General features: G+C 36.1%; 2 protein-coding genes and 1 pseudogene across 2 annotated transcripts; all 3 read right to left on the bottom strand.

Moving 5' to 3' along the window:
* Nucleotides 1–17,540: 17,540 nt before the first annotated feature.
* Nucleotides 17,541–20,429, bottom strand: LOC131647512 (uncharacterized). The gene is made up of 4 exons (XM_058917405.1): nt 19,892–20,429; nt 19,367–19,595; nt 18,806–18,930; nt 17,541–18,556 (listed from the first exon to the last, which is right to left on the bottom strand). The coding sequence occupies exons 1-4, from the start codon at nt 20,150–20,152 to the stop codon at nt 18,476–18,478; spliced, it is 696 nt and encodes a 231-aa protein (XP_058773388.1). The 5' UTR covers nt 20,153–20,429; the 3' UTR covers nt 17,541–18,475.
* An 8,698-nt stretch (nt 20,430–29,127) lies between these two features.
* LOC131647511 (uncharacterized oxidoreductase At4g09670-like) lies at nt 29,128–31,427 on the bottom strand (annotated as a pseudogene).
* Nucleotides 31,428–39,362: 7,935 nt separating this feature from the next.
* Nucleotides 39,363–43,578, bottom strand: LOC131653070 (uncharacterized oxidoreductase At4g09670-like). The gene is made up of 2 exons (XM_058923110.1): nt 42,976–43,578; nt 39,363–40,085 (listed from the first exon to the last, which is right to left on the bottom strand). Exons 1-2 carry the CDS (start codon nt 43,444–43,446, stop codon nt 39,465–39,467), a joined length of 1,092 nt encoding a protein of 363 aa, XP_058779093.1. The 5' UTR covers nt 43,447–43,578; the 3' UTR covers nt 39,363–39,464.
* Between the last annotated feature and the right edge of the window lie 28,511 nt (nt 43,579–72,089).

The raw sequence follows: 72,089 nt of genomic DNA, 5'->3' as shown, positions 1-72,089 counted from the left end.
CAGGTGTGAGTAAGTATGCGCATATGAAGGATATGTCGTATTGGTATATGTGTGATTGGTTGATTGTATGCCAATACTATATTTATTTCTTATGTCTTTTATAATAATTATGAAATACTTACCCTTTCTATTTAAATGTTTCCTCCATATGTGTAACGCGCAAGTAATCAGGAATAGTCCGTTGAAGCTTAAAGGATAGCTTTATGGAGTCTTTTACGTTTTATTTTGAGTTAAGGGAGTCTTGCTTTGATACGTAACTTCAGGGTTGGGAACATCGAATTTGAACTATATGTTCTTTGTTGGCATGTTGTATTGAGATGCTTTAATTTTTTTGAGATACTCTAAGCATGGTTTATGTGTTATGAAGTGTGATGAAATTTTACTTGAAGTATTAAATAAATATGTTTTTGAGATTATAATTACGTTGTGATGTTTGATGTTTTTGACGATATTTCCAATAAGTTAAATGTTTTAATTTTTGATAACTCGTGTTATGGAGCAGGACTATTTATTGTAAAGTTCTATGACGATGTGACACCTTCGTTGGTGTTTCTTCTTTGTTTTAATTCATATTATATTGTGAATTTTCCTTGTGGGTTAGAAGGGTGTTACATTAGTGGTATCAGAGCATGTCGGTCCGTCCTACCAAGTTTTCTAATGTTGTTTGTTCCTTGGTATGCGACATGTGTGTGAATCAGTATCGGTACTTGAGTGTTTTATAACTATTAGTCTCCAAGACTTGGTTTGAAACAAGTGGGGGAGAAGCATTTACTTCTCTGAGATGTTTCTATTTTAAAGGGTTGGTTCGGTGTGTCGGTGATTGCAAAAATGCAAGTGTTGTTGAACTGAAGTTATTTTGGACCCAGAGAGGGTACATATTTGTGATTCTTGTCTGTCGGTCAAGTTGAGATATTCTTGAGGGAGAACGATCAGGTATTGTTGATGTTCTCTTCTCGAAGGATAGAGAACAATGTGACGGCTAGTGGTATGCCAGTGATGTGTAATACTTGATGTTTTTCCTAAAGATATCTACGACTTACCTCTAGAACATGGATTTGAGTTTAGTGACATTGGAGGACTGATGTTTCTATCGGCTAAGCAAGCAGATGAATTGTGAAGGATAGAGTGATGGTGTTTATGGTGTTGCTTGATTGGATACTAAGAGTAAATGAGTAGTTATTGAGTTGCATGGGGTGTGGGAACTTCCAAGATGTACTTCCAGATGACATAAGTGATGTACCTCTAGAGTGTGAGGTAGAGTTTTCATAAAGTTAGTACCAGGTACGAAAGTGATGCCGATGGCCCCTTTTAGGACGTCAACGTCTAAAGTGGTTGAGTTGACGTAACAAGTGAAAAGATTGTTTGGGAAGAAGTTTGTTTGACCAAGTGTTTCTCTATAGGGTTCTCATATGTTTTCGTTAAGAAGAAGAACAAATGTATGAGAATATGTGTGGACTCCAAGCAGTTGCACAAGGCGACTATTGATATTGAGTAACCACTTCGAGGGATTGATGATTTGATGGACCATCTATTAGACGAGCATGTCTTCAATGTAATTGAAATGAGGTCGAGTTACTTTCAGATTCAGGTGGAGAGTGAAGATACTTAATAGGAAGTTTATAGAACACGATGTATGCATTACGAATACTTGGGACAGTTCGTTGTGGTGTTTATTGAGAATATTACAAATGATTAAATTAGGATATAGACGTGTTGGACGGGGCAATTCGAATTATGGTGTCGAAAGGGAGGAAACCTTATGATGAGTTGTCAAGGTGTAAATTATGATTTAAGGAAGTAAGTTTTTTCGAGCATGCTATTTTGAGTGATGGTATGTGCGAATCCACCTAAGGTAGATACGGTTCTATGTTGAGAGGATTTGAAATCCGTTACGAAGACTAGAAGCTTTTTGGGCTTAATTGGTCATTATCTCAATTTGTTTAAGACGAGGTCAAATGTGATATGTTGTTAACGAATGAGTTAAAGGAATGAGATGTTAGTATTATGAGGGATGTGAATTTATTGGAGGAAACACATGAAGATGCGACTTATGTTGGTTAATAATGATTAGAGTGGTGATAACTTTTGAGGAAAAGAGAGGTAATGGGAAGAGAAAAATAAACTCAAGGAAGAGTGGAATCATGTTTGTAGCGGCAAAACATGGACATGTGTCAGGGAGAACATGGGGAGTTTCTATCACCGACCGGATGTCGGGGTGGTATTATTGAGATTGCGATTGGAATGAAAATTTGGGGTGATTTAAAGGAAGACTAAAGAGTTATGAATGTTATGAAAGTCCTCTGCATGGATAGAGACTTCTATTAGAGCGAAAGGATAATAGTATAATTGGTATATTATCATTTGTTGTGTTAGGAGGCATTTAACAATTGCTCGATGCTAGGAGAGTGTGAACTAAACCATATGATGTGTTTGGGCGATTGTGTCTCATCGACGAGATTGAATGAGAAGAAATTGTGGAGGCATTTGTAAACCTCAAATGGATATTATTAGACCATGTGCTTTTGTTTACTTGGAGTGCGAGTTGTATGGAAAGCTATTGTTGTTTAGTAAAAATGGTTTATACCCCATCAGGTTGTCGACTACCTATTGACACATTGAGGAACTGATCACCCTTAATCTCTTGTTGATAGTAGACGGGACCGGGTTGGATTGAATAAATTATCTTGCCAGTTTGAAAGTTCGTAAGGTGAATTGACGTTATATCGAGAAGATATTCGTTCACCATTTGGTGTGAACATATTGAGAAAGTGACTATAAGAGAGCTGAGACTTATTGGACAGTCCAGAGACTTGAGGTTGTATCCGAGCTAACGCCGTAGTGTAGAAGGATGAGTAAACCATGGGTGAACAATGAGGTTCTGGTGGATGTTCAAGAAAATTAGAAGCTAAATGGGAAAATTGTAGAACTGATAGTTGATGGAAATCGAAATGATGACGGTGACTTGTGATAGATGATATGAGTGGCGCAGCTGAAGCGTGATGTGACATATTTCGTCATGTAGTGTGACTTGTTAAACATTGGAGTTATGCAGGACTTATGCAAGCCATTGGACATTCTAAAGTGGAAGTGATAAGTGAGAGGTTTATGTGTTGGTGGTGTTACTACCATGTCAAGATATGTATTAGTCTACATGTTCGATTGGCAGATTGTTGATATCATGGTGTTGTGTTATTGTGAGTTTGTGTGGTGTGTTATCCGACTTTAATAGTGTTCATTGTGAATTGTTGTAATTGCATAGAATATGTTGGTAATGAATTGATGTTATGTGATGTTATGATGATTTGATTGTCGTTGTTGTGATTTTGTTGTTGTTTTGTGATTATAGACATACATGAATATGGGAGTACCATTGTGTATGTGTTTTGTTGTTGATGATGTTGTTATTATGATATTGGGATGATGTACCTATGATGTTGCATGTACAACTATAAACATGATATGATGATAATGATTATGTTATTGAGAACACACTTGACTAGCCGAGTTTGAATCTAAGGGTGTCATTATTGTTATTGTTGTCTGCGGAGAGTAGGATGTGAGGGCGTGGACTAGAGTTGTTTACGTCAGTTAAATTTTCTAGGAAAAAAATATTCTAAGTGGGGGAGAGTTGTAACACCCCAAATTTAGAATTTGTATTGTTTTGATGAATTGCGGTGAATAATTGTGAATTTTGATATTTTGAAGATGTTTGTTGAGGGTTAGAGGTATATGTACTTAGGATGAGCGGATAGTACCTTGGATTAAGTGGTATGTTGAGTTGATTAAATAAGTAGAGTTTAATTAGTAATACTATTGTTGGGTTAAATAATTAATTAGTTATTTTTACGAATTAATGAAGTATTTTATTATTAGAGGAAAATAATAATAATAGAAATAATAGTTTGGTGTAGAGACTATGAGGGCAAGGTAGTCATTTGTGAAGTGTAAGTGAAGGCAAGATGGGAAGACCATAAAAGGGTCCAAGGGTTAACCTGGGGAAAAGAGTTTAATTGTTTCATTCTGTACGATCAAAGTTTAGAGAAGAGGAAAAGGAATGGAGAGCTAGGGCAAGAAGAGGAGAAGGAAGAACCAGAAATTGGGAAGAGATTCAAGCTAGCCAATAATCTAAGGTAATAGGAGTTATCGTAATTATTATAATTGATCTAAGGTTTAGATAATTGTAGGTTGGGTTTGTGTTTAAGATTTTATGATGAATTGATGATATTGATGAACCACCATGATGGATTATTTAACTTACATGATTAATATGATGTATGATATCGTTGATTGTTGTATTGGTGATTAATAACATGATTTAGACTCGAATCCATCATTGTTGAGGATTTTGAAAATCTAGGGTTTGATGAAGAATGATGGAGGTATGATGAATATGTGTGTTTTTGTGATTAGAATGATTGAACCATGTTAGAACTAGGTTAATAGACCTTAAATTGCATAAAATTATTGATTAAACTCAGTTTTTGGGCAAAGATTTGGTTCTAGTATGATGCAAGTCACACAGAAATTTTCTGCAGAATTTTAGAGCCCGCTCTTAAAAATAGTTTCTAGTAGAGGGCATGCTTAACTTGGTATCTTGGTGCTTAGTGCGGTCCCCGAAAATAAAAATTTTTATTTTTGAAAAACAATTTCAGAATATGGTATCTTATATTTTATTATAATTTTCTAGAATTTACAGTGCACGTTTGGGTATGTTTAGGAGGCATTTTGTATGTAATTCGGTACGGTGAATTCTTGTGCTCTGTGCTTGAGTTTGGTGAATGTTCTTGTGTTGATTGATAACATGATTAATTTATTTTTGTGTGTTGTGTTGACCAAGATGATAACATGATTGATAACTGTTGTGTTGACCAGTTATGTTGTAGGTCGAAAGTCCAGTAATGTTATAGGGCCTTTGGTTCAGTGTGGGCCTTAATCCTATTGTGCGGATTAAGTGCATTTTATTGAGCTCCGGTTCCAAGTGGGAATCGATCCTATGGTGGGGATCTTTGGAGGACGATGACTGAGTCATCCGTGATGAATTGGTACCACATTCATGACTCGTTGAGGTTGCATTGCATTCTTTGTGACTTGTACGATTTAATGATGTTTGATTAATTTTGAATTGAATGATGTTGGTTTACTGTGAATTGAATGATGTTTGATTAATTGTGAGGTGAATGATGAATTAAATGTTGTATATGATTGAATAATATGTTGATGTTGTGAATAGGTGATGATGTGCATGTGTGAGTAAGTATGCGTATATGAAGGATATGTCGTATTGGTATATGTGTGATTGGTTGATTGTATGCCACTACTATATTAATTCCTTATGTCTTTTATAATAATTATGAAATAATTACCCTTTTTGTTTGAATGTTGCCTCCACGTGGGTAACGCGAAGGTAACCAGGAATAGTTTGTTGAAGCTTAAAGGATAGCTTCATGTAATATTTTAGCGTTTTATTTAGAGTTAAGGGAGTCTTTCTCTGATACGTAACATCGGGGTTAGGAACATTGAATTTGAACTATATGTTCTTTGTTGGCATGTTATATTGAGATGGTTTACTTTGTTTTGAGATACTCTAAACATGGTTTATGCATTATGAAGTGTGATGACATTTTACTTGAAGTATTAAATAAAGATGTTTTTGACACTATAATTCCGCTGTGATGTTTGAAGTTTTTGATGATATTTCCAATAACTTAAATGTTTTAATTTTTGAGAACCCGTGTTACTGAGCAGGACTAGTTATTGTGAAGTTCTATGACGATGTGGCACCTTTGTTGGTGATTCTTATTTGTTTTAATTCGTATTATATTGTAAATATTCCTCGGGGGTTAGAAGGGTGTTATACTCACGGTTGTGGATGTAGCGGTTCGGTGGAGTATGATGGAAGTGAAGTTACGGTTTGGTTTTCAACGGTTTATATGGAGGTACATATCGGTTACCGCTAGTGGCTGCTATTGGTTGCGTAAGGTAAGAAATATGCAACATGGTTCTCTTGCTTGAATGAAGTAGAAGATGGATATAGTTGGTTGTTTATGGTATATGGAATGGAGAGAATGAAGATGACTTTGTGATATGTATACGTTGAAAAGGAAGATGAGATCTATGTTGCCATCCATTCTCAACTTTTTATATTTTGTAAAAAGTGATGTGATGCATGAAGGGTGGGTTTAATGCGGTTGAAAGAGAGAGTAAAAAATATTCGTGTTTCTTTCAACTTTTGTTCATTTTTCTTTTTCTGAAATTTCTTGAATATTTGAAGTGAGAGATAAAGATGAGTGGATATGGTTATGAAGTGGCGCCGCTTGGTAGGTTAATGAGTGTGATGTTGAAGAGGTTACATGATGGGTTGTAGTTGTGAGTGTTAAGGGTGTGTTACGGTGTTAGAGGATTCTTGGTTAGTATTGGTTTTTCATGGTTTTGAATGATGAAACCGTGGTTGTTAGCGGGAGAGGTTCGATTTGTGTGAACTCGTTTTGCAAGGGTGGTGGTCATGAAGTGTTTTATGGTGGAGCAGATTGTTAGGCGTTGATGTTTGAAAATTAATGTGTTGCTTCACGGTTGATATTTTTAGGTTGAGTAAGGATCGGTTGATCGTGTATGTATATATTTTTTAAACTAGTAACAAAATGCTAAAATAAATCTAAAATAAAATAAAATAATACTAATCCTAATAAAATAAATAAATAAAAGTAAACTAAATATTCAAAACTATCTTTTTATTTTTTAAAAATAAAATTAAACGAAAAAATTAAAAGACATATTTTTTAATATGTTTTTAAATGATAAAAATAAAAACAAATATTTATTTTTTTTCTAAAAAAGAAAAATTCGGATAAATGTTTAACCCAGATAAAAATATGCAACATGCGACGATGAACGATGAAAGAAAAATTCGGATAAATGTTTAATCCGGATAAAAATTCGGATAAATGTTTAACCCGGATAAATGCGAAACAAAAATAATTTTTTGTTGACTTTAATAAAAGTCTAATTTTTTTTTCAAAATATACAAAATGCGACGATGAACGATGAATGAATTGAAATAAAATGCAAGACACCCAAATGAACAAAATGCATGGGGCAAAAATTGAGGTATGACAATTGTCTTCAGAACTTCAGCATTTAGTCTTCAAATATTTAAAGCCTAAGTCTTTAGAGTCATTAGAACTTGTTCATCCAAAACCTTGTCTTGAGAACTTCAGAACTTGGACAATAGAATCTCAGAGCTAGAGAAGGCCTCAAAAGCTCTTTCATGAGAGTCTCGATCAGAAGCTCTATAACTAACGTTCATCAGAACCGTTGTTATAGACGTATTCTCGAACTTGACTGAATCTGTAAACACGTTGGTTTCTTCAGAGTCGAAATGGGTTGCATTCAGAACCTGATGGCGTTACACACCTTTTCTTCAGAGTTAGAACCTGTTAGCAAAAGCTACACACTAGACAGAAACCGTTAGAGTACTAAATTTTTCTCTAAGATATCATCTAATGTTATCATCAAAACCTAAGGTCAGATGCAGAACCAAATTTTGTTCTTATAATCTACCCCTTTTTGATGATGACAAAATCATATGTTTTGATGAATAATTTATACTAGGTTTAAATCACATACAAACATATTCAGAGTTAGCTAAGCATCTCCCCCTAAGAACAATCCACTCAAAATTCATTTACGCTCGTCCAAAGACCCCCCTGAGCACAAGACTTTCAAAATAATTTTGAAGTATAAGAAGGTAGTAGGAAAAGAATACTTCCTTGTTTATGATTCCATTAGAGTGTGACTAGAAATTTTTGGTTCTTCATCTTAGATCCTGGCTTGCTATTAGAACACGGTGAATAGACAGATATTGGTTGAACCATGTTGACAACCTTGTTGATAGAACTTGTTTGTGAATAAGTGCTAAACTTCAAAATAAGGTTCATTAGAATCTTTACCATGTTCAGAGCATCTGAACTTTCTGGCTTCTCATATCTTGAATAGTCTTCTGATTGTCTTCCAGAGTTTTGTCTATCTATAAAATTTCAGTGCACTCTTGCAAAGTTCCTTAGTCAAACATGTTAGACGCAAAAATCTCTTATATCTTATACAAGAAAGATATTATGAGAATAGATATATCAAAAATCATCTTTACTTCTCCCCCTTTGTTAGAAATCAAAAAAGTTTTAACAAAATTTAGCACGTTTGTTTAATTTGATAAAGTACATAATTTAAACGATTAATGTGATAAAATACATAATTTTAACGATTAAATGTGTGGGTTTGTTTATGGAAATAGTTATTAGTGATATTTAGCACTTTTCTTTCCAATAACACAAAGAATAGGTAAAGGAAAACGAAGCAATTTAGGAAATAAACATTTTATAGATACAGAGGAAACGAACAACCAGAGGAAACCACAAGAGAATTCACTCAGTCAAACATCTCACAACGCTCTACAACCAAAACATCAACAAATATTCCATTACGGACATTATTAACTACCCTTGCTCGTATGAAGACTTTAGACAACACTCTTTCATAAGGAATGAGAAAGGATGTCTTGTTTCTTGAAGCACGAATTGTCTCCTTGAGATAGTTAAAAATGGTCTTAGGAAGGTTGATGTGGTTCTTGATGGCAAGAGAGAGCATAAAATGCTTGTTTTCGTGTGTGAGAATTTTTGTGTCTGTTTTCCTTGGACAAAAATTTGACAAAAGCACTTGATGTCAGAATTTTGCGGTAGGACGAAGAGTCCGTGGAGAGGAAGATCCATTGGCTTGATTGACCATGTCTAGAAAGAGGAGAATATAATTTCCATCAAAGGTGTTGTTGAACAGATAATAGTCCACAGTCATGCCAAAATATCAACATCCTACTGCAACAACAATAGAAGTTTTGGTGATTCTTATTGGATGACCAAACACAAAGGAATGAATTTTATTTCCCTCAAATAGGACAGAAGAATTAATCCAAAAATCTTTCACAAGATTTGAAAAAATTGGTCCATGCAGCATGGCGAAATAATTTTTCCGTTTTTGTGCTTTTACATGCCTTAATATATTTATACCTTTAGATTTTAACACGATTAGATCGACTCTCTTTACAGCAGTTACAAACAATAATTGTTCATCACCTTGGAAGGTTCTCAAAGACATTTTAGGAAAAGAATGAGATATTTGAACAAGTGAAGGATTTAGGAGGTTAGCAAGGAATAGTTACAAAATGGATGAAGAATGTGAAGGGAACAAGTATGATATAAATAGGAGAAAGGAAACGTAACTTACAAGAGAAACAATCTTGTTCAGAGACTAATCAAGCTCGAGACACACAAAATAATTAATGACGGAACATGCAGTTTGGGCACTAATGACAGTTACTGTTTACAAGATTGGTGTCAGCAAATGATGATGATTACTTGTTAATAGAGAAAAAGAAAAAGAATTAGATAAGACATGCTGAAAAACCATTATTTCCAATGAGAAACAGTTACCCACGGTGTTAAGATAACTTAATATATTATATTCAATTGACATGAGTCAGATAGATGAATAAGCTAATATTATTGATTTTAACACATCATTACTAGAGTAAACTCTTCAATTTCCTAGGAATAAAAAATTTTGAAAACAAAAAAATTTCTTCAAAAATTTCTGACCTAGGACAATTCTGATACATGAGAACTTCATTTTTCAAAAGTCTCAAATCTTATAAATAACAAATAAAATAAATGCCTCAGGGTCTCATTTTCTCATTCTGAGAGTTTGAACATTATGAAATTTCATCTTTTCATTGTGAACATGACACCATGTTAAGGTTCTTCAGAATGAAAACGAATCTATCTTCAGCGAGGGGTTTTGTAAAAATATCAGCCCATTGATGATCTGTATATATGAATTTTAAAGATATAACTCCTTTCTGAACATAATCTCGTATAAAGTGATGTTTAATCTCAATATATTTAGCCCTAGAAATCTAAAATGAGATTCTTGGATAAAGAAATAACATAAGTATTATCACATAAAATCGGAATGTTACTCTCATATATTTGGAAGTCTTCCAGCTGACCCTTCATCAAGAGCATCTGTGTGTTGCATCCAGATACAGAGATGTACTCAGCTTTTGTAGTTGAGAGTGCTATTGTTGAGTGTCTCTTGTTGGACCATGAGATCAAATTATCTCCCAGAAACTGGCAGCTTCCATAAGTGCTTTTTCTCTCTAGTTTATCCCCAGCATAATCAGCATCACAAAATCCTACTAACTTGTATTCACTTGATTTACTATAGCACAAACCAAGGTTAGTAGTACCTTTCAGATACCCAAAAATTCTCTTAACAGTAGTTAACTAAGATTCTCTAGTATGTGATTGAAAGCGAGCACACAAGCATACACTGAATAATATGTTAGGTCTAGAAGCAATCAAATATGATAGAGAGCTGTCATACCCCAAATTTGTCCTACCCTACTCATATGGCTTATGGTTCATGTACATACATCACTTAGGCCATAACTCACATTCATGCAGTCGTATCATTGGTACTATTCAAAAGGCTAGCAAAGAAAGAGCTCTATTGCAAAGAAGTTTGATCGGAGAACAAGGAAGACTGAGGTATAATCATGTGGCTCTATGTTCATTCAAGTCCTCCTAGATTGGGGTGTCTCTCTGCTTCGAATCAGGACATTGATTGAAGAGTGCAAGCTTGCAAATCATCTGGTTCGTTAAATCAGGGTTTCTTTGACCAAAGTCAACCAGTTGACTTTATGGTCAACATTTAATCGGGAATGGCTCCTATGTGTGGAAAACTTCTCATCCTGACCTTGTGGAGGGGTTTGTTTGACTGGATTCGATTGGAAGAGGTTTAATCGGGAATTTCATCAATAGTCGGAAAAATCGGAACAGTTGACTTTTGGGTCAGAATCAGAGGAATTATTCAAATATTGATTTTTGGTGGAAAATCGGGCAAGAAAAGTCAAAGAATGGATAAAATCGGGAGTTTGACAAAAAGCTGCCAAAAATAGAAAAAATGACAAAAAAGGCAATTTTCAACACTTAGAAATTTTTTGGGTGTTTCGAATCTTGTTGGGCAGTCCACTTCAGCACTGAATTACACATGGCAAACGACATTTTTCGGAGAAATTTCCAACATCAAAGTTCTTCCTCTCATGGAGGAGAACAACTTTGTAGTTGGACACTTTTTTATTTGAAGCTTGTATGAAGAGTTGAAGTGGTGTGGAGTTTCTGAAAACTCATTTAAATCAAGGCACAATCCAGGTCACAAGGCAGGTCATGACCCGGCATTTTAACAAACACATGGCGTGCCAAATCTCCAGCCACTTTTAGAGCTCTACAGAAGTGCTATGAATGCAAACTTGGTAACAATCTCTTCCTTGCCATCTCCTCTATCCATTGAAACAAGAATTGGGACAATTGGACAAATATTGAGTGAGATACAAGCCTTCAAAGTGGTGCCCCAACCCTGACCAAACTCTGCAGGCAGCCATGACACAGAATTCTGGGCACGCAACGCATTTCAGCAAACACGTGGCGGGCCAAATGTCAAGGCCTCTTTCTCCCTCCACAAGTCTCTATCTTAAACAAGCCCAGTTCTAAACTATTCTTTGCCATGTCCTCTATCCAATGAGACCAGTATCACTGATTTTGGACATGTATTGATCGAGATAGAGAGGCTCAAAGTACCACCCTCGCAGAGTCACAATTTGGCCATACGCACGGGACTGCATGCTGCTGGGCGTGTGCAGTGATGGTTGCATGAGTTCAAGGCCATTTTTCTCATATTTCTAAGCCTTATCCTGAGATATTTTCAACACCAATCTTGTTCTATCCCATGCCCTCTTTGATATGACACCATTCTTGCATCATTTGACCACCCATGGCTTGAGATATAAGTGTCTAAAGTGAGCACCATAGCATGAAGAAAAAGAGCAATTGCAACATACAACACAAGTTAGAGTCCCACATTGAAAAAATGAAAAAAGGTGATGGTGCAAGTCCCACATTGGAGAAATGGAAAAGGTGTGTTGCAAACTACATTTTTCAAGTCCCACATTCAAGAATCCAAATCACAATCCAATCATTGGCAATATAAATAGAAGCACATACATTCACATAAAAGAAGAAAAAAAAGAAGAGAGGAACAACTTGAGTCTCCCTTGCTTAAGGGTGCCACTTGAAACGTTCAAACTCTCTCTCTCTCCCCCTCTCTCTCTCTCTCTCCCCCTTCTCTCTCTCTACTCTCTCTCTCCTCCCTCACCAAACTAGGTAATAAAAATAGTTTTTTTTTTATTCTCTTTGATTGATTAATTGTTTTTTTTCTTTTAGATAAAAAACAACAAAAATAATTTTCCTACCAACTAGTTTTTTTTAAATTTCTTTTAAGTGACTTTTAATTAGCATTTTTATAGAATTTTAATAAATAGTTTTTCATACAAAAAAAAAACCATAAATAGATAATAGTCTTCTTTTATTAATTCAAATTAATTTCTCTATTAAATAAAAAATGAAATTGTTTGTGATTAATTTCCTTTATAGTTTGTGTGATTTTCTAATTGTTTTGTGAATATTTTCCATTGTGAAATGTCTAAAATGCCCTTGGTCCTTGATGTTGGTTTTAATCCATTTAATTGCTTTTTCCTCCCTATTTTTCTTTTAGAATATCCACAACATAGATTTAGAAATTAGAACTAGTTCCCTATTTTCATTTCTTTTTTTCCTTTTACAACCATAAAACATTAATAAATACTTGAATAAAAATCCCCATAAAAAATACAAAGAAAACACTTAAAACATTAATAATCAAAGTGAAAATTCTTAAAAAGGGAATGGAACCTTGAAACATCCCTTGCTTAAGGGAATGTTCGAGTGCTTGGATCTCCCTTGCTTAAGGGTCCCATTCAAGCGTAAGTTCCCAACTTCTAAAAAACACAAACCAAAGAGTAACTCGAGTTTCCCTTGCTTAAGGGATTTCCTCGAAACACTCAAACTCTCTCTCCTTCTCTCCTTTCTTAAGGGCATCGTTATCTCCGCTCCATTGCATCCTAGGATGTCCCCTTATGCAAGAGCGCAAGCGTTAACTCCGCCCAACTAAAAAACACAAAAACAAACAAAAACATATGAGCCGAACTACGACGCTCTGATTCCTGAAAAGGATACGTAGGCATTAGGTCGCGGGGCCTAAGCGAGCACAATTATTTAAAAACCTTATTTTCCCCGTGTTTCTTTTTCTTTCATTTGCATGCATTCCCTTAGTATTAAGCTATAGATTTATACACCCTTTAGATAGCAACAAACATAGGTGGATACCATCGAGTACGATGGGCGTGAGGGGTGCTAGCACCTTCCCCTCGCGTAACCGACTCCCGTACCCTATCTCTGGTCGAAAGACCTTTTTCTTATCCTTTCCTTATTCCAGGTTTTCTGATATTCCTTTCCCTCTTTGGGATAAATATATTGGTGGCGACTCTGTTTATCATTTTCGCGAGCGTGCGACAAGAACCTATCATACCTCTGAATAACTTTTGATCAACCTTACTACTTACTTCACCTTTATCAAGAATTCAAGTAGGATTCATAGGGATTTTAGCCGTCTTACGATCTGACAGATCAAATTTCTTTAAAAGTTTCATAGTGTATTTGCTCTGATGAACGAAGGTTTCTTCCGAGCCTTGATTGATTTGAATTCCTAGGAAAAAAATTGAGTTCTCCCATCAGACTCGTCTTGAATTCTTCCTGAATAGACTTAGACAATTCGTTGCACAAAGCAGCATTACCAGAATAAAATATAATATCATCAACATATACCTGTACTACCAGAATGTCATTTTTTACTGATTTATAGAACAACGTGGTATCAATCTTTCCTCTGGCTAAATCATTTTCTAAATTAAAGTTGCTTAATCTTTCATACCAAGCCTTGGGAGCTTGTTTCAGACCGTACAATAATTTCTTGAGTTTAAAAGCGTAATTTGGATTTTTATGATTTTCGAAACCATGAGGTTGGTGTACATACACTTCCTCTATTATGTAACCATTCAGAAATGCACTCTGAACATACATCTGATATAAGATGATGTTATGATTTACAACAACGCAATTAAAAGATGAATAAACTCTAACTTGACAACTGGTGCAAAGGTTGATGTATAGTCAATTCCTTCTTGCTTGTTTCTTAGCACTTCTCCTTTTTCGTTTAGCTTGTTCTTATAGACCCATTTGGTTCTAATCACATGAGTTCCTTTGGTTCTAGGCACCAGATCCCACACATCATTGACTGAGAATTAACTTAATTCTTCTTGCATAGCCAAAATCCAATATGTGTCCAGAAACGCTTCACCTACAGATAACGGTTCTGTGACGGACACCAAACCCAGAAGAGTATCTTCAGATGGTTTAAATGGCTTTCTTGTGCTGACAGGATCAGTCTTATCACCCGAATCAATTCTTTAGAATGTGATGATCTAGATCTGCGCTTCCTCAAAGGGGTTTGGACTGCAACAACTTCTAGTTGAACATCTCCAGAGTCCTTTACCTCTTGTTCTTTTGCAACAGCTTCATTACCTTCAGATCCTGAATAGGTAATCTCCATATCTATATATTTCTCAACTAGCTTTAACTTTTCAAGGTCAAGTTTATCATCAAATCTAACATGAATTGATTCTTCAACAATACGTGTCTTAGTGTGATATACTCTATAGCCTTTTGTGCATTGAGAGTATCCTAACATGATACATTTATGTGCTTTAGAATCAAACTTGTTAAGATTCTCCTTAGTGTTCAGATTAAAACAATTACATCCAAATGAATAAAAATATGAAATATTAGATTTCTTATTCTTCCACAATTCATAAGGAGTTTTACCTAGAATAGGTTCGATGGAGATTCTATTCTGAATGTAACAAGTTGTGCAACACAACCTCTACCCAGAAGTGCTTTCCCATGTTAGTCTCGTTGATCACGGTTCTGACTATCTCTTGCAAATTCATATTCTTCCTCTCTACAACCCTCATTTTACTGTGGAGTTCTAGGGCGGGAGAAATCATGGGAAATGAAATTGTCATCAAACCGCTTCAAAAACTGTTATTCGCCACCATGATCACTCATGACTCTGACAATTTTAGAGTCTTTTTTATTTTGCACTTGAGTACAGAAGGTGGTGAACACAAAATGTGATTCATCCTTGTGTCTAAGAAATTTAACCCAAGTCCATCGACTGTAATCATCAACAATGACTAATCAATACTTCATACCATTGACAGAAGCAATTTTCACTTGTCCAAACAAGTCAATGTGCATAAGCTCCAAAGGCCTAGAATTAGAAACAACATTTTTAGCCTTGAGCGAGGTTTTAGAAAACTTGCCTTTCTGGGATGCTTCACAAGGAGCCGTTGAAGAGAACTTCAGATTAGGCAAGCCTCTAACTAAATTAAGATTGGTCAACTTAGAGATTCTTATCAAGCTAACATAGCCCAATCGTTTATGTCAAATCCATTGCTCTTCGTTAACAGACATAAGAAATTTTACATTTTGTTCTTTAAGATCAAAAAGTCTAATCTTATAGATGTTGTTTTTTCCTCTTGCCAATGAATAGGATAGAGCCATCCTTTTGACTAACAACTTTACATGAGTTTTGATCAAAGAGAATATCATAACCATTATCACTTAATTGGCTTATAGACAATAAATTATGCATTAATCCTTCAACAAGCAAAACATTAGTAATGGAAGGGAGAGAACCATTACTAATTGTTCCAGAGCCAATGATTTTCCCTTTCTGATCACCTCTGAAACCTACTACGCCTCCATGCTTAAGTTCCAAGGCTTTGGAACATATGTCTTCTTTCTGTCACGTGTCATGAGCAGCCAGGGTCTAAGTACCATGACTGGTGTCTCAACTTTGCTACTAAGGATATCTGCAACATAGATTATTTGTTTATTAGGTACCCATAATTTCTTGGGTCCTTTTTTGTTAGTCTTCCCAGAGTTTTTTGACAACTTTGAGTTTGAGAGCGGAATAAACATATTTGAATGTATTAAAGTGGCAATTTTTAGCTATTGGTTTTACCTTTGGTTTAGGAGGAGTATTCTCCTTAGACACACAACCACCAGAAACAAAATGAGAGTGGAGAACATTTAGTTTAGCCTCTTGCTCAGAGTCATAACCAATGCCTCTGGTCCCGTTTCCGATAACTCCATAGATCATCGAAGCCAACATGCTTCTACTTATGCTTCTAGCTATACATTTTTGGAAAGCCTTGTCATACTTGCTTATGACATCATCAGTACTTTCAGAAACTCTGGGAGGAATTTTCTTATCAAGTTTAGAACTCATACTTTTGAGAGTGGAGTTTCCATTCTTAAGAGAAATGTTTTCTTCATTTAAAATGGAGAATTCTTCCTTAAGCTTAATGTGTTCTTCAGAAACATATTCATAGACCTTTTTTCAGTTTCTTGAATTTGATCTGAAGTTCTTAATGCTTTTCAAGAATCTCAAATAAAGAATAAGTTAAATCAGATCGAGATAAGCCGGAAAATACCTCTTCTATGCCTAAGTATGATTCAGATTCAGCTCCTAGATGGATCTCTTCACCGAATAAACCAACCACCACTCTATGATCCCTCCCCGACTAGCTCACCAACTGCGACCTCTTGTCCCTCACTACCACCAATCCAACCAAATCCACATCCACCTATACGGACCACACCATCTGTAGCATGAAAGGCACTGTCAAACCCCACAAGATATTCACCTTATCAGTTTCTCTACCTAACCATACCATCTATCCCATACCTAAAAACCCTAAGCTAGCCTTATTTGACCCAAATTGAAAATCCGCAATGCAATGTGAATTGGATGCTCTTATTAGAAATAAAACGTTGGATTTAGTTCCACAACCTTGTGATGCAAATCTTATTCGATGTATGTAAATTTGTAGACATAAGAAAAATTCGGATGTCTCTTTTTAGCATTATAAGGCTCGTTTTGTAGGTGATGATAGGCCACAAGTTGCAGGTGTGGATTGTGATGAGACTTTCAGCCCGGTGGTGAAACCTGCTACCATTGGAACAATGCTCACAATTTCTTTATCCAAATCATGACCCATTCATTACCTAGATGTCGAAAATGTCTTTTTACATGTTGATCTTCATGAGACTGGCTACAAGCATCAGCCATTGGGTTTCCCCAACTCCTATCATCCAGATTATGTCAGTCGTTTGAAGATGTCACTTTATGGTCTCAAGCAAGCACCCAGAGCATTATATCAACGCTTTGCTGACTATGTCACCACCATTGGTTTCTGCCATAACACATCAGACCACTCCTTCATATATCAACAAAGTTCTGACATAACCTACATTCTTCTATATGTGGATGACATCATCCTTATTACCTTCACTCAGATCATTCGCAAATCAATTATGTCATTTTTAGCATCTAAGTTTGTGATGCTGATCTAGGCCCCTAAGTTATTTTCTGGGTATTTTAGTATCTCATTACTTTAGTGGCATCTTTTTCTGTAAAAGCACTTATGCCTCATGGAGCATCGAACGTGATGGCATGATATCCTGCAAACCGCCAACCACTCCTGTCGACACTAAGCAGAAACTCGACATCTCCTATGGCACTCCTTATGAGGATCTCTCACTATATCGAAATATTGTCGGGACTTTACAGTACCTCGCCTTCTCTCGACCTGACATATCATATGCAATTCAACAAGTTTGTCTTCACATGCATGCACCTAGCACAAAACACATGTTTGCTCTCAAACGCATTTTTTGCTAAGTTCAAGGCATCATACATTTTAAATTACATTATCACCATCCCCCATTACAAAGCGTATCTCTTACACTGACGTTGATTGGAACAGATGTCTTGACACTAGACGTTCTACACCTGATTATTGTATTTTTCCTATATGACAACCTTATTTCTTGGTCTTCCAAAAGACAATCTACTCTCTTGTGTTCTAGTGTTGAAGCCGAATATAGGGGTGTTGCCAATGTTGTCTCCGAATCGTGTTGGATTCACAATCTTCTCCTGAAGTTCCATTTTCTCATTCCTCATACTACTTGGTGTATTGTGACAATGGTAGTGTCTATCTCTCTTTCTAGTAATTCTGTGCAACACCAACACACCAAGCATATTAAGATGGAGGTTCATTTTGTTCGAAAAAGGGCCCGCGGTCATTCACATGAATGCGAAAAGCAAGCATTCCAATTATATTCCAATTATCTTACGACAACATGGCTTTAATACTATTTAATTTACCTCTACATTTATCAAAGAAACCAGACATGTCAACAAAGTACTCAATTCATATTAAAGAGGGAAACTATGAAAATGAAGTCTTGGCTATATACAAAAATTAATAATCGAATGCCAAATTGATACAGAATTTATAAACTTGCAGATAATTCCATCTAATAGAAGATTGCTCGAGAACACTTAATATTTATATACAAACCAAGACCTAAGCTTCAGTCAAGTTTCGGTTTGCCATGTAAGTTAAATAAATGGTCCACACATATGCACAGGAACTATTCATCAGTGGCTGCAGCAATCATGAAAGAGATAAGATACATTAGCTAAAAAGCTAGAGAGTAACTGGGCCTATGTAACATCAACATCTCAGGTGTGTTTGTGTCAGTGTGCGTGTCCGAAATCGACATCGACACTGATTTCGATATCGATGTGTCAGTGTTGGTGTTGTGTTTCCTGTGTCCGTGCTTCATAGGTAACTGCTGAGTTGAAGATACTGATTAGAATTGAAGTTATAACAGAAAATTATGTTCTAACAAACCTGTAAATGGACTGCAATGAATCTAAAGGTGACAAAATCACAAATAGGCCAAAACATGGCACCGCCTAATAACGTAGGAAGAAGATCCCGCTTCAGTCTGGCAATAATTTCAGGCCCGCTGTCACCTGATATTGGCATCAAAATGGTAATTCAGCATCACCAATAACCTTTAAACCAGAAACAAAGAGAATCGCCGATTAATGACCGTATTTCTTTTAAAATAACAAGTATTATAGATATACTGCACACTTGTTCCATGCATAATTAAGATTTAAATTTGTTGTTAAGTCTCGAATTATATCATTTTATATTTACGCCCCTGTTTATTATGTGTTTAGCATTTGGTTCCTCGGTGTTTATAATGACTACTTTTGGTCTCTATGTTCATTTTGTTTTACTAAGTGATACCCGACATCAATGTCATGAGTATCCTCACTTCAGAGTATTCAAATCCAAACAAATTATATAGGAACAAAGAAAACAAAATAAATTACCAGAAAATCATGTATTATATGGGAGTGAAGAGTTAAAAAAAGTCAACATTTAAAATAAGAAAATTACCTTGTAAAGCACCATTATAGGAGAAGAAAACAGTATTGCTGATAGGACCAAATACAGCTTGCCCCATAAAAATTTTCTTCAAAGTTGTATTCACATCTCTCTTGGGTAAAATTTTGGACAGAAAATTAAACCACATATGCTGCGATGGCCCCAAGAATAGCAACCCATACATTGCCATGCGTGATGTCCTTTTAAAATCATATGAAGCATAAGAGGGTAATGTAATCATCTAACACGAATAAATCAATAAGTTAGTCTCTGTCCTTTTTTATCAAATCTAATATTCAGTTTCAGCTATTATTATTATTTTGTTATCCATTTTTGAATGATAAATTTCAAGTTTTAGATTCCTTAACTTGTGCCCTTAGTGCACAACAAGTTAGCAAGATCCATAATATTATTAAGCAAGTACCAACCAAGTACCAACGGGATTGGAAACTGAGACCTTGAGAGAAGCATACTCTCGGGGTTAATTGCAGCAAGAAATATGATATAACTATAACCATGGATGTGAGTGTTTAATACCTGTGAAGTGAAATCAGCAGCTGTGTAAATAAGCGAGGAAGTAATGCTCTTAGTGATAACCGGGTAAGTTTCAAGCTTACGCAAATACCAACCTACAAACCCAGTCTTGTTAGAAAAAGACGTAGAGAAAGAACGGTTGTTCAAAGAAGGGTGGGACATTCTTTGAAGGAACTGTGTTTTATTGATTCGGTAATAACATCGAACATGTGGTGGGCAATGTCGGAAAGTAGTGGAAAGGTCGAGGAATAACCGTTTGGGCATGTTTGTTGAAGTGGTAAGGTTGTTCAGCGTGTTTGGTTTTGGAAAAACAAATGGAGATGGTGATTAAGTCGGTTGCTTGGTGATCCGGTGATTTCGGTTACTCACTCCAATGTGACTTTGGTGCATGCATCAATCAACAAATATATTTGGATAGTTTTTCAATCCAAAATATAGAATCCTTCCATAGATTTTTATGATAAGACCCTAAATTATTAGATCGAGTCTTGTTTTTATACTGTAAATGATATTAAATGAAAGACATGGGTTTATATCAAGACTAGGGTGGCAAAGCGGTTGCTCGTTCCGTTTAGGTATGCCCTATTTAAGTCCATCTAAAAATGGGGTGTGCTAGACCAACTTAAACGCCCGAGTTCAAAAGTCTATCTCGCCTCTATTTACTAACAAGTTAGCTGGTTGGTGGGCCGACTTGCCTTTTTTTTTACAGTTTAATTTACTACATAACATACAAAATTTTTAATTATTACCAAAAAGATCGAGAAAATCTTTTTTTTATCACAACGCATAATAAAACTTCAACATGTATTAAGTCCAAACAATTCAAAAAATAAAATAAATAAAAATCAATTATAACAAAAAAAATAACGAAATAAAATCAAACACAATAAAAAAAATTATCAAAATAAATAAACAATACATATCATCTTAATCCTATTTAAAAATTAACTACGAAAAGAACCCAATTAAGAATTTACACGATAAACAATAATAACAATTATACTACATAAAACATCGCAGTGCATAAAATATCAACACCCTACTTTTTCATTGTTTACATCATATAAATTCTTATATTTACTGATTCCTTAATAGTTAAATTTTAAATTTGTCACACGTATACATGAAAAGTGTCATTTTGTAGTTATTTCTATATTCAGTTTTACGGCACTTATCATTTGTTTTGCCTCAACTTTTGTGTATATTTGTGTTTATTGTGTAAAAATGTACACTTTAGTATTTAATAGAGTTTTAGTGTATTTGTTTATCGTTTGATATTTTTTATTCATTTTGTAGGTATTAGGCGTATTTGGAGCATGAGTAATAAAATGTCGAAGACACGACTTCAAACGCGCGATGTTGAGCAACTCATCAACGAATAAGGCTAAAAATCAAAGAATAAGAAATCATCAGTTTCATTGATATTTAGTCATTGTTAGAAAGATCATTGAATCAACTTTTCAACGCTTTGAATCGTGCGTAAATCAGAGTTGCGGTTCTTAAGTTATGGCGAAAATGGTGTTGAACTTTTGCTGTTCGCTTCTGGTGTAGTTCGCCAGGCAAATCTGGATTCCTCGGGAAAAATGCCAGGGCAGAAACACGTTAAAAGGGGTAAATAAAATCATTTTTTTAGGTTATGCTTTGGGGTATTTGTTCCCAACTCATCAAACTTAATTCTTGGTAGTTTATATCTTAGAAAACAACATTTGGGGCTTGTAATCGGATGATTCGGGGCCAGGAGCTTGGTTGATTGTTATTGACACCGCGAAAGATTTGGTTTCTTCTATATTTCTTCTCTTTGCAAACTTCTATTTGTTGGGGTTTTGTTTGTAAGTATGCTTTGTTTATATGTATATTGATTACTCATGGTGTTGTATGATTCTTTCTTTACAAATTAATGCTGGTGATTGCTTGCTTTATTTGGGATTGAGTTATGATAGACATATAGGGTTCGAATTCGTATTTATGATGAACGTCTATTGGAATTAGACTCTAGAGATAGATTTAGGCTTAATAATCATGTGGGTATCAACTCTTAATGCCTCCGTGTTGTTCTTATTGTGCTGAGAAATCATCGATGCAAGCAAAACGGTTGATGTCTCACTTTACGTTAGACATAGCCTTTGTGTGAGTCGTACGTGATGATATTGACGAGTGATTTAGGTTGAGTACAACTGAGTGATGAGTTTAAGTATTTAACGGGTATGTGAAATTCAATCCCGAGAGTTCTATCCTTTCCAAAGAATGAAATTCTTTTTATGTTCATATGTTTAATTCCCTCATTTACCATTTCAAACTCATTTTAACCCAAACTCTTAAACGTGAGAAATTGTCGAACGACAATTCAATAGCACTAATCCATGTGGAGACAATATGATAAAACTAATTAAATACTTACTTTTTGTTGCCGCTTTACCATATCTACACTGCACTAATCAAAACATTCATTTTCTAAAAAACAACATTTATTTCTAAAGAAAACAAGTGAGCTAATGTATTAACAAGTTAATAATTCTGCATGTCATACAATTGTTCTTTTATTTTAAATTTTTCCAATCAACACAAGTATTAGAAAGAACGTTACAATTATAACTTAAGTTGTTTAATTTACGTTGTTTGTATAATAATTTAGAATACAATTCAATCAACATAATCCTAAGAGAAGAGTGTTGTTTTAAAGTTAAAGTTGTTTTAGTTTTAATTAAATTTTTTTTTATCAAAAAGCCCGCGGCCAAAATCTGCCCCGCCCTTCTCGGCCCGCTTTTTTAAGCAGGTTAGGCGGGGTGGACAAACTTAAGGTACCGAGCCGAAAACTTCAGCCTAGCTCGCTAAAAATGACGGGTCAAACGGGCCTACCCGACAGACCCGACTCGTTTTGTCACTCCTAATCAAGACCCCCACATATGGAAATAGACATGAAGAAATTCATTTTTATTTTTATTTTTTACATTCACTTCTAAATACTATAGAAATTGAGTTAAAAAGAGTTAAAGATCGGGAGATGCGGCCAATATTAACAAAAAAAAATATGCACAAGAGTTTCTCTCTTTAAGAATATGAGTAATGACAAACACATATTTTCCAGGATATTTTTACAATGAATTCATCTATTTCTAAGGCTCTATGATACCAAAGCATCCGTATGAAGACTTTTTGCATTATAATCACATCATGATTGTTGCACCCCAAAATTTGCCCTCTTTATTCGGGCTATAAGTTAATAATGACGTTTATTTCGTCATTGAAAAATTGAAGAAAAAATAATAAAGAGTTTTCATGGGTTTAAAAAGATAAGGTGTGAAAAATGGTTTAAACAGTGTAAATACGGGAAAATTCACAAGTCCTATTTGGAAGATGATATGAGGAAGGTTGTCAGATTTGCAGGTTACTTGAGATTTCGCAGTGAAAAATGGTGCTGAGTGTAGGGTTTCAGATCTTAGAAAATTCATATCTCACAATCCGCTCGTCGGATTCGCTTGAAAATTTAACTGGAGTTCCGTACCATCATTGCGAAGATTTCATATGTTCGGAAAAAAGGCCAATTATGCACTGAAAACTCCCAGAATTTTAAGGATCGTCGCGTTGTTTCGGTAAAAAATGTGCTTTCGAGTGTGTCGCGCCGAGTTCGAAAATTCATAACTCCTTCGATTTTTGTCGTATAAAGTCCATTCCGGCGGCATTTTATCGGAAATTTCGTTAGCTTCGATTCTTCGTCACACATGCGTATTCAGATTCTGAGCCAAAGATATGGTTTTATCGAGTTCTTTGGGCGGTACTCACAAAATTCTGCACGGTCGCACCAGATGAATCGATGTTTCTCGCCATTCAAACGCGCGTATTTTCTTCATCGTTTATCGGATTGAGACGATTCTCGCGGCGACGAGTCAGGAATTTGGTCATCTTCATAATGGCATTGGTTTCGTTCCGGAATTCAGAGCCGAACCGAGTTTCCTTAAAAACGAGCTAAAGTAAGACGCACCGAGGGCAATTTGGACATTTCGCGTTGACAATATATAAACTTTTTGCTCTTCACAAATCAAAGGGAGAACTCTCATAATTTCAATTCACCAAAATTTTTCACAAACACTTTTCTCTCATTTCTCTCTCAATTTTCAAAGATCAAAACCACAAATTCTATAAAACTTTCATCAACATTCATCAACTTTCATCAAGAATCAAGAGCAATATGGATTGAAGTTCAAGATCTCGAGTTCGGATTCGCTCTCCCCTCCTCTATTCTCGCGCATCACACTCTCATTCTTCTCCGGATTCGCTTTTCGATCTCGTTCGTGTTCGCGTTCGCGTTCGTGTCGTGTTCGTGTTCGCGCGTCGGTTCAAACCTTCATTCGGTAAGCCTTGAACCTTGAATTAAATGCTTAATTGTTGATGTTAACATGATTCGAATGCTAGATCTAATGGTTGATGATGCTTAATTGATGTTGATGATTATTAAATATTAGATTCATTGGAACCTTGCTTGTAATTGCATGTGGATACAAGTTTGGTGCACTATGTGTTTGATACAATGCTTGTATGAATTTGTTGTTTAATAATCAATGATGTTGCTTGGAAATCCATGTGGATTGAGGCCTAATTGTGATGGTTTGATGTTCATAACACTGTGCAAATCGAGTTTAATTCGTGCTTGATCATTATTCTTGATGGATGCATGTTTGAATTGCTTTGAATGTTGACTGTGCTATTTTTTTTACTCTGTGCCCAGCGTAACCGGTTACGCTTCAGGCTGTAACCGGTTACGAACCCGTGTTTGCCTCGTTGCGCTGATTTTGTACACAGCGTAACCGGTTACGCTCCTGACCGTAACCGATTACGAGTTTGTTTTTTACCTCTATTTTTGCTTCTGTGTACAGCGTAACCGGTTACGCTTCAGGACGTAACCGGTTACGAACCCGTGTTTTTCCTTTCTTTTGCTTCTGTCTTGACCGTAACCCGTTACGGGTCAGGGCGTAACCGGTTACGGCTGTGTGTTTTGTTCTTAACTTCAAAAATTCATATCTTTTTGCTCGTAACTCTGATTTGCGTGTTCTTTATATCGTTGGAAAGCTTGTAAGATGTACTATTTTGTGGAATGATTTGTATTGCTGAATTTTGTGTTTTCCATGATGGTACTTTTGTCGGCTTCTGGTGTAATTTTTGCATGCTTATTCGCGTATTACCACACCTTTTCCCACGTTTGCTTTGTCCGGTTTATTTTAGAATAGCAATAACGCAATTTCGATTGCGGTGTCTTATTATCTCTAACGTGTGTGCTAGTGTGCGAGGTTTATGGACGGTCACCGATCTATGCTCATTCTATGAGTGTTCCGCTTTACTTGCGGGACACGAGTTCATTCGCTTGCTTGGTGTTCTCATCCTGGAGACACATCTCTATTACTTTATATCTGCTCGCTTGGTTTGTTTGTTCCTCTTGCAGGTGTATTGTGATTGTGCTCGACGCGCATGTCGACCCTTGTGTGCTTTCATGGCTAATCGGTGTGCTGACTATTTGCTTTTGCTTTGCTAGCTCGCTCGCGGGATCCTAGTTTCCTTGCTCTCTTCGCTGTAGTTTACAGATCATCATCCGTTTGGTATTGATCCCTTTTCATTTTATCTTTTCTCGCACTTTATCGCTTTCTCGCATCATCCTTTAACATGAGAAGTAGGACTTAGACATGCATCTAGCCAAGCCCTCGAAAGAGGCTCTGTTTTTGTTGGTGTGTTTATATTTGTGCTTTGTGGCAGGGAGTCACGGTGTAATAAGTCCTATATGGAACTCCGTTAAGTCCTCTTGGAAGGCATGCGGAAAGGGTTAGCAATCAACCCCCACCCAGTCTCATCGATTCTATTCAGTATGTGCACGCTACGCGTGGCTCGCTTCTGAACCTGCACAAGATCATGTTATCGAGTATGTCAGGAAAAGGGTTCATGCAGCCGGACCCCCGCCTTTCCTATAGCTCGCGTCGCTCGACGTTGATGCTCGGTGTACGCACGCACCGTTTTCCTTTACGATCCGTGACGGCTTGGTTGCTGAGAGGGATCAGCTCCTCTTGTCTATGGCCCGATCATTTTCGCGAGGTCTAATGCTTGGTTGACTTAGGTTGAGCTGCTCCCCTTGGCTATGGCGGGACCGCTTTTCTACCATTCGGCCAGTGCCGTTGGTTTGTTTGCTTTACGAGCGGACGCTCGTTTGTGTGATATTATTGTTTGTTTCCCTTATCCCTCGTAGGTTGATAGCTTAGCTTAGACTTGTACCCTTTGTATGATAACATTAGGTAGCAAGCTTTCCCCTTTAGCTTAGGTCTTCCTCATGCATTGTTTAAAACACAAACTACACTCTTTGATTTTCTTTTCTTAAGAGCTTGTTATTTCCGCTCCATTCCCAAGCCTAAGTCTCCAAAGGTCGAGCAGCGGAGTGTGAATGTAACTTGTTCACCTAAAAAACACAAAACAAACAGAAACTAGTTAGCCGAGCTACGGTAGCTCTGATTCTTCAAAACAGATACATAGGCATCAGGGTAGGGCCCGTGCGAGCATAATCCTTTCTTTTCCCTACATTCTGCATTCATTTTAGTCCAGATTAGCGTAGATTTGCTACACACCCATAGATTTAGACACTAGCGTGGATACCATCGAGTACGATGGGCGCGAGGGGTGCTAATACCTTCCCCTCGCGTAACCGACTCCCTTACCCTTTTTCTCTGGTCGTGAGACCGTTGGTTTGTTTTGTGGTTTGCTGGCATTCCCTTCCTTTTCAGGATAAATATGTTAGTGGTGACTCTGTTAATTTTCGCGGTAGCGACAATGATAATTGGGAAAATACACCTCATGTTAAACATAAAGAAACATGTAACAAGTCCAAGCAGTGCTTGAACTTATCATTGATGATTGATCTGCTTAACATATCAGCTGTATTCTTTGAAGTATGAGTGTTTTTAAATAATATATGTTCATATGCAAGTAACTCATTAATCTTGTGAAACCTCACATCAATATGTTTGGTCCTAACATGATATGCCTGATTGTTTGTTAAATAAATAGAACTTTGTCTGACTACCATAACGCAACCAAACTTCACCTTGCTCAACATCCAATTCTCTCACCAATCATGTAAGTTGTAAGGATTCTTTGGCAGGTTCACCTTCTGCCACGTACTCTGCTTTAATTGTCGACATGGTCTTTATGGATTGAATCAATGACTTTAAACAAATAGGTCCTCCTGCTAAAGTAAAGACATACCCTATTGTAGACCTTTTATGATCCATATCACGAGCATAGTATGATTAACATATCCTACAACTGAAAAATCACCATGTCCACTGATACCATGACTCGATGTACCCTTCAAGTACCTGAAAATCCACTTGATTACTCCCCATTGACACTTTCCCGATTTGGACATCTACTTACAAACTTTCGTTATAACTTGTGCCAAATTTGGTCTAGTGCATACCATAATATAGATTAAACAACCAACATCACTAAGGAACATTTAAGATATACTCAACTCTTACATCTATCTTTTTACATTGATCCAATGAGAGTCGATTTGCCAATGGAGTATTCATAACCTTTGAATTACTCATGTTAAACTTCTCTACCACATTTTCAACATAGCTTTTTTGAGATAGCTACAATCTTCTATCATATCCTGTTAATTTCTATGCCAAGAATATTTTTAAAAACACCTAAATCTTTCATGTCAAACTCCTTTTCCAACATGATTTTCAGTTGATATATGTCATAATGATTAGTAGCAATCAACATATCATCGAACATACAATAACACAAAAATAAAAGAGTCGTCATCAAGGCTCATAACATAAACACAACAGTCATGTCACACCTTTTGTAGCCAATCCGAAGCATGTATGTATCCAAGTGCTTGTACCATTGCCTTGGATATTACTTTAAGCTATAGAAAAACATCTTCAATTTACATATTAGTCTTTCATGTAAAGTGTCATTGAACCTTAATGGTTGTTTCATGTAAATTTGCTCATCTATATTACCGTGAAGAAATGTTGCCTTCTCATCCATCTTTTCTAAATGCATGTCATGAGTATCTATTAAGTCTAACATTGCACTAATAGAAGTATATTTGAAAATCAGAGAGAAATTTGCATCATAGTCAATCCCTTTCTATTATGAGTACCATTTTTCTACAAGACGAGTCTTGAACTTTTCCCATTTTTTTTCTATTATTCCATTTTCTCTTTAACGTCTATTTACAACCGATTACTCTTTTCTTTTAGGAAGTTGAACAAACTCCCATTTCTCATTTTACTTCAAGGATTTAATCTCCCCCACCATTGAACCCATCAATTTATCTTTCTTCTAATTAGCTATAACCTCTCGGAGGAAGCAAAAGTTGGATCCTAGTATGAATAGTGGCTAATATTACGGGTGACTCAAACTTGTGAGAAAAATTGTTGAATTCAACTATGAGTGATTAATTACTACATCAAATAGAAATGGTGGAAATGTTGGATTTACAAAAGAAAGAACCCATATACATGTTGCCTTAAGATTTTAGGTGGATATATGGTGTCAAAGTATTTTGGATCCTGAACATCGAGTCCATTGACTCTCCGTGACTCCCCCAATAACTTATGGAACTAAAACTCAATTATTAATAATGTGTATTTAGTCTAAAATGCTTATAATATTTTGTAAAGGAACTCCATAAGCAATTTATCATCTCTCCACGTTGCAACTTTGAACGAATTCGTACCTTTGAAAATATCACTGGTAAAATGGAGGTTGTTAAATAACAAAATTTCTACAGAGACAACTTAGAGAATATATCATCACTTTTTCCGGTGAAATTTTTTGCATTAGTGGTTGCAGCTCAATTTTTTTTTTTGAAACTGAATTCTTTAGCAAGGGCTGTCAATTTATATTAGATTGGACAAAGTTTCAGATTGTTATGCCTGATCAATTAGGTGATCATATGTTTCAGTTCAACTGATTGAGTTTGAGAGGTCATAATAAGTATGATCAATTTAATTTAATTTGGTTGACGTGTGTTTAGTCGATTCATCCTCTTTTTTTAGGCGCTTAACCGAGAAATTTAAAAGATGTTTGTTTTTAGTTTGAGGATATTTACTTTTTTTTTTATATTTGTCTATTTTGTATTCGGATTTATTTCGACACGTCTTGTTGTTAGTTCTATTTTAATATATTTACATATTTAGTTTTTTTTAATGAAGAGGGAATAATCTAAAAATTAAGGACTCAGAAGAGCTTATCAGAATTCAAACCTTGATTGAAAGTAAATAACAATAATGAACATTATTAAATATTACATTCTTTAAAACATGGAAATGGATATTCCAACTTTAAAGCTTCTATTGCAACAAGAAACTTTCTTATTTAAAACATGAAACCTAAATTAAACAAATAAAAACCACACTTATAATAAACTAAAATGACTTAATTTGAACTGGCTCAAGACCATTATCAATTGAAGCTTTAACAGCATCAATAATCACTTGTGTTTTTCTACTAATAATTCCCCACTTATTCTCAACTTTAGAATTTCCCAACTTAATCTCATTAACCAAATTAGCAAACTCCTTAACCATAAGTGCTTCTTGTGGAATATCACTTTTAACAGCAATTTCCTTTGGTTTAGGACTCCAACCAATAGAAAGATGATCAAAATCAGAATTTGAACTTGTTCTAAACAAAGCCTCATTCTCTTCATTAGGTATAACATAATCATGAACTCGCAATGACCCTTTTGTCCCTATTGCTGTTATATCCATAGTCATGTTTGATAAAAAGGAACAAAAGAAAGTTGCTACTCGGTTATCTTCCCATAACAAAGAAGCCTCACAGGACAAAATTACCCCTGCTTCGTTGTATTTTGGTTTGTGTAATGCTTTTGCTGTTTTGGGTAATTCGTAACTTGATGCCCATAAAATTGCTCTAATGCAATACCAACCTGTGTCACCAAGTGCTCCTAGTGCATCAAGATTTGGTTTCACACGAATGTCGTTTTCTAGAAAATATGGAGTTACGCCGTATGAAAAAGTTGCATGGACCTGTAATGATACAAGACATGATTAACCATACCAAGGAAAGTCTATTTAAATCACTGGAAAATAGAGTATTCAAATCTAAATCAATTTAAATAAAATGAAAATTGTAGACCGATTCACAAAACTGAATATTATTGAAATTGTTTAGAGGTCATTTTATGAAAACTGTCCAATTTGGCTTAAATTTTAGATTAATTTTTCCGAACGGATTCCAACTTGATAGCATGGGTATATTTTAATATTTATTTATGTTTTATTGGTATGATATATTGCGTCGAAACTATTGGCGCAATTCAGAGGGTCAAACGAGAAGTATTTTCTATTTTGGAAACTTTGATTTTTGATTTTTGAATTATACATCTTATATATGTGATATATTCACTCAAAATTTTAAGGTGGTAGGTGAGGAGGTTCTCCCACTTATAAGTTCTCAAATCTCTACATTTTTAATCAATACGAGAATTTTCCACATTACTCATTTATAATTCTTTTTTTTTTAACAAAAACTTATTTTTTTAATAATATTTATTTATTTTATTTATTTAAAAATTTTAAGTGTCTCGATTATTTTGATTTTTTAATATTAATTTTTATTATATTATGTTATATATTAAATTAAATCTATTTTTTTTAGTATTTTGATAAAATTAATATATTAAAAAATCGATGCAAATTACATCAAATGAAATTGAATTATATCAAATCAAATTTTTTATTTAATAGTAATAAAAAACTAAACCCAACCACAAATAATTTTCTCTTTCAACTAGATGAATTTTTATCTCAAAATTACTTTATTTTTAATTGCATCGCAAACATCCGGACAATACCTCTCAATTTCTTTTTTTCAATGACATCGACTTGAGATTTGAGATCAATTAAAACAATTAATATATCAAATTGAGATATATTAAAACAATTAATATATGAGAGAGGATAGAATATTATACCGATTGGAGAGAACCAAACAAATTAGGATCAGACAAAAACTGAAACATTTTTGTATAGTCCTAGGATGATGCATCCACATAGTAGCATCCATATACTGCACCTCATGAGCTTCACAAGCTTCCAAAATCTTATCAAGCTCCCCAACGTTAAGAGCAACTGGTTTCTCAAGCAACAAGTGTTTCTTCTTCTGAGCAGCAAGCACTGCCCAGTGAAGGTGCAAGCTAGTCGGAAGCGGCACGTAGACAGCATCGACGTTCGGATCGTCTAAAACGGCGTCGTATGAGCCGTATACTTTTGCATGAGAAGGGAAATTGTTTGAAGCTGCAAACGTTTTTGCTTTTTCTAATGAACGGCTTCCAATTGCGTAGAGAGTTGCGTTTGGTGAGAGGATTATGGCTCTTGAAACTTTTCTAGCTATTTCTGCACAACCTAGGATTCCAAATCTTATTGGTTTTGTTTCTTGTTTTGCCATTTTCTTTGTTGGAAGAGTGAACTTTGAGTGTGGTTTAATAGTTGTTTTGAGGATGAGAAGATTAAAATATATAGAGATAGCTTGTTTTTAATAGAATATGTGGTGGGCAATAATGTGACTAAAAAATAATTAATGCAGATAAAAATTTAAGAGATATTCCTTTCATTTCTTAATAATTGTTATTTTGACTTTTTACGTTATTTTGACTTTTTATATATACTAAGGAAGATAAAAATGATTAGTAGGGATTACCAACTGACCCCACAAATTAAAACGGGTCTTTTCAGCATATTTTGTCCTCATTCATACGTTTTTTAAGAAATTTTTTAGAAGGTCACTCATCCAAATACTACTCTAAATCAAGCACGCTTAATTATGGAGCTCTTATTTGTTAGGCTGCCGAAAAAAAGATGTTTCTTGTTGGTATAGGTAGTGTCAATCAATCCTAATAAGCATTCCTTCAACCATTCTGTCTCATACCTGCACAGCGTCAGGATCCCTCTCATTTTGATGTGAATTTTATTTTTTCCTAGAAGTTGCCAGGAGCCGCTCATTGTCATACACTGTGCACCAACGACCACTCCTCGCCCTCGTTGGCCTAAGGTGTTACACCATTCAAATTAAAGAAAGCATACACTAGTTACCAAAGGCTAATGGATGCAATATTCTTTGGCCAAATATGGTGTAATCTAGAGTTCTACATCGATAATATAATTTTGAATACCCCTAAATAAGGAAGTCACTATAGAGATTTGGAAGACATATTGGACTCAGTTAGAAGGTATAACATGTGTTTCAACCCTGCCAGCAACTCCTTTAGGATTCAAACGGGCAAGTTCTTGGGATTTATGTTGATCATAACGGGGATCAATATGAACCCTAATCAATTCCAAGTGATCACTAACATGAGGAGCTTCTCCAGCGTCAAGAAAGTTCAACAAATAACAAGGCATTTGGTAGTCCTATCTCATTTTCTTTCTTGTGCAAGTGACAAAGTATATTGTGAGTGAAATATCCTCTCTTAGATGTTTTGAATGATGTCAAAACTATAAAATATATAGTATTTATACATTGGACCCTATCTTTCTATGTCTAGGTTTTATTCTCATCTTAGGATACTTATATAACATGTAAAATCATTTGGACCAATTAAAAATGTCAAAAATATCATTTTTCTTGAAAAACATGTTATGAGTCAACTCATCTGGGTTCAGAGTCGCCTCCCGATGAAGAAAAATGAAAAAAATTGGTTCTGTAAAAAATGGGTCGACGCATAGGGCCTTTGGAGTCGACACACATCACTAAGTAGTCGATTCCCTCAAGCTATGGGTCGACTCCTACTGAAAGCTAAGTATTTTTTAAATAAAGTTTCCGTCCATAATGAGTCGAAACGCATGTGCTATGAGTCGACGCACAATACGAATGGGTCGACTCCCTCGAGTTGTGGGTCGACTCCTTCCGTAGTGTTTTTCAATTAATTTGTTTATGCCTTTTAGGAGTCGACTCCCTCATTGTATGTGTTGACTCCCTCTGTTAAAAAATGTCCGAATTTGTAATTTTGAAATTCTGATTTTTCTATTTCATTCTTTTACCTCACACACATACACACGCCCGCGCGCACACACAAACACACACACACACACACACACACACACACACACACACACACACACACACACACACACATATATATATATATATATATATATATATATATATATATATATATATATATATATATATATATATATATATATATATATATATATATATATATATATATATATATATATATATATACTCATTCATCCATCATTTCAAATTGATTGAAACCAAAAATATACAAAGATTTTCATCAAATTTATCCTCGCTCATTGCATACATACAATAATTACACATGATCATTTTTGTTGTGTGATCAAGAGATAGTTTGATAAGGCCTAACTTAGGATTGTGTAATCAAATTGGTAATTAGAAGTTTATTTCGATTGTAATGAACTAAATATAAAACAATATTTTAATGAAAAGAGTTTCATAGGTAAGAGAACTTTCTGGGGTAGGTGTTCATCCATGGACTTCGTATGTAATTCATTGATCAATTTTGTATAAAACGAAAGTATTCATTATTATCCTCATGTATCACTCACAACAGGATTTATATCTAAATCCTGATGAGATTTATACCAGACTGTTTAATCGATGATTTCTCAATCTATTAAACAATCGAGTAACATGAAGATTTGATACTTTAGAGTGAACCTAATTCTATATCTAGAAATTAGAGTGTAACAGAGGTTATCTTAGATCTAGATTCAAAAAGTATTCTTCAATAACAATTCTAATTAATGCATTTAATTGGTAAGAACAAAGATAATAACGATAATCATGAATAAAATATCAACACCTTACTTTTTCACTGTTTACATCATATAGATTCTTATATTGACCAATTCCTTAATAGTTAAATCCTAAATTTGTCACATGTATACATGAAAAATGCCATTTTGTAGTTATATCTATATTCAGTTTTGCAGCACTTATCGTTTGTTTTGCCTAAACTTTTGTGTATATTTGTGTTTATTATGTAAATATGTACACTTTTGTATTTAATCTAGTTTTAGTGTATTTTTGTACCATTTGATAGTTTTCAATTCATTTTGTAGGTATTAGGCGTATTTGGAACATGAGCAATAAAATTTCGAAGATACAGCTTCTACGTGCGATTTTGAGCAACTCATCAACGAATAAGGCTCAAAATAAAAGAATAAGAAATCATCAATTTCATTGATATTTAGTAATTGTTATAAATAGCATTTAATAAGCTTTACAACGCTTCAAATCATGTGCAAATCGGAGCTACGGTTATGAAGTTATTGCGAAAATAATGCTGAAGTTTTGTTGTTCGCTTATGGTGTAGTTCGCCGGGTGAAAATGTCTGGGAAGAAACACGTTAAAAAGGGTAAAAACACATTTTATTTTAGGTTATATTTTGGGGTATTTGTTCCCATCTCATCAAACTTCATTCTTGGTAGTTTATAGCTTAGAAAACAACCTTTGTGACTTGTAATCGGATGATTCGGGGCCGGGAGCTTGGTTGATCATGATTGACACCGCGAAAGATTTGGTTTCTTCTCCATTTCTTCTCTTTGAAAACTTCTATTTGTTGGGTTTTTTTTTGTAAGTATGCTTTGTTTATATGTATATTGATTACTCATGGTGTTGTATGATTCTTTCTTTACAAATTAATGTTGGTGATTGCTTGCTTTATTTGGGTTTAAGTTGCTATAAACATATAGGGCCCGAATCCGGATTTGGGATGAACATCTATTGGGCTTGGACTCTCTCTCTCTCTCTCTCTCTCTCTATATATATATATATATATATATATATATAAGCTTAATAATCAGGTGGGTATCGACTCTTAATGCCTCCGTGTTGTGCTGAGAAATCGTCGATGCAAGCAAAACGATTGATGTCTCACTTTGCGTTAGACATAACCTTTGTGTGAGTGGTACGTGCTGATATTGACGAGTGATTTAGGTTGAGTACAACTGAGTGATGAGTTTAAGTATTTAACGGGTATGTGCAATTCAATCCTGAGAGTTCTATCCTTTCTGAAGAATGAAATTCTTTTTATGTTCATATGTTTAATTTCCGCATTTACCATTTCAAACCCATTTTAATCCAAACTGATAAACGCGAGAAATTGTCAAACGACAATTCAATAAAACTAATCCCTATGGAGACGATATGATAAAACTAAATAAATACTTACTTTTTGCCGCTGCTTTACTGCATCAACAATACACTAATCAAATCCTTCATATTCTAAAAAGCAACATTTATTTCTAAAGAAAACATGTGAGCTAATGTATTAACAACTTAATAATTCTGCATGTCAGAAAATTGTTCTTTTATTTCAAACTTTTTCAATCAACACATGTATTAAAAAGAACGTTACAATTATATTTTAAGTTGTTTGTATAATAATTTAGAATATAATTCAATCAACAAAATCCGCTCGCTCTTCCTCGCCCCGCTTTTTTAAGTGGGTTAGGCGGTGCGGGTCAACTTAAGGTACCGAGCCAAAAACCTCAGCTAAACACGCTAAAAATGACGGGTCAAACGGGCCTACCCGACAGGTCCGACCCGTTTTGCCACCCTTAATCAAGACACTACCATATGGAAATAAACAAGAATAAATTCAATTTCATTTTTTTTTACAAAGTCACATCTAATTACTATAGAATTTGAGTTAAAAAGAATTAAAGATCGGGAAATGCGACCAATATTAACAAAAAAATCTACACAAAAATTTCTCTCTTTAAGAATATGAGTAATGACAAACACATATTTTCCATGATATTTTTAAAATGAATTCATCTGTTTCTAAGGCTCCATGATACCAAAGCATCCTTTGAAAAAGCATGGACCACAATGAGAGAATCACTCCCAATCCAAAGTATAACCCATTCTTTTTTCCTACCAATTTCAATTGATCTAAAAACTGCTGAGAACTTCGCATGTATGGAGTTGCTCAAAATCTTTCGAAAGGTATTTCCTTTTCTTTTTTCCTTTCCAAATTGGATAAAATAAAAGTCGGTGGCGACTCTTGCTATCCACAACATATTCTAAAAGTCAGTTCTCCCACCGTATTACACATGTACTTTGCTTTAATTGTATATGGTTTGTATGGGTTGAATCAATGATTTTCAAAAAAGAGGTTATCCTGTTAAAGTAAAGACATACTCTTATGTAGACCTTCTTTCATCCATGTCACAAGCATAATATGATCCACATATCCTACAACTGAAAAATTACCATGTCCACTGATACCATGACCTGATGTACCCTTTAAGTACCTGAAATCTGTTAGAACAAGATTTGTTCTGATCAATATTCTTAGTTTTGATGATAACAAGGATATGAATTTTGTGTGAGATAATGTGGTACTCTAATACATTGCAATTTCCCTTTCAGGAAATATATAAAGAGTATGCACAAATCAGCGCTCAGAAGCTTTGTCTCAGAAGGTTCAGCATGCAACATCAGAACATGGTCTGGCAAGACATCTGAAGATGGTCAAGGCAGAATCAGAACATGGGTAAGCATCAGAAAAACTTGAGATCAGAAGCAGAAGCACTGAAGTTCTCATGGTATCACGCTCAGAAGCACTTCAAGGTCAGAAGACAAGAATATGCTATGCACCAAGCTGTTTGACTCTGATGATATTCAAACATTGTATACACAAACGTCAGATCAGAAGAAAGTACAGGTGGCAGGCTACGCTGACTGACAAAAGGAACGTTGGAAGCTATTAAAGGCAACGTTAGTAGACACAGCGTGAACAAGGCTCAAGGTAGTTGACAAAAGCGTGAAACATTAAATGCAATGCTGTACGGAATACGTAAAGCATTAAATGCTCCCAACGGTCATCTTCTCAAACGCCTATATAAATGAAGTTCTGATGAGAAGCAAGGTTAACGATTTTGAATGAAATAATTCTGAAAAACTTGCTGAAACACTGTTCAACTAAAAGCTCAGAAACTTCATCTTCATCAAAGCTCACTGCATTGCTGTTGTAATATATTAGTGAGATTAAGCTTAAACGTTAAGAGAAATATCACTGTTGTGATTATAGCTTTTCAGAAGCATTGTAAAACTCTTATTTGATTACATTAATTTGTAAGTAACTAGAGTGATCAAGTGTTGATCAGGATACTCTAGGAAGTCTTAGCTTGTGTCTAAGCAGTTGTATTTAGAGTGATCACGTGGTGGTCAGGATACTCTAAGAAAGTCTTAGCTTGTGTCTAAGCATTTGTTCCTAGAGTGATCAGGTTGTGATCAGGATACTCTAGAAGACTTAGTCGTGGGCTAAGTGGAAAACCATTGTAATCTGTTGCGATTAGTGGATTAAATCCTCAGGTGAGGTAAATCACTCAGTGGGGGTGGACTGGAGTAGTTTAGTTAACAACGAACCAGGATAAAATAACTGTGCAAATTGTTTTTATCGTTCAAGTTTTTAGACTACACTTATTCAACCCCCCCTTTCTAAGTGTTTTTCTATCCTTCAAAATCCACTTAAATACTTCTTATTGACGCTTTCTCGATTTAGACATCTATTTACAAACTTGCATTACAACTTGTGCCAAATATGGTCTAGTGCATATCATAATATAGCTTAAACAACCAACATCACTAACGAACCTTTGAGATATACTCAACTTCTACATCTATCTTTTTACATTGACCAATTGAGATTCAGTTCACCAATGGAGAATTCACAACCTTTGAATTACTTATGTCAAACTTGTATAACACATTTTTAACATAGCTTTTTTGAGATAGCTATAATTTTATACCATATCCTTGTTAATTTCCATGCCAAGAATATTCTTAGCAACACCTAAATCTTTCATGTCAAACTCCTTTCCAACATTATCATCGAACATACAATAAAATAAAAATAAAATATTCATCATCAAGGCTCCTAACATAAACCCAAGAGTCATATCACACCTTTTGTAGCCAATCTGAAGCATGTATGTATCAAAGTGCTTATACCATTGCCTTGGAGATTACTTTAAGTCATACAAAGACCTCTTCAATTAACTTATCAGTCTTCCGTGTCAAGTGTCACAGAACCTCTATGATTGTTCCATGTAATTTGCTCCTCTATATTAATGTGAAGAAATGTTGTCTTTTAATCCATCTTCTCTAAATACATGTCATGACTATCTATTAATTTAACATTGCACTAATAGAAGTATATTTGACAATTAGAGAGAAATTCTCATCATAGTCAGTCCCTTTTTATCATGAGTACCCCTTTCCTATAAGATGAGTCTTGAACTTTTCCCATTCTTTTTCTGTTATTGCATTTTCTTTTTAACACCTACTTACAAATGATGACTATTTTCTCTTAGGAAGTTGAACAAGATCCCATGTCTCATTTTAATTCAAGGAGTTATTCTCCCCCACCATTGAATCCACCCACTTATCTTTCTTCAAGTTAGAAATAGCCTCTTCGGAGGGAGCAAAAGTTGGATCCTAGTATGGATAATGGTTAATAATGTGGGTAACTGATACTTGTGAGAAAAATTATTGAATTCAAATATGAGTTATTAAGTACTACATCAAATAGAAATGGTGGAAATCTTGGATTTATAAATGAAAGAGCCCATATCCGTGATGCCTTTAGATTTTAGATGGATATGTGGCGTTAAGTTTTTTTAGATCATGAATATTGAGTCCATTGACACTCCCGAACTCCCCTAATAACTTGTGGAACTGAATCTCAATGATTAATAATGTGTATTTAATCTAAAATGCTTATAAGGTTTTGTAAAGGAACTCCGTAAGCAATTTATCACCTTTCCACGTTGCAACTTGGAACCAATTTGTTCTTTTGATAATATCAATGCTAAAATTGAGGTTTGTTAAATAACAAAATTTCTACAAAGACAACTTAGAGAAATATATCATCACTTTGTCCGATGAAATTCTTTGCACTAGTGGCTGCAGGTCAATTTTTTTGTGAATGGGCATTCTTTAGCAAGGTCTGTCAATTTATATTGGACAAAGTTTCAAAGTGTTACGTCTAAATAATTAGGTGATCAGTTTAACTGATTGAGTTTGAGAATTCATAATAAGTGGGATCAATTTAATTTAATTTAATTTGGTTGACGTGTGTTTCATCGACTCATCCTCTTTTTTTAGGCGATTAATGGAGGAATTTAAAAAGTTTTTATTTTTAGTTTGAGGATTTTTACACTAATTTTTTGTTACTCTTTTTTAACATTTGTCCATTTTGTATTCAAATTTATTTTTCAACACGTCTTGTTCTTAATTCTATTTTAATGTATTTATTTATTTATTAAAAAAAGAAGAAGGAATAATCCAAAAATTAATAACTAAAAAGTGCTTATTAGCTGTCAAACCTTAATTCAAAGTAAATAACAATAGTGAACATTACTAGATATTACAATCTTTAAAACATGGAAATGGATATTCAAAGTTTAAAGCTTCTATTGCAACAAGAAACTTTCTTATTTAAAACATGAAAACTAAATAAAGAAAATAAAAACCGCATATATTAAACTAAAATGACTTAATACTGAATTTGAACTGGCTCAAGATCATTATCAATTGAAGCTTTAACAGCATCAATAACCACTTGTGTTTTCCTACTAATAATCCCCCACTTATTCTCAACTTTGGAATTTCCCAACTTAATCTCACCAACCAAATTAGCAAACTCTTTAACCATAAGTGCTTCTTGTGGAATATCACTTTTAACAATAATCTCCTTTGGTTTAGGACTCCAACCAATAGAAAGATGATCAAAATCAGAATTTGAACTTGTTCTAAACAAAGCATCATTCTCTTCATTAGGTATAACATAATCATGAACACGCAATGACCCTTTTGTCCCTATTGCTGTTATATCCATAGTTATGTTTGAGAAAAAGGAACAAAAGAAAGTTGCTATTCGGTTATCTTCCCATAACAAAGAAGCCTCACAGGACAAAATTACCCCTGCTTCGTTGTATTTTGGTTTGTGTAATGCTTTTGCTGTTTTGGGTAATTCGTAATTTGATGCCCATAAAATTGCTCTAATGCAATACCAACCCGTGTCACCAAGTGCACCTAGTGCATCAAGATCTGGTTTCATCCGAATGTCGTTTTCTAGAAAATATGGAGTCACACCGTATGAAAGTGTTACATGGACCTACAATGATAAAAGACATGATTAACCATACCAAGTAAATTCTATTTAAGTCAAATTAGGAAGATACGCGTGCTCTTTGAACGAGTAAATTTATTTGATATTGTATAAAATATATTTAGACACATGTAAATTTAAAATGAGTAGTTTAATTATAAATGAACAATAATCATATAAACTTAATTATATTAAATAATCATTTTAAAAAAAAAGAACATGGGAGATGTAGAGAGGTTCAATATTGAACCGGTCCAATAGAAAACTGCAAAACTGAACCATATCGAAACTGCAAAAATTCTCATTTGATTCGGATGTGTTTGAGTCATTTTCTAACAGAACCGCATGGTTCAGTTCGATTTGTATTTTGCAAACTAAACCAAACTAAACCAAACTGCTTTATCAGATCATTAGAAGGAAGAACCGCCATAAAAAAATTATGTTGCAAAATCTTACTAACCAATATACTTTTCTTTAATTTTTAGAGAAATCAACAATACAAGTATTATGTGTATAATTTTATCATATTTTTTGTATGTAATTTATTTTAATTTACATATCATCAAAAAATAAACTATTATTTTTTTATAAATATTATTTTGACAAAATATATTTTATCATATTTTTGTATGGTATTATTTAAGACACAATTTTATGTATCAAATTATAAATTTATTTTGACAATTATAAACTTTTTATGGTAATGTATGAACGATTATACACAAAATTATATTTTCCTATATATCTATATGTATGGTTCAATAATTTTTTGTTAAAAACCGAACCGCATTAGTTTGGTTTGGTTTGGTTAAAGCCAACCGAACCAAACTGAACCGCACCGCAAACACCCTTAGTGAGATGTAGATTTTTTTCTTAACAGTTAAAAATAAAATTGTCTCTCAAATAAAGATAATTATAGATTAAAATAAAACAGATATTATATTGATAATGACCCGTGATAAAAAAAATATTTGATAGGATATAAAATGTATTTAGATACAAATGTAAAATTTAAAATAATTTACTTAATTGTAAAATGAATAATAATCATACAATTAAGTAAAAAGAAACCACGAGATGGTGAAAGAAAAATTAATATTTAAAAAATAAGGATTTTGTTTTTTTTTAATTAAGAAAATAATTGATTAAAGTAAAATAGATAATGTGTTAATAATGACTCGTAAAATAAATAAATTTTTAAATTTATTAAAATTATAAATATATATAATATTATTATTTTTAGTGATACTAAATAAATGGAGAAAAAAATTTAATAAGAATTTTGTTTTTTAAATTAAGAAAATAATTGAATAAAATAAAATAGATATTGTGTTAATAATGACCCTGAGATAAATAAATTTTTAATTTTATTAAAATTAAAAATATATATTATTATTATTAGCGATACTAAATAAATAAAGAGAAAAAAATTAAAATGAAAGTAAGAAAATGTGAAGAAAAAAATTGGGAGATATTTAAAATTTTAATCAAGAGAATGAGTGTGTAATATTTGATTGTAATTTAATTTATGAAAGTTGAAAAATAAATGCCACATATCATGTTGTAATACATGTTGTAATAGGATATGAAAATGAAAAAAAAAATTGTTGATTATTTAAATGCCCTTTTTTAGTGAAAAAATTTGCGGTAAAAGGGCAATTTAAGAAGTTTATGTAATAGATTTTTAATAGATAGATAGCAGACTCAAACCCGCATCCCTGAAGATTAGAGTGTTCAAATCTAAATCGATTTAAATAAAAATTGTAGACCGATTCAAAAAATCAAATATTATTAAAATTGTTTAAATGTAATTTTGTGAAAACTGTTCAGATTAAACTACAGAAGGAGTACTGTTTATTAATTTTGTTTAATTTATTTATTTATAAAATTTTAAGTGTCTCGACCATAATCGATTATTTTGATTTTGTAATATTAATTTTTATTATATTATATGTTATATTAAATTAAATCTACTTTTTTAGTATTATTAAAAAATTAATATATTAAAAAATCGATACAAGTTAAATCAAATTGAATTCGATTAGATCGAATCAGATTTTGAAAATTGAATGGAACTCCATATAACTTTATCTTTGAATTGAATTAATTTTTGCCTCAAAACTGTTTTAATTGGATCGCAAACATACCTAATGTGACAATACCTCCTAACTGAGCAATTCTTGCATGGACACGAACCTAGGGTGTGTTTGTTTGATGGATTAAATTTACAATCTTGCGAATGTTATTCCTAAGAATGTTAATCCTTGGAAAATAGTTCCCATCAATTTGTTTGGCAAGTTATTTAGGTTCCTAGGCATAATTCAAAATTTTATTTTATTTATAATTTTAAATTATTAAAAATTAATATTAAAATATTAAAATAATATATAAATGAGTAGTTATAGGTGGTTATTTTTTATTCTCATGGGAATGTTAGATTTCCACCCATTAACATGAGAATAAATCTTTAAAATTTTATGAGTAAATTTTATTCCAAGGAATAAAAAGTACCTAAGAATAATTTATTAAAATTTCAAACAAACATGGGAATATGAGATTCCCAACCTCACATTCCAGGAACCCTATTTAAATCCATGAAACAAACACTAAATCCACATTTTTAGGAACAGCCAATAAGAAAGAGTGATTTTTAAATTTATTTTAATTTTAATTTTATTTTTAATTGGATTCATGGGGTGGTTGAAATTACAAAATAGAGAGAAAAATCAATATTTATTTTTAATTAATTAAAATTCTATGATTGATTGTGTGTAAAACAATTTCTTAAATATTTGCCCAACTAAAGATTTTCCTAACTCCTAATCTCAATGACATGGACTCAATTAAAACAATTAATATATAAAATTAATATATGAGAAATGATAGAATATTATACCGATTGGAGAGAACCAAACAAAATAGGATCAGACAAAAACTGAAACATTTTTGCAGTCCTAGGATGATGCATCCACATAGTAGCATCCATATACTGCACCCCATTAGCTTCACAAGCTTCCAAAATCTTATCAAGCTCCCCAACGTTAAGAGCAACTGGTTTCTCAAGCAACAAGTGTTTCTTCTTTTGAGCAGCAAGCACTGCCCAGTGAAGGTGCAAGCTAGTCGGAAGCGGCACGTAGACAGCATCGACGTTCGGATCGTCTAAAACGGCGTCGTATGAGCCGTATACTTTTGCATGAGAAGGGAAATTGTTTGAAACTGCAAACGTTTTTGCTTTCTCTAAAGAACGGCTTCCAATTGCATAGAGAGTTGCGTTTGGTGAGAGGATTATGGCTCTTGAAACTTTTCTAGCTATTTCTGCACAACCTAGGATTCCAAATCTTATTGGTTTTGTTTCTTGTTTTGCCATTTTCTTTGTTGAAAGAGTGAACTTTGAGGGAGGCTTAATAGTTGTTTTGAGGATGAGAAGATTAAAATATTTAGAGAGATAGCTTGTTTTTAATAGAATATATGGTTGGCAAAAATGTGACTAAAAAAATAATTAATACAGGTAAAAGTTTAAGAGAGATTTTATATACAGGATAAAGGAAAAAACTCAGTATTATATTTAAAAACTAACAATGTAATATAAAAAATGAGGGTTATTCTAACTTGAGCTATAAGAGTACATGTTAAAAACAAATCCAAAAATGACAAATTCATATAAAAATAATTATAATTATTTAATAAAATCAATACACAAATGTTTCAATAATTTTTTTATATTTAGTTCTTTAACATGTCTTTTTAAGACACATTTTAACATTATTCTTAGAATATATTGAAGTTTTGTTAAATATATATTTACCATTCAATTATTTAATACATTAATCCTTTATATTTAATTATATTTAAATAATTTTAAATTTTAAATTAATTTTATTGAACTAAGATGATTTTATTAGACCCATAAGTGGACAGTGAAGGCGAATTAATGTTGAGTCGTGCCTTGTAAGTCGGTCGCCCAATGAGCTGGGGCGTTCTCTAAGACGCACCCTGTGGGCCTGGTCACCTAATCCGAACTAAGATTCAAGTTTGCTCCTTTATGGCATGTTGTATGTGATATGTCAAAGGAATAACAATTTGGGAGGGCAATCAAAGAGAAAAAGTTGTTTTCCCGATTTGAAAAAGAAACATTCTTCCCCATTCCCAGGTTTTCACTAGAGAACTAGGAGAAACTGTTTCTTGTCTCCTAGTCCGACCTATAGGAATTGATATAAATATCCTTATCTTAAGATGCAAAAAAGGGATTCTAAAAAAATCCTACCATACTCATACAAAGTCTTTCATCATTCACACATGAGATGTCTCTCCAACATTCATTGTATATTTTGCAATTACAATTGACGCTCACCATAAAGCCCGATAAAATTGATATGAGCCCCACTCATTTTTAATTCACAAGTCGCCTCAATCATTTTTCTTTAACATGGCGACAAGAGGAGACGCCGCGATATTTACTAACTTGGCCACATCCATTTACACCATAGTAGGGGGTTTGCCAGAAGTGGAGAGTTCATATCCTCCCACAAAAGATATGCTCGACAAGTCCTAGTGGTAAAAGGTTCGCCCTCCAGCTCCAAACTAAACTTAAGAAGAGAGTAAAAACAAAAGATCATTTTATAGTGTAAAGATGTCGCTGACATATATCCTTGTACTTAAGCGTGAAGTACCTGCTGCTTAACGCGTGGGTTTTGGAATAATCCAAGGTGACCAGGTTACCTTCCAAGAGTGTTATCAGGGCAGCCTCAAGATAAGGAGCGTAGAAATGGCATTTGTAGCCGTTCTACAACCTAGCCCACAAGGAATAAATTTTGTAAATTCAGATCCCATGACGCCCACGGAAGATCTAAAGGAGGTCTAGATTAGGCCACAAGATTTTCAAACCACTAACTTGGGCACCTCCTCTGTTAAAGTTGAAGAATAAAAGTTAACCACTCTGCTATGGATGAACGTTGATTTGTTCACTTGGAACCCCGCAAACATGCTAGGTTTAGACGTCAGAGTGGTCTATCATGCCTGCCATTAATTCCACTATAAAACTTGTGGCACAGAGAAAGCATAAAACTAGCAAAGAGAAGCTTGCAGCTATCGACGACGAGGTCTAGAAGTTGAAGAATGCATGCTTCATAAGTGAAGTCAAATATCTTACTTGGTTGACTAACATGGTATTGGTTCGAATGTCATCAAATAAATGGAAGATGTGTGTCGACTTCACCGATCTAAATGTAGTGTGCCTTAAAGATCTACATCCATTTCCCGACATTGACAAACTAATAGACTAATCCTCAGGTTATAATACTTTAACCTTCATGAATGCTTACTCTTAGTATAACTAGATAAAATGTGATGCGGCATTCAAATTAAAGAATGCCGACGCTACTTACCAAAAGCTAATCATATGGTATTCTCTGACCAAATAGAGTGTAATCTAGAGTTCTACATTGATAATATGGTTTTGAATACCCCTAAAGAAGGAGGCCACTATAAAGATTTGGAAGGCATATTCGCCCAAACACGATCAAAACATTTTTCTTTAAAATCAACCAGCACACAAGATTTTTCTTCCAAGAACTATGTAGCTTTGAATTTTCCATCGCATCGAAATATACTTAGGAGCAAGAGTCAAATATTGTCAAGCACACACAAATAATTTTTTTCTCTTTACTTGTAAATATGATTTATTTTATGTTTAGTGATTAAGAGAATATGGATATAATAAGGTTAATAATTTTTTTTTGTAAAATTAATTAGAGGTAACTGTTTTCTTAAACGGATGTCATTGAGTGCTTATACCTTTCTTACGTATAATTAAATCCCGAACTTAAATTTGGTTGGGAAGACTATATTTTTGTTTTTTAAGAACGGATGTCATTGGGTGCTTATACTTTCCAACACATAATCAAATCCCGAACTTAAATTTGGTTGGGAAGTATATATATATTTTTTAAAAATTTATCAACGTTTTCCCATTTCAAATAAACTTTGATGACAACTTCATTATTTTTCGAGCAAGTCTCAAATTTTAAGGCTTCAACAGCGGATGATCACCTAATTGTTTAGACATAACGCTTCCAACAATGATCATTATAGTCTTAATGATTAGATGGAGCAAAATAAATTATATAATCGATTATAAAAATGTATTAATGATTGATAACGACTCTCTATCCAGACTTTCCAAATAAGGCACAAATAATTGATTATTTCTGGTATCTAATTGATTTGTCTTAGGACACAATCGATTAGGTGATCAATTGGCCAATGGAATATTTCCTTTTTTTGCTAAAATTTTCCTCTATAAAGGAGACACCTCTTCTATTCATTACATACTAGAGTTTGGGATTTTTGCAATTCTTCTCAATTTATCTCTTCTCTCTCTCTCTCTCTCTCAATATTTTCTTTTCACTAAAATTATCGTAGTGTCTTGTGAGGAAATAGTTGTATTAGTACAGTATCATACTGTCATTGTTGTTACTTTTAAGAGTGTGATACTCTTAATGAATTGAGTTTGATTCTTGAAATAAACCATTTAAAAATCTCTATTTGGTTATATAACTCATCTTGAAAAAGTTTTGTTTGGTTATTGAGATCATCTTGTAAAATCTCTACTCGGTTTGTGAGATCAGCCCGGGAAAATCTCACTTTTATTTGGGGATAAGGCAATGTAAAATATCTTGATTCACTTAAATAAAAGGTTTGTGGTCATAACCTATAAAAGCTTAATATTATATTCAATTATCAAGAAGATCTCTTTGGGACATAAGTAGGGCAACGTTTGGCGCATCCTGGATAATTCTCTAGTTCCATCTCTCTAACCCTTATCTTTTAATTAAGGGTTAATACTACTTTACCCCCCTGCCATATAAGCGAGATTCGGTTTACCCCCCTCTAAAAAAAAAACTTATTGGACAAACCTTGTAAAATAAAGATTCCATCAATATTGACCCTGATCAGTTTTTTTGGCCAAGATTCTTAGAATCTTGCCTACGTGGCATTTTTGGTAGTGCTGACTGTACAGCACATAAGCAATGTGGCACAGTCAGCACTGCCACGTGGAATTTTTTTTTTTGAATTTTTTTTTTAAAATTAATATTTTTTTTTAAAATTATTTTTTTTTTAAAAAAATTATTTTTTTTTTAAATTAATATTTTTTTTAAAAAAAATTTAATATTTTTTTACGTTTTTAAAAAATATTTGACAGTACCTGCGGATTTACGTACGGATTTAAAAATACCTGCGGATTCACCAACGGATTTGACAATACCTGCGGATTTACCTACGAATTTGACAATACCTGGGGATTTACCTGCGAATTTGACAATACCTGCGGATTTGACAATACCTGCGGATTTACCTACGAATTTGACAATACCTGCGGATTTACCTACGGATTTAAAAATACCTGCGGATTTACCTACGGATTTGACAATACCTGCGAATTTAACTACGAATTTAAAATTACCTGCGGATTTACCTTTAAAAATACATGCGGATTTACCTGCGAATTTGACAATACCTGTGGATTTACCTACGGATTTGAAAATACCTGCGAATTTATTTATAATAAAAATAAATTTTAAAAATAATAAAAAAAACAGTAAAACAATTTTGGAAAAAAATTTTAAAAAAAATTAATAAAAACGTAAAAACGTAAATTTTTTTTTATTTTTCCAATTTTTTATAATTCTTTTTCAATTTTTTTATAATTTATATATAATAAAAACGTAAAAAAAATATTAATTTTTTTTTTAAAAAAAAAATTTAAAAAATCAACAAAATTAATAAAAAAAATATTAAATTTTTATTAAAAAAAATTAATAAAAAAATTTTTCAAAAAAAAAAATTTTAAAAAAAATAAATTCCACGTGGCAGTGCTGACTGTGCCACATAAGTAATGTGCTGTACAGTCAGCACTACCAAAAATGCCACGTAGGCAAGATTCTAAGAATCTTGGCCAAAAAAACTGATCAGGGTCAAATTTGATGGAATCTTTATTTTGCAAGGTTTGTCCAATAAGTTTTTTTTTTAGAGGGGGGTAAACCGAATCTCGCTTATATGGCAGGGGGGTAAAGTAGTATTAACCCTTTAATTAATGCTATTTGCCTAACTGCTTTTACTTTTCGCTGCTTTTTATTTTGATCTTAAAACTACTAACGGAGTTTTCTTCTTAAGTAATAAAAAGCTCGAAATTAATTCCGAATTTTGAATATCACAATTCACCTATCCTTTTGTGTTTGTAGTCACTTGTCCAAAAACAATTACGACCAACAGAAGTTTTGAATTGAAAATCCTATTCACCTTCTCGCTGTCTCAGAATAATAAGAAAAGTTGCTCTTCACTCTACCTTCTAGGTTATGTCGATGATTTCGAAGATCCTTACATTGAATATTTTATGATTAACTTATCCTTTCCAGATGATTCGGTATTGATTGTAGAGAAGACAAAATAAGAGGATGGTTTAAAGGCCAACGGACCTCTAGTGGCATCCACTGATGGATCTAACATCGTTGTTTTTTCGAGCGGAATTGTTGTAACAATTTGTGACCCTTAGAAATATAAGGGTGTTATTGTGGATATTTATGAACGTCAGAAGTTGATTCCCACAGACAGAGCCACTATTCCGTTCAGGAATTAGAAATAGTTGATGATGGAGTGAAATAGGAATCAGGCGCGGTAGAGCGAGCTTCCGATATAGTGGAGCGGGATGGACCTACTAGGTTAGTATTTCAATGTTCAAACTAGTGAATGAATGAGAAGTAGTATGAGTGTAAGAATGAATAAAATACATGAGTCTTGGCACATGAAGAGCTTTATATACTAAAGATGGTTAAAATTGTTCTTGGTAAGCGGCGTGGGATACAAAGGACCCTTTAATTAATTTGGATAATGGACGATCACTCGAGAATAACGATCAGGTGTTGGCCCCTGATTATAGAATCACCCGACCTTCAACAATCTAGTGTTCTTGCCTTTAGAATGAGTCTTCACGTAATTGAGGCTCTCTATCTTTGGGCCCAAAGTCGGCCCAAAACAGAAATAAATTTTATAATAATTTTCAATGGTTTATAGTAGGGCAGGAATCTTCTCCCGTGACATTTTGATGTAGTGGAATCTGAGCCGACTTTATATTAATTAAGTCATTAAAATAAAATATTAGTGAAAGAGATTAGCACTTGATACCATCCAATAATTATCATTGGAGAGGATGTTGACGGTTTATAGTAGAGCTGTAAAAATGGGCCGAAGCCCATGGGCCGGCCCATTTGGCCCGAAAAATTTTAGGGCCTGGGCCTTATTTTTCGAGCCCATTTACATCCGGGCCTTTTTTAGCCCGGCCCTAAAAAGCCCTAAAAAATATGGGTCGGTCCGTATGGGCCATGGGTAGCCCACCGGCCCGAAAAAATTAAATATTTTTAATATAATTAAAATTTATCCTTTCCTAATTATAATTATTATAAAAATTTATAACATTTTCTTGTTATAATTATCATAAAATTATAATTGTCATGAATATTTATAACTTAAAATTTGTTGGAACAAGTTATTTAATTATTTGTGCTACATTATATAATTTGTGATGTATTTTGGATAGTTTAAATTAAGTTAATGTGTTGTTTTACATTTTAATTATTAACTTATATGAATTATTTAGAAATTATAATTTTGGATATAAAATTTAATATATATATATATATATATATATATATATATATATATATATATATATATATATATATATATATAAATATATAATATGTATTCTTGCATGCAATTATATGGTTACTTATAAAAATAAGGAGAAACTTTTAATTTTTTATAGAAATGGGCCCGTTTAGCGCCGAAGCCCATTAAGGGCCGGGTAGCCCGCAGCCCAGACAGGGCCGGGCCTGAGTAGTAAAATTAGAGCCCATTTAAAAATGAGTTTTTTAGGCCCGATCCTAAAAAGCCCGAAGTCCATATGGGCTGGCCCATATCGATCGGGTAGCCCATATTAACGGCTCTAGTTTATAGTATATGTGATCGTACCTGATCAGAAGAATCGTCGTAGGCTGCTCGGACTGGATCTTCTAGGAAGGAGAAGGGGGGGTGTACCTGCAAGGTACTCCAATGCCAAAGTAAGTTGACGAGCAAAGGAGCGCAAGTACTAGCTAAGAGTGAGTAAGAATTGAATACCTGACCCTCTACTGAGAGAGGGTATTTATAGCCCCCAGCGCTGGGCCATGATCACGCTAGTGGACTGGATTTCCAAGCCCAACTAGGAGACTGCCAGGTTTCCTAGGCGGAAATATCGGAGGTGCGTGATGCCCTCTGTCCTGGTTAACCGCTCCGGAATCCAAGGGAGACGCGGTCTTATAGGGGCCACGTGGACTCCGTAGTATTCGGAGGATTGGGTGTGAAGGACCACTGCGCGGAGCAGGGTCCTCGGCAGTTAGATGCTCGCGGGGAGACCACTGCACGGAGCAGGGTCCTCGGCCGTTGGATCCTGCTCGTGGAGAGCACTGTGCCGAGCGCCAGCTAGAAGACGGAGAGTGACGCCGGGCAATGCCTAGACGAGCATCGTCCGCCAGTAGCTTAGGTTGGTTTGGGCCTTTAAGCCTAATGGGCTGACAGTAGGTTGGGCCAAATCTTGGCCCAGCCCAGAACAGGAGCCCCCCAACTCGGAGTTCCGAGGAAGGAGCTTCGAGTTTTACTTCTGCTGGCCGGCCACCCCGAGCAGCGTTACCTCGAGGAGAAAGTCGGAAGGTCGCGCGTGGAGGGCACGCGCTGACGTGGCAGTGTAATGATTGCCTAGGGGTAGGAGGCGGCGCCTAGGGAACCTGTGTCAGCCGACGTGACGTTTCGTATTCCGGGCAAAACCCCCTATAAAAGGGAGTAAAATCCCTCATTTGGGAATTTTTCTGCTCCCCGTTGTATGCTCGGCATCCAGGTCAATCCGCAAACCCAGCTTCTGCCAGCGTTTCTTCAGCAATCGAGTTTCTCTAAGATCATGTCTCAATCAGGTGCGTTTGAGTTTTCTTTCTGGTTTAGAATGTCTTTTGTTTAACTTTATTGAGGATCTACGTAGTGATTCTACTGTTTTTGCCGTCTAAGTCGGCAAACAGATGCAAGAACCTGACTTTATCCTCGGGTTATTCATGCGATGCCCGGGGGATGTCAAGGTAGAGGTTGTACTTTTACTGATTCTGTTCGACCTCTTTACCCTCTAGCCCGTCAAATTCATATACTGGCCGGCAACGTTGAGTTGTCGGTCGGCTTATTCATAATTATGCCCGATGTGCTCTAGGGTTCTTCATGCCTTGCCGGGCTAGATTCGAGCATTCGTGTTTCATTCGTTAAGTTAGTCTTTTCTCGGGCGAGGACTTTGGCCGAGGATTAACGAATTCCTCGAGGGGGTTTGATCGGTGGCTCTATTGCTCGCCGTTTCACCCTTTCACTTGCCTCGCGGTGGAAGGGTAGATTTGATGATCATCGAATTCACTATTTCCTTCTGCGTGCAGGTGAATCAGGCTCGGGATCCAGCTCGGGATCCAGTTCTAGTTCTAGCTCGTGGGGTGGTTCGTATACCACGACCGCGAGCAGCTCTGAGGTCGAGGTAGTGGAGGTTGAGAGTTCGCACCTTACCAGGATAGAAGAGGGCGACGAGGAAGGGGTGCTCTCGGGATCTGATGAGGAGAGTCATTTAACTCCGCTTTTTGAATATGACTTCGAGGTGGACCTAGATTGGGTGGCCGACGAGCCCCAAGTGGAGGTATCGCGATATACTGAGTCGCTGTCCGGTGCGTTCCGTGAAGTTGAAGAACGAGGGCCGAGCGATGAACTGAACTTTCAGGTGGTGTGCCCGTCCGCCGACGAGCGCATTTGCTCTCACTTTCATGGAGATAGTTTCGCCATGTACGAGTATGTTTTTCGGGAGCTCGGATTTCGTCTGCCGTTCACCAGCTTCCAGGTTTCGCTTCTGGCTCGGCTTGCATTGGCGCCGTCTCAACTACATCCGAACGCCTTTGCTTTTATGCGAGCCTTCGAAATTGTCTGTGAGTATCTGGGCATCGGGGCCACGACCGACCTGTTCTGCCGGTGCTTCAGAGTCCAACGGAAGGTGGCCGACGGGCGGTATGGCTGGGTTTCCTTCAAGAACGCCGACCGTAAGCTCTTCAAAATGTTTGTTGACTCGGTTAAGGACTTCAAAGACCGGTATTACGTCATCCGTCTGCACAGCCGGGCGGCCTACACCTCGCTGTCGAAAATGGTGACCGTACGTGGCGAGGACGGGGCCCCGGAGAGGGACGAGGAAGGGAATGTTCAGACCAGGCTTTGCAGCGTGTTCCCCTTTGTCTGGTGGAAGGCCCACTTCAATTTTCCCCCCAAGGGACGGGGACTTGGACGAGCAAGATGCAGCATCGTACCTTCGTCTTTGCCAGTGGGTGGATAGTTTCACCCTTAGCTCGTGGGTATCGAGGACTGGGGAACCTATCTGTGACGAGGATGGGGTCCCGGTGACCGATGCTAGAGCCATCAATACCCGGGCTCTTTTGATGTGCCGGACGACGGCGGACATGAAAGCGTTGTTAGGTGGACTTTTAGTCTATTTTGTTTTGTTTGTTTGATTGCTGCTCGGCGCTAACCTTTTTGTTTTGTTTTGTTGGTTGATGCTCGGCGCTAACCTGTTTGTTTTGTTTCAGATGCTATGCCCTTGAAGGAAGACAAAGTTCTGAAAGCAACCCAGGACAGAAAAAGACTCCGGGCGTTGAAGAACAAGAACCGGGGGACGACCTCGGGTGATCACTCTGGATCTGCAGGCTCCCCTCTGGTAATCCCGGAAGGCGGGACGCCGAAGAGGCCGCGTCGAACGGAGATGCAACGAGATGAAATGTCGGCTCCGGGATCCGAGCGCGGGTTTGTTCTCCCCCCTTGCTTCAACGAGGGCTTGTTTTTCGAGAAGTTCCCTTTGTTTGTCTCCCCGGACGAGGTCCGTCGAGTGGAGGGGATGTCCTCTTCTGCTCGTCAGAAGCAGTTGGCCGGCGACAGTGCTGCCGTTATGAGGGTCATTGGCATGGCCCAACTATTTGCTCAGGGGGGCGGCGTTTCTGCTGATGTTTTGAAGAAGGTGGAGGACGAGAAGCGGATCGCCGAAGAGGAAGTTGTCAGGCAAAAGGCTCTTCGGGAGAAGACGAAGAAGAGGATGGAGGATCTGCTGAAGCTGAAGGATGATGAGTTGGAGGGTGAGAAGAGAAAGGTCACCGAGAAGGATGAGGAGTTAGAGAGGGAGAAGAAGAAGGTTGCCGAGCTCGAGCAGAGTTGGGAGCCGACGCCGGAGGAATCTGCCGACGTGGCGGTGTTGAAATCACGGGTGGAGTTCGTCGAGAAGATCGACGACCTAAAGATCGAGCTTGCCGATATGGCTGAAGCGGGGTTCAACTGCGCCGTTCAACAGTTGAAGCTCTTGAATCCGGATCTAAAAATGGACAACGTTGGAGTGTCGAGCCGGATTGAGGATGGTCGGCTGATCCCCGGCACACCTGAAGACGATTGAGTTTGTTTGGGGCCTGCGTGCCTTTGTCTTCTTGGCCTGCGCGCCGTTTTTTGATCCTTAGGATTTTTGGGGCTTATGCCCGGTATATTTGGGGCCCGCGTGCCCGACATTTTGATTGTAACCTTTGGATATCGTCGACCACGTTGGTCGGCAATTTTAATGTTTTATAATTTTGCTTGCTTATATCTGTTTATCTGCACCTTCAGTGTTATCGTTGTATGCTCGTGTTTTGATAACTTTCCTGTTGCGCTCGTATGACGAGGTATTTCCTCCATACTTAGAATATCTTTCGATTGTTTTAGGTAACTGATGGCTTATGCTCGGATACGCCGGAGAGTTACTTATATACTTGTGATACTATCGGTTTTGTGGACTATGCTCGGCCTAGATTGATTGCCCGGGCATGTTGAGTACGGCCCGGGTGCGCAGAGCAGGTGTGCGCTGTTAGCGAGTACGAGTCCATGATCATGGCCAAGTCCTCGCGGCGTGAACGGTCCCATCGCGAGCTGGGGTTCTGCCATGCAGGTACTTCCACGGAGGGTCTAGGTGTAGAGTCTTCCGTGTGGTCGGTTCTCCCATTTTGTGGTAGTATCCGACCGTTGCTGTCGTGGAGTTCTCGCGTTCGTACCTACGACGCGGGTCCATACCCGGTTAGCACCCGTGTTGGATACAGGCGTCCGGGGGTGTTAGGTCGGGTCTAACTGTAGTAACGTCTGAGTTTTTCAGCGTTCCAGGGCCGAGCAAGTCTTACTCCGAGGAGATCCTCGAGGTAGTAGGCGCCGTTCTCTGTTTTATCGTAAACTCGGTACGGGCCTTCCCAGTTTGGGGCTAGTTTTCCCTCGCGCGAGTCTTTCATGTTTCTGCGGAGTACTAGGGCGCCGATTTCAAATTCGCGCTTTATAACTTTGGCGTTATGGCGAAGGGCTATTTGCTGTTTTAGTTTAGCTTCTCGGAGGGAGGATCCTGCTCGGATCTCCTCTACCATATCGAGCTCTTCCCTCATGGCCTCGTCGTTAAGTTCTTCCTCGAGGGGGGATTCGGTGCGCCGAGAAGGTTCTCGGATTTCCACGGGGATTACGGCTTCGGTGCCGTAGGTTAATCTGAAGGGAGTCTCGCCCGTGCTCGAATGGGGCGTCGTCCTATACGCCCAAAGTACGCTATGTAGTTCTTCGACCCAAGCTTTTTTAGCTTCGCCGAGCCTCCTTTTCAGTCCTCGGAGGATGACTCGGTTGGCTGCCTCCTGTTGAAAGTATTTTTGGGTAAATATTTTCGGTAATATATCGTATCCACAGGGATTGGTTAATATCACTGCCGTTCTATAGTTGTTTATTTTGAGTTAGGAAAATTTAGTTTGGTTTGTTTTATACTTCTAATATCAAAAGCAAATAATAAAAGCAAGTAAAGGACTTTGTGTTAACAATTAAAGAAAGATGTTGAGCCTTTAGGGTTCATCAACCTAATCCTATACAATTATTAATTATTCACAATAGAACAATCCTTTGAATCATTATCTTCACTTATCCTCAAATAAGATTCCATGTCTGCAAATCAAATTAGATAACCTTTACCGGTATGAGATTCGATCTCTCCAAATATCAATAACGATAATAGTAATTAAGAACGATAATTATGAAAACCCAATTCCAATTCCATCTCTGCAAATTGCAATTGAATCAATATAGTAACCTAGGGCAAAAGTTAAATCCTTTCTTTCGATCAAAGATTCAACGATAATTTAAGAATAAAAACAAGGTTTCTTATTGATAATGAATTCAAATAATTGTTCACAGGAATTAATCAATGGTATTGTATATTCATAGGTTAACTACTACCTTAGACTCAACAAGAGGGATTTAGCTCTCCATAGACATGAAGAACACACAAAGATTAATGGAAGAATTCATCTTCATCAAAGGAATGTCTTCGCTTGATAGAGAATTGGTCTTCTATTGATGATTGTGGCTGCACCTTCAGATTGCTCTCCTAATTTCGCTCTTGCCAAAGTTTTTTTTCTTCTCTTGGAAGCTAGGGCTTTTAAATAGAAGTTTTGGGTTTTTAACGCCGAGGCCGCGGCGCGGCATCGGACTGGCGCGGCGCGCTCACAAATAGAAACTTTGGCGCGGCGCAAGGAAGAACTCTCGCGGCGCGACCTTTGCAGAAACCAACTTTTTCCTTTGCCTTTGAGACTTCAAGCTCTCTATCCTCCTCATGTTCTTCTTAAGTTCCAATTCAGCTCAAAACCTGCAACAATAACACCCACAAGTGATTCGATTTGCTTTATACATGAACTAAACTTATTCAGTTCACTTCTTCATAAAAACCTATGGATTCATCACATTTTGCATTGATTTGGAGACTAAATTACTTCTATTAACACATGAATTTACCATTAATTTACTCCTAACAAACTCTCCCCAACTTAGAGTTTTGTTTGTCCCTAAACAAAATTACTTACCTCCAGCAAAGTCTACCGACAATCATGCAACAGGTTTTTCAAAAAGTTTTTCTCAAGTGGTTCAATACAGTAACTAAGTCAAATACTCCTCTTCTACCTGCAAACTCAGAATATACACATGAAACAAACTTTGAAAGCAAATTACCTCCAGAAGTTCAAAACACTACACAATTGTAATTGAATCAGCACTAAACACTCTCATCAAAAAGTATAATGAATAAAAAAAAGGGTTAAACACTCATCCAAACAATTAAATCAACAAAGATCCATATCATACGTTCACCAAATTGCTCGCATCAAGTCTTGTGGAATCTGAGAATCAGAAGGTCTTGCTATGGTTGTAATGTGGTTTAGATTCAAAGAAAAGAAGATAATCAAGGGTTGTTCCTAATATAGGGAAGCATCCAATTCATAACTTATTTCTTTTTCTCTAAAACTCTAATTCCTTTACCTGTCCATCTTTTTTCATTCATTCGTAGCTTGATTCTTCTTTTTCACTTTTTTTCAACAATCGTTATATTCAAACGTTGTTACTTCTTTCTTTTTTTTTTCAAGCTACGACCTTTTTTCTTTCACCGCTTACCATAAGTACTTACTCTTCTTTTGAATATGACTCTCCCCAACTTGGAGATCAACCTGTATTCAGATTATATGAATGCTCCCCTACTTTCTAAAAAGGTCAAAGAGAAAACACATCACCAAATTTTATGGTTGATGATCCAGAACAAAACTCTTTATTGAGATCAAAACTCACCAGGTATTTTCCTTGGTGCATATTATGATGCTTATCTTGACCTCAGGCTCAAAGAATGGTTAGCAAAGGATCACACTCTCACAGAAGAAAATAATTTTTACGGTGGAGTCGGCTCAAAGAACTCTCAAATTCAAACAAGTGCCTAAATCACCTTCACAGATTTCCACAAACGATGCAACAACCGGTTTAGCATTATACGAACAAGTCAAAATAATTGATGGTCTCCTGCATATAGTAAACAATGGAAAGCTTTCCTCACAATGGTTAAGGCTAAGCTGATCCAATAAACAATGTACCATAAAGAACTTCTGTTAGGTATTTACTAACAACCTAAATTTCATGCACACATTAGGAGTTTGAGTTTGAAAATTCATACCTGCTTTGTTACTTATTGAAAAAGAAAGTGAAACTGAAAAATTTTGAACATTCACTTCCTACCACTTTCATACATGTTGCTTCATTGTTGATACTTCGCTTGAGATTCTCACTTTGTTATGGGACTACCTACTCTAACTGGGAGTACATAATTAAATAAAAAAAAAACAGAAAATTTGAACAATTCAAAAATAAATAGCTCCACCCCCCAAACTTGAACTAAACATTGACCTCAATGTTTCGTAACAAATCCGAGAGGGTGACTTACAGAGAGTAACGCAATATCAATTGCTGTCTCCTAGCTTTCACTAGACGGGTTCCCTGATTATTTCCTGAAATAAAAACTTAAACAAAACAAAACATTAGAAGTGTGGGTTACCTCCCACAAAGTGCTTCGTTTAACGTCGCATGGCTCGACGGTTCATGCTTTCAAGGAACTAAAAATTGTGCATGTTGCTCCACTCCCCCGAAGAAATCTTTTAACCGTTTTCCATTAACGGTTCTCCTCTCTTTTGTCAGTGGATTCTCTACCATAATGGCACCATGGTCGCATATATCTTTTACTATCAATGGTCCAGACCATTTTGTTGTTGCTTTACCCGAGAGACATCTTAGTTTTGAGTTGCACAGGAGTACCTTTTGTCCCACTTGGAAGTAGCTCGGAGGTTGATTTTTGTCTTCCTTGGTTGTTCCCTCAGTTGTATCGATTTGGAAGATATCACTCTTGTTCTTAAGATGCTTCTTGGCCTTGAACAGATTAAATTTTACCTCTTCATCTTGCACCCTTATTTTCATGATCCCTTCATCCAGATCAATCATCATTCGAGCGGTTTGTAGCAACCTGCCTAAAATTTTAGATTTAGAGAGTCGCCACCTATTCTACCAAGGCGAATAGGAAACCTTACGTAGTTGAGAGATCGGGGTAAGATACTATATTCAGGTCGAGGGAAGGTGTTAGGCACCCTCAACCCTTTCCTAAAGGCTAACATTTAAAGATAAAGGTTTATGGCTAACTGTTAAGGTTTTATAGCTAATGAAGTGAAAAGGGCAAAATCGAGATTTGAAGTGAATTGAGATTTTAGGGAGGGGGACTCGCCTTGTTGCCAAGTGCCTACGTATCTCCTTATGGAGAATCAGAGTCAACGTAGTTCGGGGCACAGGGTTGTACGCCTTAGAATTGATTATGAAGGTATTTGAAGTTGTTTTGAGGCTTTTTGAATGGCCTGTCGTAGTTTGTGATTTGAACGGCATTTTGAATTGCCTAGGATAAAAATCCGTAGTGTCGTGGTTTAGTGTGTTTTGAGTGTTTGGGCGTACAACCCTGTTTTTAATTTGTACTATTAATCGCGATGATCAATAGGTTTGATCACCATAATTAACAGATTAATAAAGCATTGCTAATTATTCTAATCGATTGGTTCGATTATCACCGTTAGCAAATTGATGTGTTTTAATAATTAATTATTGATTTTAACGTTATCCCTCATAATCGATAGATTCGATTACAAATAATAACGAGTTCTAAAAGGTATGCTAATCATCGTAACCAATAGATTTGGTTAAAACCATTTAGCAAAATAAATGTTATTTTAATTATATTTGATTTGAATTTGAATTAATTAAACAATTGATTATTACCCACCGCGATCAATTAATTTAATCGAAGCGAATAAAATTCTAAATTGTTTGGCTAAATACCTAAGTCGGTTGGAAAAACCCTAATCCTAATACTTTAGCCACTGGGCAATGGGATTGAGCGAACCCTAATGCATTGATAGCCTTACTAGGATTTTTGTGATTTTTAATATTTAAACTAATTAAATAGACTAAATCGAATAATCGAAATAATCGGGAGTTAATTCTAAAACCTAATCATTAGCTTAATCCCAAATTTTAGTAAATAATATATAATTATCATTAATTTAAATAACAATAAATTAAATACATAGAAATGCAAATTAAATAAATAAAATGCAATAAGAACCTGGTTTTAACCTTGTGTGGCATACTTGGGAGGTCCATGGTAGGCCTTGCAAATCCTGGTACGTTAGATTGAGATTGTAGGAGATCCAGTGGTCCAGATCTGAGGGTGCATCGTGGTCATTCGTTGGGATGCTGCGTAAGATCTGTAAACTAATGTGGGCAAACAAATACCAAAATAATTGTCGACGCCAGGAATCGAGCCTGCGTCCCAATAATCACATGCCCATGCACTTTACCAACTAACTGATCTCATTCGCTGATGATGAATCAAACCAGAAATAATATATATGAAAAGTAACGCTTAATTGAAAATTAAAAAAAAGAAAAGAAGCACGCTCCCAGCTTCTTCATCTTCTTTGTTCTTTTTCTGGAAAAACAACAGACCATTGGCCACGGTTCTCCATGGTTTCTAAAGCCCCTGCAAATCCTCAAATTCAACAATACATAGTATTAATCCAAAATAAAGCCACGAATTAAGTCGAAATCATTCCCTAAGCATGAAGGAGTCCTTAATTTTGTCCAATTGTGACTAATTCGAAAAGTCCCAATTCTGATATTGAGAATCCCAACAATGGTGGGTTCACGCCCGAGATGCCATGAGGATTCGTTTCGGAGGATTGGAGTAATCTGAATCGCCTTGCAATTTTATTCCTTCTCCCTTTTGATTCACGGTTCTGCAGCCTGGGGATAGGGCTTCTTGCCGCTAAAAAAAACCCCATTGATGCATTTGCAGTGTCCTTTTATAGTGAAACCTTAGGGTCTTGATATGTAATTATCAATGATTTTTTCTTTTGGTAAGATTTGATGTATATTGATTCTTGCGGTTTATAAGCGGAATTGCAATTTGATGGAGATTTGATTTGCAGTATCTTTTGATTTGGAGATGGTGAACAGTGCACACGTTTCTTCTTTTGGTATATTTTTTTTTATTTTTATTTTGACTAAAAACACCCCAATAATAGTTAATAATATTTAATCATAATTACTATTTGTAATAATAATAACATTAAAATTAAAATACTAATAGAGTATATTTTTATTTAGCTAAAAGAAATCAAGTAATAATAAAAATAAATAATGATAAATAATAATAATTGAAACTAATAAATATGATAATTCTATTAAAATTAATTAATAATAGTTAACAATAATGAAAAATGATTAAACCAAATATTAAAATTAATAATCAAACAAAAATCATAAGGCATATGATCAATTGTGAAACAGACTAGAAAACCTCAAAAACGGGATAGATGGCTGGGCTCAAGCACCTTCTAACCTTAACTATCATTTTAACTCAGGATATTTTATAAGAACTCAGGTTTGACAATAGGAATGTCAAACCCCATGATTCTTAATTTTGATCCTTGATGAATTAAAAAACATGAATTGACCGGGCAAATTTTGGGGTATGACAACTGCCCCTGTTCAATCTTCTTAAACCTGAAGAGTCAGATAGGCACGTCTGCCTATCGTGATCTAAAGGTAGAAGATGATTGGACACTGAAATGCCCTGAAATTTGCATGGGAAGAAGTTCTGTAGGAGATGGGCTTACAGATGCCGTCCGGGGTGAATACCATTTTTCAGAGTACGGAACAAACGCTTTGGAAAGGTACCACTGTGTTTTTTTTTGTAGCACGGCCTAAAAAGGCAACCTGAAATTTGTGCAATGTTATGATACATGCAACGTATGATGCAATGATCCTCTCAAAATAAATGAGAGTGATGCATGTATATGCATTATGTATGAATTAGGTATGTTAGTTGAATGATGCATGATTGCCAGTTGAAGTATGTTAGTAATTCTGAAAAGAAAGATAACACCTTTGATTGTTGGGTGAAGTTTTGAAGAAGATCACTGCCGAGGGACTAACGTGATAAACCCAATTTGAAGAACTGTTCGAGAAACCTTGTGATCAAGGAAAATAAATCCCTATTTGCAGAGAGACGTAACTTTATATCACTGCCAGGGGACTAACGTGATATTAATCAGCGAGATGATTTGAAGGAGATCACTGCCAAGGGACTAACGTGATGAATGCTATGTAGAAGATAATTAACTTGTTGTAGTGCTAGAGGTTTTGCAGTTCATAGGTAACCCACTTACTATAGTTCTAGTAAGTCGTCGCGGTTGGTATACCCACTCCCTATCGTAGTTCGAGTAAGTCTGTCGCAGATGGTGTGGCCCACTTACCATAGCTCTGGTAAGTCGTCGCGGTCAGTCACACCTACTTACTATCGTAGTTGGAGTAAGCTTATCGTAGATGGTAGGGCCCACTTACTATAGTTCTAGTAAGTTTCCGTAGTTTGTGAACCCCCACTTACTATAGTTCTAGTAAGTTTCCGTAGTTTGTGGACCCCAATAGGATTGCTTGCTATAATTCTAGCAAGTTCACCTGCACCGATAGGGTTATCTGCGAATATCATCGCAGAATTTACCTGTACCACCAATAGGGTTATTCACGAGTGTCGTCGCGAAATTTACCTATATAATCAGGGTTATCTACGAATGCTATCGCAGAATTTACCTGTACCACCAATAGGGTTATTCACGAGTGTCGTCGCGAAATTTACCTATATTATCAGGGTTATCTACGAATGCTATCGCAGAATTTACCTGTACCACCAATAGGGTTATTCACGAATGTTATCGCGAAATTTACCTATATTATCAGGGTTATCTACGAATGCTATCGCAGAATTTACCTGTACCACCAATAGGGTTATTCACGAGCGTCGTCGCGAAATTTACCTATATAGAATTTGGATCATTTGCCCTGGTTCGGACAAATTTCACCTGCACCGAAGGAATTACCTGCCATTGTTCTGACAAGCGTACCTGCATAAGAGTAATCATTTGCTATAGTTCTAGCAAACTTACCTGCATGAAAAAGATTCACCTGTTTGGAGACTCACAACTCGAGGGTCGGAGAAAATACACCTTTCACAACACGAGGGTTGGAGACTAGGCTTTTGTAGTGTGATCTGAATTTTGATGTAATAGTCAGACGGGGACTGACTACCACGCGAGAAATGGACTTTGCAAGGATTTGCCAGGACGAGGACCGAACTTTGAAATGGTTTGGATTGCCAATAAAAATTGGGCTTTTTATGTATATGCTAATGCTCATGCGTATGTATGCATGTTAATGATGATGCAACCCCGAGATTTTATCTCCTTAAACCCATTGAGCTTGTTTACTCCATGCTTGCACCTATACTCTGACTATGCTTATGCTGGCTTTGTAATGTTTATGTATGCTTATGCTTATGCGTATGCTTGGTTGACGTAATGAGTGGAACGAAGTAATGTCTTCTGTAAGATTACCTGAAAAGGTCTTTTGAATGGATGTGAATGTTTGTCTAAAAGAAGACTATCTGAAATGATTTTTCGACATGGTAGCAATTTGTCTTAGAGAATACCACCTGTAAAGGCTCTTAGCGTAGATAGAAATTTGTCTTAAAGAAGATCGCCTGAAAAAGTTCTTAGCAAGGAATGAAGAATGTCTTTAAAGACGACTACCTGAAAAGGTTGAAAGATGTCTTGAAGAAGACTACCTGGAGAGGTTCTTGGAAATGGTGATAATTTGTCTTGCATAAGACAGCTTGAGGAAACTCCTAGAAAGGATCGTGAGATTCGTCTTAAAGAAGACCACATAAAGAGTTACGGTGTAATGTATCAACCAACGTATGTAATGCGTGATTTGTATGTATTTGTATGATGCTCCAATGGTAGGTTATTAATAACCAAAGTGTATATAGCTTGCTTGAGTTGTAGGTTTGCTTTGATAAGATGAGGTGTGATGCTAGCGCGATTCCCCGGTACCTGTTTTGCTCGAACTTTGAAAATCGTAGTTAGGAGAAAAAGATTTGTTCAATGGTGCGGGAACGCTTTTTTTCTTTTTGTTGTGCGCCTTGCCCCAGTTTGATTTTTTTTAGAAGTACCCCACGCCTTTAACCTTTGGAGGTTCTCCACACCTTTAGCCTTTGGAGGTTCTCCACACCTTTAACCTTTGAATTGTTTGCCTTATGGATTTGATATCCAGTGCCCCAATGTTTAGTGGAAAAGATGCCTATGATCTCCAAGTTATGGGGGAAGTGCCCCAAGAAATAACCTTGTCATATGCTTCGACGTTTGAGTTGAAGGGTACGCCCTTGACCTCCATGTCATGGAAGGTTATCCATAGTGTTCTATCCTTTGAATTTGAGTTCTTCCCATGTCTGACATGCCCCTGTTTGAGATTGCTTTGAGATGTGCCCCAAGTCGATTGAGCCTTAGGAAGACTGCCCCTAGTTAATAGGATGTTCGATTGTATGCCCCTGTGCTCCTTGAAATTTTTGCCCCTGTTTAGGAGAACCCCCTAGATGTGGTTCCCCCGACTCCAGGGTTTTTATTAGAAATGATCACCTTTGATTAACCCATTTCGAGATTTCCTCGATGCTAAGTGTATACTCGTAGATGGTGTTGTACTTTTTGATAAGTAGCTCCAATGGAATGCGTATGCAAGTTTTGAAATCGGAGTCCGTTATGAATTAGGACGGGATGGTTTTGAAAAGAATGCTTGAAGAAGCACAGTGGTTAGAGATAGTTTTAACAAACATAGGAGTCAGTATAACAAATCCTGCTTAACATGCTTTCATGGTTAACCTTGCCTCAATTAGGACTTTTAAATGTTGTAACTTGGCCTGGTTCATGTTTTAAGAAACAATGGATATAAGGCTCAAAATTTTATTTATCCCACCCCTTTCTCCTTGATGTTCTCCAGATCCTAAAAATTCGCCTAATCCGATGGATGTGCTTTGTTTGCAAGAGAATCGTTTCAGTTTCGATGTTGAGCAGAAGCCTTAGTAGAGATCCAAACTTTGATGACATATGTTGTAAAGATCCAAGCATTGATGTGAAGCTTTGATGGTTTAGCAGTCACAAGATTATCCTTTGTATTTCGCCTTTGTTTTTATCCCTTATTTTTGCATGAGCTAATTCTTTTGAATTTGACCCATCGGGATGCCCCAATTTTGCCTAAGTCTTTTTGTTTCCTTTTATGGAATTTTCATTTTGACTTAGCGGGCGTTTTTTTATTCCTGAAAGCTCCTTTTGAGATTGATTCTTGGATATTGCATGTTGTGACTGCTATGTTGATTTTGATCTGTAAGCTTCGCCTTTGATACTTCCTCGATCTTGAATGATGTAATGAGGAAGAAGGTGTTGTAAATGTTACCTCCATTGCTTCCTCAATCTTTGGTGAATGCGAGGAAGAAAATATGCTTGAACCTTTGCTTTGCTTGATCCTTTGCTTGGATTGACTGATTCTCTTGACAACCAAAATACACCATTGAATTATTGAGATCTACCCTGCCCCTGGTTGAAATCAAGGTCTATTTGAAAAGTAGAAACAAACTCCAACTCCTGGCTCGAGGGGGTGACGAGGGATTAACATCCTTATATCTCCACTGTTTGGGAATTGAAGCAATGCCTGTACATCCTCGGCTCGGTCTTACCTTGAAAGCATATGTTTAGCTGGACTTAGTCATTTGTATTCGTCATTCTCCCTCAAGTTTGTTAATAATTCTAAAAATAGAAGTGTGCGACTAGAAAGTCGTAGTAGTGGGCGAATGAATCGACTCCAAAACCTGCATGGTCATCTTATTAGAGTTGCTAATCTGAAGGTACAACTTTTATCCTGAGCGACGCTTAGCAATCGTATGGGTTGGAATTTTGACATGGTAAACACCTATTGGTTCTAGGGACAATCTCCTTTGTAAGTCCGTTGACCTTTGTTTCACTCCTTAGTTCTTAGACTTGTAGAAGTAAAAGGGTAACCTCGAATTCTCCTTGGGCACGTCAAACCTGTCGGGAATGAACTATTAGCGGTGGGTTTTCGTCGTATCGGAACTTCCTGAGTTTCCTTTGACTGAACCTCTTTTGCTTTTCCTAAGGATAGTATCATACCATTGGCAACCTCCAGAGTTTATAAATTGATAGGGAACACCTATGACCCTTTTTGACCCTTGATGGGGAGTTAACATATGTCGCTTTTCCCCATAGGCATCTTTGTTCAGGGTATTGCCCCAGTTGGACTGACCCTTGCCCCCAGGTTATCGTAGAGCGTCCTCGAAAGTTTGATATGTCCTAAGATGAACCCCTTTATAACTAGATACATCTTGAGTGTATCTATGAGGGAACTCTTTGTTGAACTAATCCTTGCTCGATGACAACCTTCATTGTATTCATAATCCTGTTATGACAAGGCATGGACATGCGGCTGGCATGGCGAAAGGCATCTTTTTTTTCTTTAGCAAGACTAAGATCTTTTATTCTCCTTGCTCCGTAGTCTACGATCCTTTGATTTTTTGGGAGTTTCGGGATACCGGCTAGCATGGTTGGTATGGATGCGGGCGAAGATAGAAATGCAAATGTGAATGTATGAATGCATGAAAATGCAAATGCACGCGTAAGCGAGAGACTCCTTATATTGTAACTCCGTGTATGCAATGCAGACGTATAACATATGATCCTATGGATAGCCTTAGAGGCGACATTAGACCCTCTTGGAATCTTTACAGGGTAAATGTTATGACACGCTAAGGGAAATCCCTTGGATTCGAGAGTATGCAGAAGATAGAGGCTAGTGACTGTTCAAGACAGTCACTCAATCTCATGGCCATCGAGAGGCCAATCAACGTGTACCAATGAATTTGTCCCTCGTGGGAAGGTTCTCTATGCGGAACACAACCTATCTAAGGACGATATGGACGAAGAGCAATCCCTACAGGCTAGGGATGTGATGTGTAAATGGAGATCCCAAACTCTACAAGTTAGAGGGTGCGCGGGAATAAGCATGGAGTGACCGTTCAGGACAGTCACTAGATCTCATAGCCATCGAGAGGCCAATCGAACGCATGCTAATGAAGTTGTCCTTCGGGGAAGGACGCGTCGTTGTGAAAACACACGGGTGTGAAAGAAAATCCCTATAGGCTAGGGAGTGCGTAGGTGGTGATGTCCTCCGTGGGAAAGACATGATCTTTAGAAATTAGAGTCCCTACAGGCTAGGGACCACGTAGGGATACCTGCAAAATCCAAACGCATAGATATCCAAAGCAAATAAGTTGCAAACATATAATAAGCACATGAGCACGAAAGTCCTAGGTTCATAGGTTCGACGTAGGGGCTCTAGGGAGCCTACCCTTTTTTTTTGGGAGTGTTCTAGAAGGTCTCATGGGGTCGTTCGTAGCCTCCGAGACTTTTTGTCTCTTCGGATTTTAGAACAACTCATTTTATCCATGAGGTTCGAATTTTTGGGGTAGGTTCCCGGAGAGATCAGCTAAGTATCCAGTCCAGCCCTCCACAAAGTCAAGCTTCGTTTCGGACCTTTCCGAATACCCAACCCACTCCGAGTGGAGTTATCAGTGAGACTCGTAAGGCGATTCATGTCCCCTTTTGGTCTCAAAGTTAACTCCCACACTTAGGTTTTAACAACAATATAGTATACCCAACAGATGCAATAGAAATAGAAATATCCACTTAAATAAATATTTAATTACATTGCAGTAATGAAATTGCAGAGGAAAATAAATAAATAAATAAAATTTGAATATTTATACTAACCTCGAAATCCGGCTGCTTACGATTTAAAAAAAATGCAAATAACAGCAAATATTTAAATGTACAGATATTATTTAAGTAAACAGATGTTTATTTTAAATGATATAAATAGATGAAATTATAGATAAATAAATAAAAATTAAACATTATTTATATTTTTTTTAAAAAAGATAAACCTTCCCCCAAACCCTAAACCCTAAAAAATGGCAGGTTTGCCAACCCTGAAATGCGCCAAACCTAAACCCTGCCAAAACCTATAGGAGCATAGTAATTCACCGTTATAGTGTATCCCCAGCAGAGTCGCCAACTGTAGCAACCTGCCTAAAATTTTAGATTTAGAGAGTCGCCACCTATTCTACCAAGGCGAATAGGAAACCTTACGTAGTTGAGAGATCGGGGTAAGATACTATATTCAGGTCGAGGGAAGGTGTTAGGCACCCTCAACCCTTTCCTAAAGGCTAACATTTAAAGATAAAGGTTTATGGCTAACTGTTAAGGTTTTATAGCTAATGAAGTGAAAAGGGCAAAATCGAGATTTGAAGTGAATTGAGATTTTAGGGAGGGGGACTCGCCTTGTTGCCAAGTGCCTACGTATCTCCTTATGGAGAATCAGAGTCAACGTAGTTCGGGGCACAGGGTTGTACGCCTTAGAATTGATTATGAAGGTATTTGAAGTTGTTTTGAGGCTTTTTGAATGGCCTGTCGTAGTTTGTGATTTGAACGGCATTTTGAATTGCCTAGGATAAAAATCCGTAGTGTCGTGGTTTAGTGTGTTTTGAGTGTTTGGGCGTACAACCCTGTTTTTAATTTGTACTATTAATCGCGATGATCAATAGGTTTGATCACCATAATTAACAGATTAATAAAGCATTGCTAATTATTCTAATCGATTGGTTCGATTATCACCGTTAGCAAATTGATGTGTTTTAATAATTAATTATTGATTTTAACGTTATCCCTCATAATCGATAGATTCGATTACAAATAATAACGAGTTCTAAAAGGTATGCTAATCATCGTAACCAATAGATTTGGTTAAAACCATTTAGCAAAATAAATGTTATTTTAATTATATTTGATTTGAATTTGAATTAATTAAACAATTGATTATTACCCACCGCGATCAATTAATTTAATCGAAGCGAATAAAATTCTAAATTGTTTGGCTAAATACCTAAGTCGGTTGGAAAAACCCTAATCCTAATACTTTAGCCACTGGGCAATGGGATTGAGCGAACCCTAATGCATTGATAGCCTTACTAGGATTTTTGTGATTTTTAATATTTAAACTAATTAAATAGACTAAATCGAATAATCGAAATAATCGGGAGTTAATTCTAAAACCTAATCATTAGCTTAATCCCAAATTTTAGTAAATAATATATAATTATCATTAATTTAAATAACAATAAATTAAATACATAGAAATGCAAATTAAATAAATAAAATGCAATAAGAACCTGGTTTTAACCTTGTGTGGCATACTTGGGAGGTCCATGGTAGGCCTTGCAAATCCTGGTACGTTAGATTGAGATTGTAGGAGATCCAGTGGTCCAGATCTGAGGGTGCATCGTGGTCATTCGTTGGGATGCTGCGTAAGATCTGTAAACTAATGTGGGCAAACAAATACCAAAATAATTGTCGACGCCAGGAATCGAGCCTGCGTCCCAATAATCACATGCCCATGCACTTTACCAACTAACTGATCTCATTCGCTGATGATGAATCAAACCAGAAATAATATATATGAAAAGTAACGCTTAATTGAAAATTAAAAAAAAGAAAAGAAGCACGCTCCCAGCTTCTTCATCTTCTTTGTTCTTTTTCTGGAAAAACAACAGACCATTGGCCACGGTTCTCCATGGTTTCTAAAGCCCCTGCAAATCCTCAAATTCAACAATACATAGTATTAATCCAAAATAAAGCCACGAATTAAGTCGAAATCATTCCCTAAGCATGAAGGAGTCCTTAATTTTGTCCAATTGTGACTAATTCGAAAAGTCCCAATTCTGATATTGAGAATCCCAACAATGGTGGGTTCACGCCCGAGATGCCATGAGGATTCGTTTCGGAGGATTGGAGTAATCTGAATCGCCTTGCAATTTTATTCCTTCTCCCTTTTGATTCACGGTTCTGCAGCCTGGGGATAGGGCTTCTTGCCGCTAAAAAAAACCCCATTGATGCATTTGCAGTGTCCTTTTATAGTGAAACCTTAGGGTCTTGATATGTAATTATCAATGATTTTTTCTTTTGGTAAGATTTGATGTATATTGATTCTTGCGGTTTATAAGCGGAATTGCAATTTGATGGAGATTTGATTTGCAGTATCTTTTGATTTGGAGATGGTGAACAGTGCACACGTTTCTTCTTTTGGTATATTTTTTTTTATTTTTATTTTGACTAAAAACACCCCAATAATAGTTAATAATATTTAATCATAATTACTATTTGTAATAATAATAACATTAAAATTAAAATACTAATAGAGTATATTTTTATTTAGCTAAAAGAAATCAAGTAATAATAAAAATAAATAATGATAAATAATAATAATTGAAACTAATAAATATGATAATTCTATTAAAATTAATTAATAATAGTTAACAATAATGAAAAATGATTAAACCAAATATTAAAATTAATAATCAAACAAAAATCATAAGGCATATGATCAATTGTGAAACAGACTAGAAAATCTCAAAAACGGGATAGATGGCTGGGCTCAAGCACCTTCTAACCTTAACTATCATTTTAACTCAGGATATTTTATAAGAACTCAGGTTTGACAATAGGAATGTCAAACCCCATGATTCTTAATTTTGATCCTTGATGAATTAAAAAACATGAATTGACCGGGCAAATTTTGGGGTATGACACGGTTTTCATGAATGGTCTTCCTAGAATCACAGGTACCTCATGATCTTCTTCCATGTCAACCACCACAAAGTTTACCGGGAAAAAGAATTTGTCTACTTTAATTAGCAGATCCTGAATCACTCCATAGGGTGAAGTGAGAGACTTGTCGGCCAATTGTAAAGTCATGCTAGTGGGCTTCATCACAATATTCCCTAGCTTCTTGACAATAGATAAAGGGATTAGGTTGATGCTCGATCCCAGATCAATTAACCCATCGCCAGTGAAATTACCTCCAATATTTAATGGTAAGGTTACTCGCCCCGGATCGGATTCCTTTCTTGGAGTAGTTCTTTGGATTATAGCACTACATTGAGCATCAAGCACCACAGTTTCTTCATCTATGCATCCCTTTTTCTTTGTGAGCATTTTCTTCATAAATTTAGCATATTTGGGCATTTGCTCTAATGCTTCGGCAAATGGTATGTTTATATGGAGTTGCTTGAAGATGCTCATAAACCTGTTATATTGCCTGGCATTGTCTGACTTTGACGGAGCGTGGGGGTATGGTAGATGTTGGCTTGGTATCACAGGATCTACCTTCTTTTTCTTAGAACTTTTTCTTTTCTCTGTCATCCCTCTTTCTTTCTTGGTCTCATCTATTTCTCCTTCAACATCTTTGCTCATGGTGCTCACTATGATTTCATCCTCCTCATCTTCCGCAGCCTGATTATTATCCTCTTTCTCGGTATCATTGATTTCAACTTCTTTTTCAGCGCCTTTCTGACTGGTTCTAGTTACCACTGCGTTACAATACTCTTTAGGATTATCTTGAGTGTTGGCGGAGAATGTTGCCTTTGATTGAGTGGCTGCAATTTGTTTAGCCAATTGACCCACTTGAGTTTCCAGATTTTTAATTGCAGCTTCGTGGTTCTTCTGATTTGTTATTGATGTTTGAATGAACTGATTCACGGTCTCCTCCAACTTGGATTGTCCTTCTTGTTGCTGTTGTGGTGGTTGAGTGTATGGTTGAAATGCTTGTTGTTGATACCCTTGATTTGGTGGCCTTTGTTGGTATCCCTGGTTGTTATGTCTCGGTGGGTACCCTTGTTGGTATGGCTGATTTTGGTATTGATTCTGCCTTGGTCCTTGAGTGTTGTTCATGTAGTTTACTTCTTCTTCTAGGACTGGTGGACAGAATCCTGTTTGATGATTGCCCTTGCACAATTCACACTTCGCAACTTGATACGAATTGGATATCCCGTTCAGCTCCTTAAGTTGTTGTGGTAGTTTGGACATTTGTTGTGTCAAAATTTCCACTTGTGAAGTTAGCAATTTATTCTGGGCAAGTAGAGCATCACTGTTGTTCAGCTCCAACATTCCGGGTTTCTTATCTCTTACTGTTCGATCATGATTGCCTTGACGATCATTTAGAGCCATTCGCTCTATTATCTGAGTAGCTTCTTCAGGTGTTTTGGACATGAGAGAACCACCAGCTGTGGCGTCCAAAAGTGTCTTGTTTGTGGCTGTGAGACCGTTACGGAACATATGGATTTGATCGACGTCTGTAAAGCCGTGTCCTTTGCACTTTCTCAACATAGCTTTATACCTTTCCCATGCTTCATTTAAAGATTCATTACTACCTTGAGAAAATACTGCTATTGCTGTTTTTGCTTCGAAGAATCGGTTTTGAGAGTAAAACCTTTCCAGAAATTTTTCTTCCAATGTGTTCCAATTAGTCATCACTGCTTCGGGTTGATCCAGATACCAATCTTTTGCCTTAGATAGCAAAGAGTGTGGGAACAACCTCTTAAATAATGCTTCCTCATCAGCTTGAGCGACACCCGTAGTACCTGCTAACTCATAGAATCGAGTAAGATGCGTGTACGGGTCTTCATGGTCCAATCCGGCGAAAGGACTTGCACAAATCAATTGTATGATACCGGTCTTCAGTTCTGTCGGTCGCCCGTTGGCGGCAGTTCTAGCGAACTGAGGATTGAGTCTTGGACTATTAGCACATGGACCATTAGCAGCCATGTTGACAACAGTAGGTTGTATAAAAACTTCCGGTTCTTCCTCCGTGAATAGTTCGTGAAAGAAGAATCCTTCTTGCGACTCGTCAATGGTTTCAAGTTGTTGTGACGATGTCGCGGTTGCGTTGTCTCTTGCTTTTGCTATGTTTGCTCTTCTTCGTGCGTTGCTATTTAACCTCCTAGCGGTCCTTTCGATCTCGGGATCAAAAAGAAGTTGATCGCTAGAAACTTTGCTGCGCATACACGATCTTCTGCAAAAACTAGCAAACACGTGAAACAACCAAATAGAGAAAATAAAACTTAATACTCAAAATAAGAACTATTGCAATGCGTGCAATATTGACACCAATCCCCGGCAACGGCGCCAATTTGTTGAAAGTATTTTTGGGTAAATATTTTCGGTAATATATCGTATCCACAGG

This window comes from Vicia villosa, linkage group LG2 (genome assembly GCF_029867415.1).
Source record: "Vicia villosa cultivar HV-30 ecotype Madison, WI linkage group LG2, Vvil1.0, whole genome shotgun sequence".
Lineage (NCBI taxonomy): Eukaryota > Viridiplantae > Streptophyta > Magnoliopsida > Fabales > Fabaceae > Vicia > Vicia villosa.
This window is presented reverse-complemented; position numbering and strand designations above follow the sequence as displayed.

What these genes read in the sequence shown, in the direction of transcription:
- LOC131653070 (XM_058923110.1), bottom strand. Translation starts at nt 43,446, where the DNA reads ATGGCAAAACAAGAAACAAAACCAATAAGATTTGGAATCCTAGGTTGT. An exon ending in TGTTTGGTTCTCTCCAATCG is followed by an intron (nt 40,086 to 42,975) that starts GTATAATATTCT and finishes TTATCATTGTAG; the next exon opens with GTCCATGTAACACTTTCATA.
- LOC131647512 (XM_058917405.1), bottom strand. Translation starts at nt 20,152, where the DNA reads ATGCCCAAACGGTTATTCCTCGACCTTTCCACTACTTTCCGACATTGC. An exon ending in CTATAATGGTGCTTTACAAG is followed by an intron (nt 18,931 to 19,366) that starts GTAATTTTCTTA and finishes TGCCAATATCAG; the next exon opens with GTGACAGCGGGCCTGAAATT. An exon ending in TCATTGCAGTCCATTTACAG is followed by an intron (nt 18,557 to 18,805) that starts GTTTGTTAGAAC and finishes TGATTGCTGCAG; the next exon opens with CCACTGATGAATAGTTCCTG.